The sequence below is a fragment of the Leopardus geoffroyi genome, chromosome A1 (genome assembly GCF_018350155.1).
Source record: "Leopardus geoffroyi isolate Oge1 chromosome A1, O.geoffroyi_Oge1_pat1.0, whole genome shotgun sequence".
NCBI classification, from domain to species: domain Eukaryota; kingdom Metazoa; phylum Chordata; class Mammalia; order Carnivora; family Felidae; genus Leopardus; species Leopardus geoffroyi.
The window spans coordinates 66,470,520-66,542,608 of NC_059326.1; the positions used below are offsets into that span (position 1 = coordinate 66,470,520).

The following is a 72,089-nucleotide window of genomic DNA, read 5'->3' on the forward strand; positions in this document are numbered from 1 at the left end:
GTCTAAAAAAGTTGAACTGATAGAAACAGAGAGTAGAATGGTGGTTACCAAGGGCTGGGGGATGGGCAAATGGGAAGATGGTCAAAGATATAAGATAAGCCAGTTATAAGATAAATAAATCCTGGGAATCTAATGTTGAGCATGATAATTATAGTTAATACTATATCGTATACTTGAAAGTGCTGAGAGTAAATCTTAAATGTTCTCACCACAAAAAAAGGAAATGTGAATTGATGGGAAAAAAAATAATTATGTGACTTGATGGAGATGTAGGCTAAGGCTATGATGGTAATCATTTTGTAATATACAATTGTATCATATCAACATGTTGTACGTCTTAGACTTATGCAATGTTATGTGTCAATTATATCTCAATAAAGCCAGAATAAAAGGGAGAGAAATGAAAAAAAAAAAAAAAAAAAAAAAAACCTCTGAAATCACCAGAGCTGGAAACTGTGTGGTTTCTGGAAGAGGCACATAGCTCTGAATGAATGGAGGCAACGTTCTGTCTGCTATTCAGTAGCAGAAAGGAAGGAGAAAGGCCACCTTCTGGAAATAATGATCCAGTGGGGGCTCCATTGCAGGCAAAGCACATGAAAAATAGTCAACGATCATCTCATTTCCATATATGCTTTCACTCTGCCAGATTTTAAAAATTGTGTTTCCTGCATATACCCTGGGGTATGGGGAAAATGCATACATAGCTCTGGAAGTATATACTTAAAGCCATATGGACATGCCTATAAATATAGATGGCTTAGAATAATTGATCACATGGAGATCTGGGTGTTCTCCCCCAATTCCCTATACTCCACAGAAACAAACAAGGCAAGATATTGACTGGCTGAGTTCTCATTCGATCTTAAGGTCTTGGTGACATCAAGATAAACCACAGTGGCTTTGCGCTGTCCATGAGATCATCTAACGTCTGGAATGAATTACAAGTTTACAATCCTCCCCCCTCTATTTATTACCCTACGTACAGCACTCCATTATCTAGAGTGCTGTCGGAAAATGTCTTCCCAGCTGCTGAATTACCCTAATCACACTTCTTTTCTTACCTTGCCTGCCCTGGGCTGTGCGGTGGGGGAAGGAGAGATCGGATGTTTCGGTGACAACTAGAAGAAGGTGCTTGACATTTCTCCCCTGCTGTCAGTCAGCGTGACTGCCCAGTCACTCGCCGCTTCGCGCAGGCCTGTGTTACCCCAGCGTGGAATATGGCAATTTCCTAAGCCGTGGTCATTAACGTAAATACCATTTCTCCCCATAAGGCTCCCTTGAGCTGCTGTGTTCCTTGTGCTTGTTTAGCTCCTGATATTTCATGCCAGATATTTTAGAGACAGTGCTCAGGTGCACATGGCCAAGCAGCTAGACTGCGAAATGCGGTGCTCTCATCCATCAGGGGAAGGAGTTCGCTGCAGGGGTGTTGTGTTTTGTATTTGCTTTACATTCATTATGTGTTTCTTGCTGAGCCTGTCTTTCCTACAAATATTGACGACTTAGCTAATGACCCTCTATTAACACCAACTCATGTTGGTGATGATTCATCTTCAGAAACTACTTAATGAACACTAGTAAAAGATTTTGCTTTCCGGTGATGGCAATCCTGCCAGATGTGATACTGTGTTGTTAGACAAAGGCAGTCCTGAAAAGGTTTCAAGGTAACATTTAAAAAGTAATCTTTTATTAGGTTGCCTAGCAAGATGCCCCCACAAGCCCTTAAAACACATAAGAGGTTTGAGCTCTGATAAAGAATGTGTTACCAGATGGCAACAGTAATTACCCTGTCCCCAAACTCAAATTGTATTTTCCCTGCCTTTTGCCTACAAAGTTGCCAATACAATACCCAGCTTTTCAACTGGAGCACACCATGCCATAATTCCTGCCGCACATATATTAATGAGTGGGTGCTTTTATTAACAATGTAAGACAAGAATATTTCAATCTTGTTACACCTGCTGCCTGATATAGATCATAAAGGACAAGGATAAAATTTAATTTGCAGTAACTCTTTGGAGCCAGAGTAATGCTTGCCCAGGAGTTCCCTGTCAGAGCATCTTGGCTTTTCATTAAGTAGTCAGCCACTAAATTCTTTTCAACTCTGGCAGAAGCAGCCAGGGAACACTTTGGGAGCTCTATAAAAGGCATTCTCCTAATCTTCAAACCGTTGGAAAGACGCTTTAGCATCTGTTAAAATATTTTTCTCTTCTAATCTGCCTGAAACTAATAGGGAGAAAATTCTGAGATGTTTCTTAATTAAGCAATAAGAAATGGTGGAGGGTGGTCTATGCTGAGTTAATCACAGTTGTAAAGCATGAAAAAAAGGAAAAGAGTTAAGTATCCCTAAATCCTTAGGCATCTAATTTCCCTCTGAATGTGCCTTATTGCTGTTATTAAGAAGTCTTTTTGTATTTCAGGATAGGAAAATGGGGAAAATCCAAACGGGGAAAAGCCCAAGTGCAAGGAAAGGGGGGGTGGGGGTGGGGAGGGCATGCTGTGAGTGATGCAAGAAAAAGACCAACAAAATCCTTTGGCCTGGAGATCAGAGGCGTGAGGAGAAGGGAGAGGGGGCACAGCGCAGGGCTTCAGTCTGTTATCATTTAGCCCCACGGCTGCTGGGAGTAGCCGACACAACTACCTCCTTAACCAAGAAGGAGATAACGGGAGGAACTGCAAGGTGCCTGACAACAGGGGACGTGCTGGCTTAGCTGAGGAGCGTGAGCCAGCCTCACCTGAAAAAATTCGCTGTGGGATTCGGAGGTAGCATTCATCAGCGCACAGCTGGTGAAGAACACAGTGTGAGAGCAGAAATCTCCTTCCCTCCCAAACCAGTTTGCAATGCTGTCTTTAAAAGCACCGGAAAGGTGAGCACCTAACCCTCTTAAACCCACTTCCTAGTCCCTATTTTCAAACCAGGATTCCGAATCCCCACAAAGCCCTTAGCAGCAAATCCGGAGCTTACCAGCGGAGCATCTCAACTCCAACCTGCTATCTCTTCAGGCCATTTAAGCCGGGAGTCCTGCCTCCTGTTTATTCAGGCCTGAAGCCGACCCTAGAGACTAACTCTGGAACAGTCTTCCACATTGTTGCATGCGCTTCTCACCCCTGTGAAAAATCTTCCCCGGGCCTCGACAGACCTGACTTTACGGAGCGGCTTGTTACCAAGAGCGACAACAGCAAGGGCAACAGCTAAACCCTTATCTGCTCTGCCTCCGTAACCGTGAACTCCATCGTCACAAGAACTGGATGGAATAAGGGCCGCCCTCACACTGCATGTTGTTTATCTTTTCACTGTCATTTGACACTTTGAGGACGCCGAAGCCTGTCAGCTCGAAATCCTGTATCCAATACGAGCACCGAGTGCGTAACAGGTGTTTCCGTGCTTTCTCCTCGGCGCGATTGATCCCCGCGATGGACCCACTGCGCATGCGCCACTTTGCCTACTTGCTAAAATTCGTTGGAGCCCCCGAATGAACCCTGAAGTGCTTCAGTTGTTTGCAAACGGTTGTTTACAGACGTGCGTGTGCACAAAGCAGTGAAAAAATGGAGTTTGGCACACGCGTCCCAGATGAGGTTGAACAAGGTGACACTCTGCTTTCTCATTTCAGATCTACTAAAAACAAATATCCTTTTTACAGTCTATTTAGTGCTATGTGTTTCACGTTTTTGTTTTGTTGTTTTTGTCAGTGATTTTGCTGTTTAAATGGCTCTGCAGCCTCGTGGCCAGTGTTGTGTAGCATTCCTAAACCCAAGGTGTCTATGAGGTGTCTTGCAGAGAAATTACATGTGTTAGGAAAGCTTCATTCAGACACGTTGCAATGTTCTTGGCTGTGAGTTCAACGTTAATGAGTCAACAACTTGTATTCAATGAGACGGCTCTACACAGAAACACACATAAAACAAAACTGCATATTGGTCAGTTGGTGAAAATGTTGTGGCCAGGGGCTTGTAGGAATCTAACCTTGTATTCCCCCAGAGGCAATAATTCAGTATTCACTAATTCAGTGTTTGCTGCAACTTTGTAAAACCCAACTACTGTGAATAACAAGAAATGACTGTATCATCAAAATTGCTTACTTCAGCCCAGGACCAGATGGTCTCACTGGCAAATGTTATCAAACATTGAAAGAAAAGTTAACACCCATCCTTCTGAAACTCTTTCAGAAAATCAAAGAAGAGGGATCACCCCCAGATTCATTCTATGATTCTATCATTCTATCATTATCCTGATACCTAAACAGAAAAAAAAAAAAAAAAACACTACTAGACAGGAAGACTACAGGCCAACATCCCTGATGAATACAGATGCAAAAATTCTCAACACAATACTAGCACACCAAACTCAGCAGCACATTAAAAGTATCATTTGCCGTGATCAAATGAAATTTATCCCTGGCATACAAGGATGGTTCAACATATGCAAATCAATCGATGTGATGTCATATTAATGGAATGAAAGAAAAGAATCATAGGAGTATCTCAAAAGATGCAAAAAAAAAAAAAAACAGGTGACAAAATTCAAACATCCATTTATCCATTCATGATAAAAAATACTCTTCAGAAATTAGGCACAAAAGGAACACATCGCAACATAATAAAGGCCATATATGACAAGCCCGCAGCCAACATCATACTCAATGGTGAAAGGACAAAAGCTTTTCCTCTAAGATCAGGAACAAGACAAGGATGTCCGCTCTCACCACTCCTATTCAACATAGTACTGGAAGTCTTAGGTACGGCGATCAGGCAAGAAAAAAGAAATAAAAAGTATCAGAAAAGAAGAAGTGAAACTGTCTCTATTTCAGACATGATTTTACACATAGAAACTTCTAAGGACTCAGCCAAACAAACTGTTAGGTCTAATCAATGAATTCAGTAAAACTGCAGGATACAAAATTAACATACACAAATAAGTAGAATTTTTATACATTAGTAATGAAATGTTTGAAAAAGAAATAAATCAACCCCATTTATAAAAGTATAAAAAGCAATAAGTAGGAATAAATTTAACTAAGAAGGTGAAAGAGCTGTATGCTGAAAACGACAAGGCATTGATGAAAGAAATCAAAGAAGACAAAATAAATGGAAAGATATCTGGTGTTCAGGGATTGAAAGAATTAATATTATTAAAATGTCAATACTACTGAAAGCCATCTATAGATTCAATGCAATCTCTATCAAGATTCCAATGGCATTTTTTACAGAAGTAGAAAAATACTCCTAAAACTTATATAGAACTTTAAAAAACCCCAAATAGCCAAAGAAATCCCAAGAAAGAAGAACAAATCAGGAGGCAACACACTTCATGATTTTAAGCTATCCTATAAAGCTATAGTCATCAAAACAGTATGGCACTGGCATAAAAACAGACAAATAGATCAATGGAACAGTACTGAGAGCCCAGAAATAAATCTAAACATATACAGTGAACTAATATTTTTAAAGGGAACCAGGAACACTCAATGGAGAAAAGAGAGTTTCTTCTTTAATAAATAGTGGTGGGATAATTGGATATCCACATGTAAAACAATGAAACTGGACCCATTATCTTGCAACGTGCACAAAAATTAACTCAAAATGGATTAAAGACTTACTGTAAGGGGTGCCTGGGTGGCTCAGTCGGTTGAGCATCCAACTTTGGCTCAGGTCATGATCTCATGGTTCATGAGTTCAAGCCCCACATAGGGCTCTGTGCTGACCGCTGGGAGCCTGGAGTCTGATTCGGATTCTGTGTCTCCCTCCCTCTCTGCCACTCCCTCACTTGCACTCTGTCTCTCTCTCCAAAATAAATAAACATTAAAAAAAAAAAAGACAATGTAAAACATGAAACCGTGAAACTCCAAGAAGAAAACATGGGAATAAAATTCCTTGACATGGGTCTTGAGAATGATTTTTTGGACATGACACCTAAAACACAAGCAACAAGATCAAAAATAAACAAGTGAGACTATATTAAACTAAAAAGTTTCTACACAGCAAAAGGAACCATTAACAAAGTTAAAAGACAACTTAGCTTACAGAATGGGAAAAAAAATACTTGCGAACTGTATAGCTGATAATGGATTAGTATCCAAAACATATAAAGAACACATACAACTCAATAACACACACACACACACACACAATTCAATTTAAAAATGGCAAAAGACCTGTTTCTCAAAAAAAGATATACAAAAAACCAACAGGTACTTGGAAAGATGCTCAGCATCACTAGTTATTAGGGAAATATAAATTAAAGCCACAATGAAATATCTGCTGAAATGATTATCATCAAAAAGACAAGACATACCAGATGCTGGCATGGATGTGGAGAAAAGGAAACCTTTGTGCACTGTTGGTGGAACTATAAATTGGTACAGCCACCATGAAAAACAGCATGAAGCATCCTCAAAAAATGAAAAATGAAACTACCATATAACCCAGCAATTCCACTTCTAGGAATATATCCAAAGGCAACAGAAACACTAACTCAAAGAGATATCTGCACCCACATGTTCATAGCAACATTATTTATAATAGCCAAGACATAAAAATAATCTAAGTGTCCACTGATGGATAAATGCATAAAGAAGTTGTGATACACACACACACACACACACACACACACACTGGGATATAGTTCAGCCATAAAAAAAAAAAAGGGAAATCCTACCATTTGCAACAACATGGATGGATCTCAAAGGCATGAGGCTAAGTGAAATAAGTCAGACAAAGACAAATACTGTATGATCTCACTTGTATATGGAATCTAAAATAAAACAAAACACCAAAAACAAACTCATAGAAAAAGAGCTCAGACTTGTGGTTAGCAGAGGGGATGCAGAATTGGGGGAAAATGGTCAAAAGGTCTAACCTTCCAGTTATAAGGACAAGGGACAGAATGGACAACTTGACTAGAGCTACCACGGCTCCATGGGATATAGCCTGGTGGTTAAGAGATCAAATCCTAAGAGTTCTCATCATAAGGAGAAAAAAATGTTTCCTTTATCCTTTTCTTTTTACTGTGTCTATGTGACAAGATGGGTGTTAGCTGTACATATTATGGTAGTCAGTTCACAATACATGTAAATCAAACCAAAAAAGAATTGCTTACTTTGTATTCTCCCTCTTAGCTGAATCTAACCAAATCTGATAACACTGCAGTGGTCCTGCGGTTAAATCACATCCATTTTGGGGACGGCTGGGTGGCTCAGTCCGTTAAGCATCTGACTCTTGGTTTCAACTCAGGTCATGATCTCATGGTTCGTGGGCTTGAGTTCTGCATTGTCAGTGCAGAGCCTGCTTGGGATTCTATCTCCCTCTCTCTGCCTCTCTCCTGCATGTGTTCTCTCTCTCAGAATAAATAAATAAATACACTTTGAAAAAAATCATATCCATTTTAGAGAAAAGGTATTCTTCTAGCCTCCTCTCTAGCATCTGAGATTATACAGACTTTTTAAAAAATCTTTTGATCTGGCCCACAACTGCACTTCTCTAAAGCAACTTTCCCTCCACACGTGTGGCATTCTGATGTCAATACATGAGACCACTTGAGGGCAGAGGGGCCCTTCCTGGAGCTTTTGACAAGTTTGGCTGGGCCCACAGCCCTGAGGGTGGAGAAAAATCAATATCTTGGCCTGCCTATAATTCTGTTCTGACTTAAGAGAGATTGAAGTGAGCTATCATAAGGAATATGCGAATGCATTCTTCTAGAGTCTTGCTGGCCTGCAGATTCCAAAGATGCCCTGCAGGCCTTTGAAGAAGATGGGGAATCCCTCTCCAACCTCAGCCAGCATCCCCAGCAGGCACAGCTACGTAATTTACCAGATCCCCTGCACAATGAAAAAGTGTGATGGCCTGTCCAGGAAAAAGGTATAGTGCGAGGTGCTAAAACATAAACTGTTTTCCTTTCTTCCATGATCTCTCTCCCAACTTGTCATGGTATTTTTTAATTTGCTATTTAACACCGCACTTAAGAAATTAAGCTATGACATGAATTTTATTGCTCATCTTTATACTGTGCATTGACAGTTTTAAATGGAAATAAGAGCGCTTTGAACTCTTATGCAGAAACCATTGAAATTACACAATCTGTATTTCCTAGCTTATGCATTTGGGTTTTGTTCTTACCAGAACAGTGAAAACACTGCGCCAAACTAACACTAACTGAATTGTTTTCATTTCACTTCTCACACATTCTACCAACACTCTGTACCTTCAGCTTACTGACAAGTAAGGAAGGCCGGGAAGGAAAAGGAGCGGTGGGTTGCTCGGGTTTTCTCTTTCTTTCTGTGTCATATTGTCAGAGGGAGTGGTTGACTAATAGAGAAAAGCTATGATGAGGTTCCCTGGCCATTTGTGTGACTTGGAACACCATCCACCCCTTTCTGCATTCAATGAGAGTTCTCATTCAAATGAAAGTGTGGCCCTTAGGGTCACCCGTGTTCCTACTCACCTGTCACAGGTGCAACATGCTTGCTGGTACCCACCTTGTGTCCTGCTGAACTCCCTCCCTCACCATGGGTCCACGGGAGGTTTGTGTTCATGGGGCATCCCCAGTGCTATATGCAAAAGCAGTGGTGGCTCATTTCGGCTCGGGTCATGATCTCACAGTTCATGAGTTCAAGCCCCGTGTTGGGCTCTGTGCACTGACAGTGTGGAGCCTGCTTGGGATTCTTTCTCTCCCTCTCTCTCTGCCCCTCCCCCACTCATGTGCACATGCACATAGGCTCTTTCTCTCTCTCTCAGAATAAATAAATAAACTTTAAAAAGAAAAAAAAAACCAGTAGCAAGGAACAGCAGGCACATATTATGTGTATCTTCTCCTCTCACATATATATTGCCTGTCTCAACAGACGTTACGTACAAAGTGCAGGTTCAAAGATAAAACTACTAGGAATTTCAAGATGGTGACAACAGAGCACTATAGTGAGCACGGGGCCCTTCTGAGCACAGGACCCCGTGCAACAGTACAGGTCACAGACCCACGATGCACCCCTAGCACCCAGCCTGGTGTGAGCCATACACCTGGATCCCATGTGCGGCTTCTAGAGTAATATATGGAAAGCATGCACTACCCAGACAAGGAAGTCTTGAAAATAAGGACTCATTTCCTGGAGAATAATGAACCCTTGAAATAGTGAATGTGGCCGTTCATCTGGGGTGGGTGCTGATTATCAAATCAGGGGTCTTAACTTTTAGTTCATTGGGCAAATTGCGAGCTGTTACTTTAAGAGGCTCTGAGATGATCTCCTCTATAAAAAAAAAAAAAAAAGAAAAGAGAAAGAAAAAAACTGAAAGAAAATCTGAGGTCTGGGTCTGGGTGAGGAACCACACAGATGAGTTCAGCTCTGGAAATACTTTAAATTTTTTCTTTCCAACGTTTATTTATTTTTGGGACAGAGAGAGACAGAGCATGAACGGGGGAGGGTCAGAGAGAGAGGGAGACACAGAATCGGAAACAGGCTCCAGGCTCTGAGCCATCAGCCCAGAGCCTGACGCGGGGCTCGAACTCACGGACCGCGAGATCGTGACCTGGCTGAAGTCGGACGCTTAACCGACTGCGCCACCCAGGCGCCCCTGGAAATACTTTAGAAAGAGATGAGCACGCTCCTGAATGGGAAGAACGAATATTGTTAAAATGTTGGGGCGCCTGGGTGGCGCAGTCGGTTAAGCGTCCGACTTCAGCCAGGTCACGATCTCGCGGTCCGTGAGTTCGAGCCCCGCGTCAGGCTCTGGGCTGATGGCTCAGAGCCTGGAGCCTGTTTCCGATTCTGTGTCTCCCTCTCTCTCTGACCCTCCCCCGTTCATGCTCTGTCTCTCTCTGTCCCAAAAATAAATAAACGTTGAAAAAAAAAATTAAAAAAAAAAAATGTCAACACTACCTAAAGCAATTGACACATTCAATGCAATCCCTATCAAAATAACACCAGCATTCTTCACAGAGCAAGAACAAACAATCCTAAAATGTGTATGGAACCAGAGAATATACCAAATAGACAAAGCAATCCTGAAAAAGAAAGCCAAAGCTGGAGGCATCACCATTCCAGACTTCAAGCTGTATTACAAAGCTGTAACCATCAAGACAATATGGACCTGGCACAAAAACAGACATTCAGATCAATGGAACAGAATAGAGAACCCAGAAATGGACCCACAAACATATGACCAACTCATCTTTGACAAAGCAGGAAAGACTATCCAAGGGAAAAAAGACAGTCTCTTCAGCAAGTGGTGCTGGGAAAACTGTACAGCGACATACAGAAGAATGAACCTGGACCACTTTCTTACACCATACACAAAAATAAACTCAAAATGGATGAAAGACCTAAACATAAGACAAGAAGTCATCAAAATCCTAGAGGAGAAAACAGGCAACAACCTTTTCGAACTCAGCCACAGCAACTTGACAAGTCTCTGGAGACAAGGGAAATAAAAGCAAAAATGAATTATTGGGACCTCATCATGATAAAAAGCTTCTGCACAGCAAAGGAAACAATCAGCAAAACTAAAAGGCAACTAATGGAATGGGAGAAGATATTTACAAATGCCATATCAGACAAAGGGTTAGTATACAAAATTTATAAAGAACTTATCAAACTCAACACCCAAAAAACAAATCATCTAGTGAAGAAATGGGCAAAAGATATGAATAGACTCTTTTCCAAAGAAGACATCCAGACAGCTCATAGACACATGAAAAAATGCTCAACATCACTCATTATTAGGAAATACAAATCAAAACCACAATGAGATACAATCTCACACCTGTCAGAATGGCTAAAATTAACAACTCAGGCAACAACAGATGTTGGCAAGGATGCAGAGAAAAGGGAACACTTTTGCACTGCTGGTGGGAATACGAACTGGTGCAGCCACTCTGGAAAACAGTATGGAGGTTCCTCAAAAAGTTAAAAATAGAATTACCCTATGACTCAGCAATTGCACTACTAAGTATTTATCCAAAGGATACAGGAGTGCTGTTTTAAAGGGGCACATGCACCCTGATGTTTATAGCAGCACTACCAACAATAGCCTAAGTATGGAGCCCAAATGTCCATTGACTAATGAATGGATAAAGAAGATGTGGTATATATATACACAATGGAATATTACTCGGTGATCAGAAAGAATGAAACCTCTCTGCCCCTCCCCTGCTCGTGTTCTGTCTCTCTCTCTCTCTCAAAACATAAATAAACATTTTAAAAAAAAGGAATTTTATTAGAAAGTCAATAAGCAGTATTCACAAACTCTGGAAGGCTGTGGCCATCCTGGAAGAGTTGGGCTCGAGATTGGTGTTGACTTACAGAATCAGATATTCCAGCAGAAGCTAAATCTGTCTTCTTGTGTTAGGTTGGTTTTGTGTTCTCTGTTTCAAAGAAAAGGATGCCTGAAGGTCACCCGGGTGTCGTAGGGAAGGCAAGTCCTGAATGTGGGCCTCTGCAGGAGTGAATGTAGGGACCCATGAAAGGTTCCAAGTTTAGCTTCTTTTGGGACAAGGTAGTGCCATTGTCCCAGGGAAGAAGTGAGATCACACATCTGGTGTTCTAAGGTTTGTAAAGGAAAAGCTGCCAGATCTTGAGGGGAACACTCTCCTTCCTCCTCAGGGAAAGAGACAGTGAGAGTTCAGAAACAAGGCTAGTCTGATGTCAAACCCCAGGTTCCCGGGGCAGGTGGTACCCTGGGAGATGCCTTCACGTGTCACTGAAAGAGCTTCACCCAACTGCAGCGCGGCCAGTGGAAACAGGACAGTATCCTTCAAAGGACAACAGCGCACAGACCATTTCAGTAAGGAGCAGGCAGGATGTGGTTGGAAGGTACAAGCCCCCAGTTAAAAGATACATAAGGGGTGGGGATGAAATGTACACGATCACTGTAATTAACACTGCTCTCTGGTTATGTTTGAAAGCTGCCAAGACAGCAAATCCTAAAAGTTCTCATTACAAGGGAAAAGACATTTTTTTTTCTTTTTTTAGACATCGATACAAGAGGATGGGTGTTAAGTAAACTTGTAATCATTTCACATTATGTCTGAGTCAAATCATCGTGCTGTACACCTTAAACTTATATGGTGCTGTATGTCAATAATGCCTCAATACACTGAAAGGAAAAAAAACCCGTAGAGCCTGAAAAAAGAAAAACAAAGTCAAGTAGTTACAACAGAAACTGTCCTTCCCTGCAATGTCTAACATAACCATCTGGCTCCTGAGATAAAAGTTTGCAAACCCCTGCCTCGAAACAACAAATATACCTGTAATACCACAAAATTTAAAAAAATATGTGCAAATCTCTGGCTTTTATATAATGGAAAGTAAACTAAAGAGTAAAGATAACTAAATTCAATTATTATGTCGCATGATTAGTCTTGTGGTTGTGGCCACCAACATTTGGATGAGTAATAAGATAGAGACGTATTACGTTTATAAGTTTTTTCATAAATATTCCATTGATGTGTTTAATAAAACTAACTTTTATCACAATTTAAGTAAAATCAATATGTTTTATAATCTAGATTTCTTTGTAATACTTTATGTTGATAGTAAAGATTGGAGGATTAAAAATACAACAGAACTGTAGTTAAAGTATTCAATATTTCTGGGGTTCCTGGGTGGCTCAGTCGATTAAGTGTCTGACTTTGGCTCAGGTCATGATCTCGCAGTTTGTGAGTTCAAGCCCCACGTCCCGCTCTGTGTTGACAGCTCAGGGCCTGGAGCCTACCTCAGATTCTGTGTCTCCCTCTCTTTTTGCCCCTCCCCCACTCACACTGTGTCTCTTTCTCTCTCAAAAATAAAGATTAAAAAAAACCTTTTTTTAAAGTATTCAATATTTCAATAAGTTTTCATAAAACTTGCAAAGTCAGTGTGAATTGTAAATTCTTTTTCATATTTTGTTTCAAAAACTTTTTGTTCTAGAATATTCAAAATGTGCTCAATTTTTAAAATTAGACACGTGATTAATTTCAAATTTAAAACTATATAAAAGTCAAATGCGTGTTTACTTTTTAAAATTTAATAACACCTTTAAAAATATTTTTATAACATTAAAAAAAAAGGTGGACCACAGTGGTCCACTGAACTGTTTACAACCAGCTGTCAAACTCCTCCTGTGGCATCATGGGAATCAATGGAACAGTTAACAAATTGCCAGTGCTTTTTCCCTTGGGGATGAAGTCAGACTGAAGACTACATCGGCCCCACCAGGTCTGAGCAATACAGAAAGGAGAGAAACCCAAGATGGAAATCCCAGATTTCTTACTAGTTTTTCGTGTATCATATACCTGGGGAAAAAAGAAACACGATCCTTTCTGGACCCCAAGGTTGCACCCTCAGTCATGCCTACTGCTTTTGGAAAGAGACTTTTAAAAAGGTTTGTTTTACATTTTATTTATTTATTTTAAGAGAGAGAGAGAGAGCGTGCATGAGCAGGGGAGAGGCAGAGAGAGGGAGAGAGAGAATCCCAAGCAGGCTGTGCACTGAAAGTGTGGAACCAATGCAGTGCTTGAACTCACCAACTGGGAGATCATGATCTGAGCTGAAATCAACAGGAGCTTAACGGATGGAGCCACCCAGCGCCCCAGAAAAAGACTTTCTAATTAAGGTTAGGAATATAGCTTCTGTTTATTTTTTCAAATGTCTATTTATTTATTTTGAGAGAGAGGGAGAGAGAGTGCATATGGGGGAGGAGCAGAGAAAGGGAGAATCCCAAGCAGGTCCCACACTGTTAGCACAGAGCCTGAGGCGGGGGGGGGGGGGGGGGGGGGGGGGGGGGGGGGGGGGGGGCGGGTTCTATCTCACAAACCATGACTCCACCCACAAAACGTGAGATCATGACCTGAGCTGAAATCAAGAGTTAGACACTTGACTGACTGAGCCACCTAGGCGCCCTTAATTTTTATTATTAATTGAATTGTTAACAGTGATGAGTGATAAAAGGGCCAAATTATATTCCCTTTGTTTAAGTTTTGTTCAGTAAGTATATCATTTGGACAGGGGGAGGGGTGGAAATTTCATTTTGCTTAGATTTAAGAGTTTAAGTACATAGATATGTACTTATTCTGATATGTTTAATAGCCTAATGAAACAGAACAGTCCAGGGTTATGAGTGCAGATTAAAATTAGCCTTGGCCGAATACCATTTACCTGACAGCCACCAAATCTAATTCTAAGGATGGTAAATATCCAAAGACCTTGAAGTTGAAAGCCCAGCAGTAAATACATATTCCCAAGGAGTGAAACAATATTGTAAATTTCTAAGTACACCTCACATTTCCACATAATGTTTGAGCATGTATTTTCAGGATTTTTAATATTTTTCATACGCTTTTCTTTTGCAGCCAAACCCACAGTTAACCAGCTTACATCCTGCTGGGTTTAAATCGATCCCCACTCGATTCCCCTCTTTGACCCAGATGTATTACATTTGTGAAGTTTATCACTAGTGTTATTTTCTTGTTTGTTTGTTTCATTTTCCACTCACTTTTCTAAGATATTAAGGAGTGAACATAGAATTAAATATTCAGGTAAGTGAGGTGCCTGGGTGACTCAGTGGGTTAAGTGTCTGACTTCAGTTAGGGTCATGATCTCACAGTTTGTGGGTTCGAGCCCCACGCCAGGTTCTGTGCTGACAGGGCAGAGCCTGCTTATATCTTCTGTCTCCCTCCCTCTCTGTCCCTCCCCTACTCATGTTCTCTCTCTCTCTCTCAAAAATAAATAAATACTGGGGCACCTAGGTGGTTCAGTCGGTTGAGGTCTTTGAGGACTTCAGCTCAGGTCATGATCTCCCAGCTCGAAGGCTCATGGGTTCGAGCCCCACCTCGGGCTCTGTGCTGACAGCTCAGAGCCTGGAGCCTGCTTTGGATTCTGTGTCTCCCTCTCTCTCTGCCTCTCCCTCACTGGCACTCTGTCTCATCTCTCCCTCAAAAATAAATAAACATTGAAAAACTAAGTTAAAAAAATAAAAATAAATAAATAAATAATGTTAATAAAAACAATATTCAAATAAGTATGCAAATAGTGCAAGGAGAAAACCCTAACAGCTCTGTGGAGACTGAGCTGGCTCCCAGCAGGTGGCCCCAATGCGGTGTAGTGCACAATTTTCATTGGTTCGATGATACATGCAAATCCCATGTGCGGTTTGTAAGGCAGTCTAAAGGCATCAATGCATCATTTTCGGAAGAATATGTCCTACAGCAGTCAAATATGTGAAAGACAACAAATTAAATATGGAAGGACCCAAAAAGACCTCTGGAAGGTTAAAATTATAAAGTGAAACACTTTATAGAGAGGCATGTGGTTAGGCAGGGGGAAATCTCTTCATTTCTCTAGACTGTTCTGGAAGCCAGTAAATGCCTCCCGCTCCAGACTGAGAGTGGTGGGGAGTTAGTCGGCCCTTCCCCTCCCGACTCTACAGTCCCCTTCTGTTTCTCTCCTGGCTCAAAGCCAAGCTGAGGGAGCAAACTAAGGAAAAAGCAGGATCTGAGGCTCCCAGGTATACCTGTGGTGAATCCAACTTGAGCCTGACAGTAAAGTTCATGTCTTAGAAAGAGCAGGAAACACGGAACATTTGCTCTGGCTTCCCTAGCAAAAAAAAAAAAAAAAAAAAAGAAAGAAAGAAAGAAAGAAATTGGTAATGAAGCAGAAGCACCGTGTCAATTGCTTAAAGTTCACTCACATTTAACATTTCACACACCATTTGCATTCCTGTTCTCTCTCCACCAAGTGAAAAAGGCAGCGGTGCCCTTTGGGGCTTAGCGGCCTGGTTCCTTCCCTCCCTCCCGGATGTGCCTCTCTCGCTCTGTCACTGTCTCCCTTCCCCCTTTTCCTGGCTCAGCGGTGAGAGGACTCCACGCCAGTGGAAACCGTCTGTGGCTCAGGGACACCCCGCCCCAGACGGAGCACCAAGAAATCACCCAGGCCCTTCCCGCCTGAAAGAGACACCATCCAACACCAGGGCCCTGGTTAGCTTTGCAGATGCCTTTGCGAACTCGGCAGAGCCTGCTTCTGAGTTTCAGAGCTGTGAGCGCCCGTCTCGATCAAGGAGTCTCACCCACAGCGCTGGTGTCACATGCCAGACGTTCCATAGAGACAGAACAGTTTAAAAAAAGAAGTTAAAAATAAAGATTAGGTGGTAAATAAGTGATTGAGCTGGAATTTCAATGCCTATACTCTGGCTCCAGAGACCACATACTGAACGAACCACTATCCCGGATGTCCCTCTGCCTTCAGAGGGCCCTTCCTTGTGCAGCACTGTTTTTCTTGCAATCTTTAAGGAACAAAGAAAATTTTCTTACTCAATAAAGGAATGGATAATTGTGTCTGAAAATAAACAAGTAAACCAGCTCCTCTGTTTTCTCACTTTATTTTAAAATTCCCCACAGATGAATTTATCTTCATATTGAAAGAGAAACCCCAGCTCAGATGGGCCTAAATTTAAAAGAAAAAAAAAAGTGCCCCTCACCTTCAAACTTTCCCTCAAGGAGACAGAATGGCTGTTGGGATTCCAGACTTCGTGTTTTCACACCATGCCACTCAAAGGTGACACCTTGTCTTTCCGCTTTACTTCCCAGAAACCTCAGCAAAGATTCCTTTCCAACGTTGCAGCTTTCAGTTTTATACTCATGACTGAGACACTGCAGCCAGGGGTATGGAATAGAGTAACTGATTTAAGACCATAAGGTTCCCACCCAAAACACAAGAGCTGAGGGTCTCAGGATCGAGATGGGAGAGACTCCTAACACCGTGTTAAATAAGTTTCCAGGGGCTAGGGGGAGGGGGAGAATGAGGAATTCTTTTTCAATGGGCACAGAGTGTCTGTGTGGGCTGACCAAAAAGTTCTGGAAATAGCTGGTGGAGACGGTGAACAACATTGTGGATGCGCTTAATGCCACTGAACCACTTAAAAACGGTTAAAATGGCAAACTGTATATTATACATATTTTGCCACACAAAACTAAAGTAATTCAAAAATAAAATTAAAAAACTTTCTTAACGCGTTTCACTTCCACGCCCTCTGAAGCCGGTCGGTATTTCATCCCCAGCGTGCCCCTTTGCCTTTGAAATTAGCCCTCGGGAAGCCCCCCTCCCCACTGGACCAGCGCGGGGCCCAATGGGCTAAAAGGAAACCTGCCAAATGTCAACACAGGAATTATGCTTGGATTGTATTGAACACCAGCCTGTGACAGGGCTCCGGAAATACCATGCTATTCATGAGAGCAGAGAACCCTTATCTTAGACTGCCAGAGATTTCACGCAGGGAAATAATTAAGGTCAAGTCACTGACTGGTGGTTTGAATGGGAAAAAATAGTGGGCTTTTTAACAAATATTTTCCAGTGGCATTTTTAGTGTGGAGAGAAGGGAACAGTTCCAGCGGGGGCAGGTGACAGCTATAAGCGGGGAATGAGCTGAGGCATCTGTTTTGTCCTGTGACTATGTATAGTGAGGTACATACCCAGAAGTCTCAGCCAAACCTTCCAGAGAGCAGGGCTCTTGCCTCCCGACAGCTACAACAAAGGTGAGCAGATTGCTCTGTGATAAAAGCCACGCGCCGGTGCATCCTGTCTCCAGCAAGTGGAGGAAAGGTCCAAGGTAGCCATCTAGCTGCAAGGTGAGTTCACAGTAATCTGATGTTCTGTTGGCTGTTGCTCGAAAACAATGAATTGACATCCATTACGCCCTGTGTCAACTTCAGAATGATTTTATCATGCCTGCTCTTGTGCAGCTAAGCTGCAAAATGTGGACTGTGGCATACTGAAGTAGAAAAGAAACAAATTTGCATGTTCCTGGGCTGGAAGAGCCCTTTGATTGTGGGAGACTCCCGATGATGCCGTCAAGCTCTGGCAGACAGGGCACTGGGGACGCACCAGATCTCTTTGCCCGGTGGCTGACAGCAAAAGATTTAGAGTCAGCACAAGATCAAAGAGTTGGGACTATCTCAAGTAAACGTGCTAAAAACACAAAGAAGCTGGCATCTTGATGAGAGGACACTGAGAGGAGAGAAATGCACAAAGTGAAGGAAAACGACCTTGAGTTTATAATATGTTACAAGCCTCGGAATTGTAAAATGCCCAAAACGAAAAGAAAATGTGTAGCTCAAATGAGAGTTTCGGAGACGTAGAGGTTGGAAGTTGTATGCTTGTCACGGCAGAAGAAGAGACAGGGGCACAAGAGAGTACTGTAGGATTATGACTGAGATTACATGTCTGTCTGTGTTCAAGGCTGGTCACTTGTTGCATAAATAGGTCTGTGACTTAAAGCTTCAACACATATGCGTTTTAGCTCAGTGTGCCTCTTTGGTGTCAAGAGCAAGACATTTGAAATACAGATACTCTTAAGAAGAGAAGAATGGATCACTGTCAACAGTCAAGTCAAAGCTTGCTATTTAAAGAAGCAAATAAAAATATTGGAAACGAGGCTTTCAGTGGAAACGTTAATAATAAATTTGCCGCTTTGAGAATTAGGTTTCCAGCAACATGTGTCATATAATAACATATTTATCAATATGGCACATATTAATGATTCCCTTCAAGAGAAGCCTTCATCCTCTGGCAGCTTTCTAAGTGTTTCAAATCTGACTCCTCAGTTTTGTTTTGTTTTGGTTTTTGCCTTTTTCCTACTCCCCATAAAAACAGCTACCATCTGGGGCGCCTGGGTGGCTCAGTCGGTTGGGCGTCCGACTTCAGCTCAGGTCACGATCTCGCGGTCCGTGAGTTCGAGCCCCGCATCAGGCTCTGGGCTGACAGCTCAGAGCCTGGAGCCTGTTTCGGATTCTGTGTTTCCCTCTCTCTCTGCCCTTCCCCTGTTCATGCTCTGTCTCTCTGTCTCAAAAATAAATAAACGTTAAAAAAAAAAATTTAAAAAACAGCTACCATCACTGTGTCTGGAATCCCCATTTGAGAGAACCACCAAAGATGGAGAAAACAAGTAGATTCAGCTGAAAAATTTTGGACCCCCACTTTTCTCATGTAAACAAAACCCAGAATAAGGTGGGGTGGGGGGAAGCCTTGCTCTGTATTTCTCCCTTTAATCTTTACCTGGGTATACATACTGGAAGGGGAAGCTTTACAAAACTAGATAGAAAGCTTGGTTTCTTGGGGCGCCTGGATGGCTCAGTTGGTTAAGTGTCTGACTCTGCCTCAGGTCATGATCTTATGGTTCATGAGTTTGAGCCCCGAGTTGGGTTCTGTGCTGACAGCGCGGAGCCTGGAGTCTGCTTCGGATTCTGTGTCTCCCTCTCTCTCTGCCCCTCCCCTGCTCACGCTCTGTCTCTCAAAAATAAGTAAGCACTGAAAAAAAATTAAAGAAAGCTTGGTTTCTTTACTACTTAAGTCCCTTTTTCAATCACCTAATATAAGCTAAGCCACTTGTGGGCACCCAAATAAGTATTTGCTGTTGGTACTATAGTGCCAATAGTCTAGTCTTGAAAAGTGAATTTTCCACAGTGAAGGATATTTCTTGACCCTGTTCACACCCTCACCCAAACTCATATATTTACATCTGGTTTCAATTCATTGATCCAGTATTTTTTCAGAAGACCCCTAACACCTTTTCCAAAATTTACCAGCTTCTTGGTAACAGTTTTTAATTGAAAAAGAAATTTCCCCAACCTCCAGCTGTAGTATGATCCTATAAATCATATCGTATGATAAATGATAAAATATCCCCTGTGTATGTTTGACAAGCATAAAAGAATTTTTCCCAGCAGCTGAAATGTTCCCTGAAACTTTTATAGTTTACTGTTGAACATTTAACATTTCAAAATCTGTTAAAAGGGAAATTCTAAGAGCCTTAATTATCATTACCTTGCCTCCACAGGAAATAATTTCCTTCTAAATATTGTGCTTTATCTGTCCTGATTTCTGAATTCATGGCAAATCTTTTAGCCTATGGATTGTTTTGTTTTGTTTTTCCCCACCCCAGGCAATTAACCACAGTACAGAAAAAAAAAAAGCTAGGACTTTACCACACAGTGCAATTTTCTAATCAAACACAAGAGGGCAGTTTTTGCTTTGTTGTCAGCCTAATTCTACTCTGCTGTTAATCAGGATGGTCTGCTAATTACAAATTCAGAAATGCTTAATAACATACAAAGTGAATGAGTAGACAGAGTGGGTACTCTGGCAGTGAAATATCTACTATTTTAATAAAGGACAAGCTTAAGTCTTTCTATGAGGCCTTGTTTACAACACAGAGCACAATTCCATGTGGGAGATGAGGTGATAGTTATAGCAGAGAATGGCTTGAGAAAGGGCCAAATTCAGTCATATTAATTACATTCATGAAGTCTGACTTGAGTCGGTGGGGCAAATAACACAAGTGGGTTAACGGTTTCTGCCAAATGGACATAATCTTGATGAAAATGGAGAGACGTACGTGTCTTCAACAGGAACCTTGAATTTTGTTTTCTTTTAGAAAACTTTAACTTATCCCATTCCTCATCATTTTCTTGCATGTTGTTTTCAAGATTTCATTAAACTACCTGCCAAAGCGTAATTACATTCACAGTGGTTATCTTCAGCTTGAATTGCCATTGTAGCTAAAGTCAAAGTAATCATGCCATCTTTGGGGAGTTTCTGCACAAACTCCTGGGTCTATCTGCATAAGAAAGGCACTAATTTGGCCACTAACACCTTCCGCTGAAAGAAAGCTTTTAAGACATCGGCTTTAAGGCTTTAAGCTTTTAAGACAAAGCTTTTAAGACATCGGCCCTAAAATGATACCACGAAGTCTTCACTTTCTATCCTTGTCCCTGTAAATGGTAGAATTGGGGCCTGCCAACGGTGGGGAGAAGAAAATACAGCTGAAAGTATTCCCTTGCATTGGGTTGGATGGAATAAAGTTCCATACAGCGTATGTACAACTCAGAATCTGAAAGAGAGGTTGTTATTAATTTCATGGCAGGGATTCAAGATCCCACTATCTTATGTTTTCTCCAGCACATGTTAAAACAGATGCCAGAGGCCCGGAATGAAAAGTTCTACTTTGAGAACAGTTTATTCATTAAAAATATTTATAGAGCACTCAGGATGAGCAAGACTCTGCAGAAATAGGAAGAGGTCAACTTGGGGTTTTGCCATTGTACTGAGGAGAGTAATTACATCCCCACTGGGGAGCGAACTGACTCTTTATGCCCCTGTATCAATTAACCACCCACATTCTCTGAGCACTTAAAGTGCTTTGATACAATGGCACTGAAGCTGAACAGAGAGGCATCCAACCTGACCTTTAGAAGCTTAGATTCTAAACATGGAAGCGATCACCACATACTTCACTGACTCTAACTCCTTTCTTCTGCGTCCCCAACAAAATGATCGCAAGTTTGCAAGAGGATCAGCAAGTTAGCTGCCGCAGGACCTTGCCTCCCCAGTCAGTGACTTCAAGTAGCCACCCTACTCCCCTACCTTACCCCAAGAACAGTCTTTAGACTGTGAAGACATCGAGTGTAACTTGTCACCTGGGAGTAGGCTGCTGTCTGGTTTCTCTAGCCCTGCAATTGAGAGCCAAGAAGTAGCAATTGCTGAGAAACTCAGACGATAGTAGAAACATCAGTTTAAGAACTTATTTTCAAAAGTGAAGTAGTTATTATGTATTTTATACACACACACACACACACACACACACTCACACACACATATTCCAATATATGTATATTGAGTGCGAAAAAGATGGGAATTGACGTTCACAAATTAAAAAACAATAGCCCCCAACACATGGACAAAAGTCTGCAAAACAACGTGTTTTTTTTTTCATTTTTCTCTTTAATAATTTTTTTTTACTTCTTGTTAATATAAGATTAAAATTACTCATTAGGATTACTACAATTAACAATGTTAAATCCTAAGCAGAACACAAATTAATAGCAAGGAATTTTACAATTAGAAGAGAGTTTCATTCACAAAGGAAAGCTAGTTATTAGGTTTAATTTCACTTCTGAATGTTTGCTTTATAAAAGCATTTCTTTCGAAACCATAATTCATTTACATACAATTTTTCTAATACTGAGGATAGAAACATATACAGTGATCTATTCATTTTCTTCAAGGTTGGAGTTTTTCCACTGTCATTGAGAAATACAACCGTACAATGCTTCCTGGTATTTTCTGACTTTATTTGCATAATATTCAATGTAAGTAAATACCAACTTTTTCATTCCAACAAGTTCGCTCCACCTTTAAATTTCATAAAAGGCATTCATCATTGATTTATTGTGATGTTAGAAAATGTTAGAAAATTTTATTCCTCTTCTATGAACTATAAATTTAGGAAATCATTTCTCTTAGGAAGACATTATAAAACATAATGTTTGTAAAAAGTTGCATTCACTATAGATAAAAGTAGCTAAGTGTAAGTGATTACCCTCTATTTCTACCTCAGATAGATCTTGCTTTAAATAAATCGTGTGGGAATATGATGAATGAAAATTCTGATGTACCTGAAAAGTAAGCTAGAGGTGGTTATTTGCTTTGTAGAATTATTCATATAGTTCATCTATAAGAAGTAATTTCCCCTGGTACTTTTAACATATCATTGATTTAAATGTAACTTTTCAGAAACACACCTACCATGCACAATTATATCTTCATTTTAACGTTTCTCTTTTAGCTTAAAAACAGGGATGTAAAACTGTGTTCCTCAACAACCCCAAGTTCAGAGAGTAAACCTTCTGGACTAGAGTACGTTCATGAAACTGCTGAATTTTCCATAGATACTGTTAAAGGCAGGAATGAGATCTATGTGTGGCTGTGGCTAGAAAAGGTCCACAAAGGACCCTGGGCTACCTTGATTCTCATGTGCTGAGCCCACTCTCAGATATACCTGTAGCTTTACGAGACTCAGGCTCAAATTCAGTTCAGAATGGGCCTTGTCCATTTCTCTGGCTTTCACAGTCTCATTCCAGGGGGATAACACTGCGTCTTGATGAATCTTACACCCTTTAGCACCTAACCCCCTCTATGTAGAAAGTATCTAGCTCCAGGGTCCTCTTCCCACCCATTCTTCACACACATCCATTCCAGTAAAGAGGATTTGAAGTGAGTGGACACACAGGCTACCTTCTAGAACTCTGGCCTCACTCCTGAAGCACAGGTGCCAGATAAGAGCAGAGGAAATTTACCTTGAAATCTCAGTAACTGTTAACTTCTCAGAAGTAGGGGTCATCTTGGTAAGTCTGTGTATCTTAGTAAAGATTGTCCATTCTTATGTCTCATGATACAATGATTACTTAGTGGAACACAACCATTTAATTCTGCATTGTCGCATTTTGTATGAATGGTTTGCTTTTAAAATGATAAGACTTAATTGATTAGCATCCATAGGTCACTGTCAGTACAGTGCAGCATTAGTAAATCTAAAGTCAACTCTTAAAAATAAACCAACGGCATTATACATGAATAATTTCTCATCTGAGAGGCTACTTGGTAAAGTAATTCGTTCAGGATCAGCCAAATGAGACCTCAGAGTAATGAAACTCTAATCAAATTGTCCCATATTCAGGATTCTAGCCTCACAGCCTTTTCCAGTCAGCCTTTCCTCAAAGAAGTGTTTCTATACTTGTTAGTAGACTTAAAACAGTATATTAATTAGGAAACTCTATAACTTAACCCTTCATCTTTATCACTATAGGATCAATGTTTATCCAGCTATGGAATCTCATGATATGTCTACTGTTAAGAACTGCAGGTTTTGACAAATTCTGGAAAGTCTAATTTACGAAAGAGAATCAAACTGATCATTCATTCATTCAGTCAGTCATTCTCCATCCTATTTGGAAAATAGGATCTTCAAGCACATTGTAAAGGCTACAGAAGAAAAGACACAGCAGGCCTCAGAAAGACAATCAGGAAGGCACCTAAAAGCATTGATGTTTAGAGCTAAACTCATGGAGACTCAGGAAGCACCTGCCTCCCCTACCCCCACCCCATTACAAATGAAGACACTTGGGCTAAGAAAAAATCGAACCACGATCTTGCCCAGGTCTCAAATTACACTGACCTGCAAATTAAAATGAACCCACTCTATCAATTGTGTGTGTGTGCGCGCACGTGCATGTGTGTGTGTTCTCAGAACATGAGGAGGCTTAATCAGTGTGGAAGTTATTATCAGATACCATAAATTGTTAGCTCTACCTTAGTTTGGTGAGAGAAATAGCCTCAAACATTCCAGTTTGAGTCTGTTAAACAAGTAAACCAGCAACTACAGCTAAGCGTCTTCTGTGTTTGGGATAATCACTACAATAGGAAGAACCGTGTCAAACATCTTCAACTAAAGGAGGGACAGCGAGGATTCGTTTGTACATCAGCAGGGTCCTACGGCCGCTTCTCTAGGGAAAGGCGTGAGCTCTCTAGGCTTCTTCTGTGTACTTCTTGTTGCTTAAATGTGTCTCCACTAGGGGTGTGTAGCCTTTTCGAAGTCTTCTATACTGAAGGAAAAACAGCAGCACAAAAAGGCCAACCAGAGCCACCAACATTCCCATAACCACCAAGAGGGTTGTGGACCAACCTGGAGTTTCTTCAACTGCAATAAAAGCAGAAAAGAAGGGTCTACAATGGGGATTTTCATCAGCTGAATACTCTTAGAGAAGAAAAGAATACACCAATTTGTTTTTCACGCGCATTTTTTGTTGATAAAGCAAAACTCTACCGGCCAGGATAAAATTTATCTTTCCCTTCCCCACCAACACTTTGTCATATCCAGAATTGTCTTTCTTGAGGAAATGGCATTCGATTATCTACATACAGCTGATTGCATTTTTAAATTTCTTACGACAAACATTTATACAGAATAAACCCTCCAAGGAGGTATATAACTACTTTCGTGAGTTAGAATCTCATTTGTTAAAGTGTATGCTAAAATAGTATCTGGGGAACTGCAAAATATACAGCCCTCAAATGGAGAATTTCAGCTACTTCTCTACCTGTTAATAGGATGATAAATGTGTGAGACAGGTCAGATTGGCTATTATAACAGGAGACATTCAATAGCAGAAGCAGATGAAGTTTGCACCCATTTAAATAGTTGTGAATGTAATCTGAATCTTCCACATGATAAATCTAATACTTGACTTAAATCTATTTTATAAGCACTCTCCACAAAATTAATGGATTTCATTTTAATATACTTATGCCAGTTTGTCATTTCTTTAAAAATCCCCTTCTCCTTGGTCAGCTATTCTTTTTTTTTTTCTCAATTTTTTACTGCTTGTATTTATTTTTGAGAGACAGGGAGGGAGGGGCAGAGAGAGGGAGACACAGAATCTGAAGCTGGCTCCAGGCTCTGAGCCATCAGCACAGAGCCCGACACAGGGCTTGAACTTGTGAAAGGTGAGATCATGACCGAGTTGAAGTCTGGCACTTAACTGACTGAGCCACCCAGGCACCTCATTGGCCAGCTATTCTTAAATTCGATTTCTCTGACCCGGGTTCTTACTCTACATCCTGCATTTGCCTAAATGTAAAATCCTCCTTCTAAGATTTTCCTCCAGTTCCACAGATGGCCCCTACTCACCCTGAAGCAATTTCTCCAAGAAGATTGTCGGTAATTTTTCTCCTCCTGCTACAATCCAACATCTGTTGCCAGAACCTTATTCTTAAAACACAGATTTTATTCTGCCATTTCTTTGCTCATGAATAAAAAATGATCGTTTTTTTTAAATTGTGGTAAAACACACATGACATGTATTTAACCATCACAACTATTTTTAAATGCTCAGTTCTGTGGCGTTAGTGCATTCACACTGTTGTGTGACCTCACCACCATCTATCCACAGGATATTTTTCACCTTGCAAAACTGAAATAATATCTCCCCAATCCCCCAGCCCCCAGCCCCTGTCTCTATACATTTGACTACTCTAGATACCTCATATAGGTGAAATCATACAGTTTTTGCTGTTTCGTGACTGGCTTATTTCATTTAGCATAAGATCTTCAAGATTCCTTCATGTCATAGCATATGACAGGATTTCCTTCCTTTTTAAGGCTGAGTAGTGTTCCATCGCATGCATAGGCTACAATTTGTTTATCCATCTAGCCCTGGGTAGACATTGAGTTCTTTCTTTTGTCGATTGTGAGTAATGCTGCTAAGAACAGAGGTTTACAAATAGCTGTTGGAGTATTTGCTTTCGAATCTTTGCTGGATCATATGGTAATTTGATACTTAAGTTTTTGAGAAACTGCCATATTGTTTTCCGCAGAAGCTATATACCACATTACATTCCCCCCAGCAGTACAGGAGGGTTCCAATTACTCCACACAGCCTAAGTGACACTGGTTATTTACTGCTTTGTCTGTAATAGCCATCCTAATGGGTGGAAAGTGGCATCTCATTGTGGTTTCTGCCTAGCTTTTAAGGTCCCCAGTAATCAGATCCGAACTTAATGCGGGTAATCTTCTCCCCAAGCCTTCTTCTCCGACCAAGCGTCTTCACACAGTCCTTTATACAGACTGCACCTTTCACAGCTCTGTCCCTGCCTTTCTTCAGTCGAAAATGCTCCCTTCTTTCCACCTCACCTTCAGAAGATCCCCCACATCTTTGAATCTGATTCAAGACGCCTTTCCCAAATGTTCCACTCCCTTCTCCGACCTTAGGTTACAGTTATGTCTCCTCAGAGAGGATTGTAAATTTCTTTGTCAGACCGTTAAGTGAAACGTTAATTTGTGTCTTCTAATGAGTTAATGTCTTCTGGGCATATTTAGACTCTCAATCTATACCTGTTAATTAGCTGATGTCAGAGGAAATGGAAGAATGGGCAAATGCACATCCCAAACTTTTTGATTATTACTATGTTCAATTCCAGAGAAAAGAATGAAGTTTCAAAAAGATATCTCAGCTGTCCAAAGAAAGGAAACTTCAAATAAGTAAGGAGAACAAGTAGGCAAAGTTGCAGGGCTAGAAGGAAAAGCAAGGGACAAGTTCCAGGGCCTGAAAGACTCTGAAGTCAGAGAGAGAGATGTGAGCTCAGAAGTCATTGTGATTACATCGTAGGCTGAGATTTAGGGAAGAGAAATAGACATAAACAGGGAAAACTCACCAGCAGATGGGCTGTGTGTTTTGGGGGATTCTTGACAAAGTAAGATATTTTTTTATTGTTTTACCTTTTCTCTCTCAGCCTGTCCTAAGATGGTTTAAATGGCACATGGCGCCATACTGGGGCCTCAGCAAATAGAAAAATAGGTGCCTGTGTATAGACACTTATCACAATATCCTCCCATATTCTGAACCAAGTGGGAAAAGCTAATAAAAAATCTGAAGCTTAAAAACATGACTTAAAGAACGGTGATGAAGAACACAGGTGAAGCCCCATGTAGTCCAATGCGTTGGCAGGCCAACATCAATCTCATAAACCCACCCAGCACGGGTGATATGGGCTAACTGGAAGCAATTGGTGTTGTCACAAGATAATGCAGGAGTGGATGAACAAACAACACAATCCTGTCTTTAATAAAATTTTGATAGTGTATTCATCTTTTTTGCATTAACTTTGATTTCTGAAAAATATTGCATTGCATTATTATTTATCTCAATTCCTGAATTTTTTCGGTCTCCCCTTGAACTCTGTGCTCAGGGCAAGTACTGAATTTGCCTAACCCTGCACGCAGCCCTTCTTTAAGTGATGGCTAAGTCCTGCTAATCCCTGTCCACATGGGCCTAGTGCATTTTGATTTTATTGGGTAGACCTTTCAAACCATGGCCGGTATTTTATTGATTTGGATTACTTATTTATTACATATTATTATTTATTAATTCAGTCATCCAACCAGTCCCTTTTCTGATGGTTAATTGGTCATTCCAAGGCACATTTTGCTATATATATATATATATATATATATATATATATATATAGTAGAAAATTGCCAACTAACTTAACCAAACCTGAGTACTTCAGTGTAAGGTCTTGGTTTATATTTTGAAAAAGAAAGAAAAGTTCTTTAGAAGATGCATGAATTACCCACTTAGAAGTTGCATTCATTACCTGGTAGATCGATGGCATAGCTGTAGCCAAGTTGGTCTGCAGTTAAAAAGAATTCCACATTAGTCACGGGAGGGAAGAAAGGAACCATGTTGTACATCCGATTGTGGCCAATGGGCGCCAGTTCCTGAGGCCAGGCATCCACAGGAGGATTGGATCTTTTCATCCACTCATCAAAAATGGCATCAGTAAAGGAATGAAGTACCTACAAGACAGTTGGACACATGGCATTTGACATTGACCTGTCTGTTCCAATCAGGCCAATCAGATTGGAGCTTTCTTTAAAATGGAATGGTGTTCTTCTTGACATGAGGAACTTCTTTATACCCAACTTTATCTTAGTGACATAACCACTGATATTTTTTTTTAAATTTTTTTTTCAACGTTTATTTATTTTTGGGACAGAGAGAGACAGAGCATGAACGGGGGAGGGGCAGAGAGAGAGGGAGACACAGAATTGGAAACAGGCTCCAGGCTCTGAGCCATCAGCCCAGAGCCTGACGCGGGGCTCGAACTCCCGGACCGCGAGATCGTGACCTGGCTGAAGTCGGACGCTTAACCGACTGCGCCACCCAGGCGCCCCACCACTGATATTTTTAATTCAGTTTTCAAGGCCGCGTGGCATCTCTCCAAACAGGATCATAAACCTCTTTGTCAGTGAACAAACGAAAGTTCATTTGCAGATTTAACACTCATTTGGGAACATCTGATGCCTTCAGTAAATAAGTGTTAATTATTAAGTTGAGAATAAAGGCAAGTATGACAAGATAGATATCCTACTTAATATTCAGAAGCTTTGGTTTTAACAGAAGAGAGAGAGGCTGTGTTTGACAATGTTGCAACACAAACAGGAAAGAAAGAAAGAAAGAAAGAAAGAAAGAAAGAAAGAAAGAAAGAAAGAAAAGGAAGGAAGGAAGGAAGGAAGGAAGGAAGGAAGAAAAGGAAGGAAGGAAGAAAGAGAGAGAGAAAGGAGAGAGGGAGAGAGGTGGAGGAAGGAGAGGAAGAAGGGGGGAAGATAATCTTCAAAATAGGTTTTCAAATTATTCTCACCAGGTCCAATCTTCTATATACTCATTTTGTAACCCTCTCATTTGGATTTTGGGTGTTATGCTAGCAAAAGAGAATCTAAAAAATGTTGTGATGTGCACAGTGCTCATTTTTATTTCCTCAAGGAAGCTATCAAAGTCCTTTTCAAATACAGCAATTATTTCATGTTTTAAAATATTTAGTAGCAAAGTTCCCACATTTATAGCCCCAATTTTGCGACAGGACATAAATGTGAGAGTTCAGCTCAACCTTTATGCTGGGTTCCTCTTTTTATTCTCAGACTGTAAGTTCAAGGACTTATGGACACTGTCCCCTTCTTTTCCCCTGGGTCCCAAGTGACTGTCATCCGAGAACCTGTCACATGGGCGCAGGGAGGTACTTATTCCAATAAATGCTTATTAAATGAATTCATTCACCCAACCACCATGATTCCTTGTACTCCAATTAGAACACTAGCCAAATTTTACTATAACTTGTTACTTACTTATTTTCCTCAATAAGACCCTTAATTCCTAAAGGTCAGAGATCAGGTCTTTCTACCTTTGAAGCATGACCTTAGCATGCAACCTGGACAGAGGTGATGTTTAATAAGAAGTTGTTGCCTAAAGACTGTGCCGGGCAAAGTCGTTTTACCTTTTGTACAATTCAACTAAACAGGCCCCTTTCTAGCTGGTGCTGTTTCCTCAGCTTGCAATGCTGTTTCATCTGTTTTCTGACATCGGTTCATCAAGGACCAATGCAATGGTTCCTGCCCTCGAGTATCTTCCCTCATGGCTCCCAGTCTGAATTCATAGCTCTTTGCACTTGGCACCTTTAACTGCATTGCCCTCCTGGCTTATGTTACTGTTGTTAATTTAGTCAATAACACTTTCAAATTTTACCCAAGGTTCCTGGTGGTTAGTTGTCCCTATCAGGCAACAGCGAGAACTTTCTGCCTGTATTGTCTCACATGGATAGACAGAGGGTAGTTAAAGGAATCAAGTCATTTACTCAAGGGATAGTTTTTTCCCCTGAATGAATTTTTACAGTTCATGGCAAAGACAATCATCTTAAAAAACAAAAACATCAAATGTTAAGACCCAGGCCAAGCTTTTGCAGAGATAAAAGATTTTTGTGAATTCTGAAGTCTCAGCTTTGAGTAGCAAAATTGAAGTTTCAAAGAAATAAAGGCGTAAAGTTTAAAGCAACAGCTTTGGAAGACACGTGATATTGCAAATGATCAATGTTTCCTACAAGTAGAGTTTAGAAAAAGTCATCTTTGAGAAGGGGCATCAGCCCTGGAAAAAGGACTATGTGTTAGCTTTGGTGTAGGTCCCTGAAAAGGTTCCTCATGTCCTGGGAACTCCGGATAAGGTTAGAAGGTTCCCAGGGAGAGAAGTTGTGCTTCCTCCTCTAGCTGTAACCTGGGGAGCCTGCCAGGCTTAAACACAGCTTTCACTGCAAGTATGGAGCCCACGCAGTAGGGGTGGAATGCCTAAGGACAGCAAGCACTCTTGGTTGCTTACCAAACATCCATTCTCCTCTTCTTCCGTTGTAACTTGCTTTGTATTTTGAGTGAAGCAATGTATCAAATTATCCCTGAGATTGAACTAGGTGTCTCTGGATCTGACTTCTAGGAAAGCTCTTTAAAGGTCATGGTCTCAGCTTAAGAGTGTCCCCCTTTCCCTTTCCATTTGCCTTTGCTGCTTCATGGAACATGGATGTGACGGTTGAAGTTGCCGCAGGCATCTTAACAGCCAACTAACAAAGTTAGGAAAAGAGGTCACTCGCCAAGGAAGGTAGAGCAGAAAGACAGAAGGGTCCATGATGACTGTGGAGATACTACACCAGCCCTGGACTGCCCGCCACTGGGGCTCTTTTACATAAGGAGAAAAATAATCCTCTTTTTTGCTTGGACTTCTATAGCAGGTTTTCTGTTCTAAGCAGCTGAACCAAACCCTACATGATACATAGAAAAAGTATCTAAGGGTGTACAGAGTGCATTTTGCAAAGAAAGCCACACAATATCTCGAGCTTTTAGATACTGTCTGAGTTCAAGTCAGAGATCAAACTGTGATTGGGAAAAGAGATAAGGGATTCTCAAGACATGGAAAGATCCAGATTCAGTACTGCAAGAGGCAAATAACTCTTGGAAAGCACCAGAATTCACCAGTGCAAAGTGTAAATAATTAAGGAGGAGACAAGGCTCTGCAGCAATTCATAATTTGGGGAGATAAAAGAACAGGAGAAAAGTAATAAGGAGAGATTATAGGTCTCAGCAGGGCTATAAAAACATTATACAATAAATGCTCTAGTAGGAGCTATACACAGAGTAGCCAATTTATAGAATGTAGGAAAAACAGGCGAGTGTGTGCTAACGAGATGCAAAGAATGCGATAAACACAATACCACAAGCAATAACATATCCCCCACAATAAGGAGAAGTCATGCAAGCTGCAGAATAGGTATTTTTGTTAGAATTGTGAACATTGTTCTTGAACAAGATGCCTTCAATTGCTCTTGAGAAGCTAATAGTATCTTTGACACGAATTAAAAATGAGCTCGGTTAATCTCTCTTTAAGGGCCAAATGTAATTTGAGGGTAACCAATAAAAGCAAAAGTAAAGTAACAGTACACTGATGTTGCCTTATGTCTGCTATGGAGATACATAGCTATATTTCCGAATTAAAAACGGAGCGCTTCAGGGGTGCCTCAGTGGCTCAGTTGGCTGACTGTCTGACCCTTGATTTCAGCTCAGGTCATGATCCGAGGGTCATGGGATCAAGCTCTGTGTTGGGCTTCTCACTGAGTGTGGAGCCTGCTTAAGATTCTCTCTCTCCCCTACTTGCACTCTCTCTCTCTCTCTCTCTTTCTCTAAAAATAAAAAAATAATAATGATAAAATTAATTGAGTGTTTCAGAAATGAGGTTACAAATTTTGGTACACAAACCTAGTCTCTCTTGCTCCAACAAACTAAGGAAGGTACAGGAAGAAAAAAGTTTCGCCTTGGAGGCAGTATTGAAGAAAATGTGATTCTGTGGGCTTTCAAGGTAAAAATTTTTAAATGCAACCCTTGCAGAAGAAAGCAATCAATCAACGGCTGTTGTGCTTATAGACATAAAGAAACTGGGATAAAATACAGGGAAAGCTTCTCTTTTTCAGGATCACTGGAGGATAAAGTTACTATCAAACCTAACCTTCACTTAGATGTCTACACTTTCGGATTCCTGCCACAATGACCACAAAGACACTGGTACATCACCAAAGACCAGCACACTGGTGCTGGTGATGTCCAGAAGACATCAGTCATGGTCAAAGTGAGTATTATTGTGACAATGCTCTGCTCGTCTGAGAACTCATATGTAATCCCTCGGAAGTCACACAATAGACCCTGAGTTTCATATGGGAGGTTCCAATTTAGAACTTAGGGTAGAAGGCACAAATAAAACGTCAGGTTGGGGGGCGCCAGGGTGGCTCAGTCGGTTGAGCAGCTGACTTCGACTTAGGTCATGATCTCACAGCTCATGAGTTGGAGCCCCATGTCGGGCTCTGTGCTGACAGCTCAGAGCCTGAAGCCCGCTTCGGATTCTGTGTCTCCATCTCTCTCTGCCTACCCCCTGCCCCTGCTCACACTCTGTCTCTCTGTCTCTCTCAAAAATAAACATTTAAGAAAAAATAAAAGTTAGGTCGGAATTTCTAAATAAGAGAATTCCTGATTGTAATTCCTAAAAAAATGAGATCTCATCCCACTTACGACTTTATGATAATATGTATGTATTCTTGCCTTGTTCTAGCAAGAATCTGAAGCAATATGCGATCAGAATGTTGGTTTCACACTTCCCTAAAGAAACCATATGTAACAGGCACGAAATAGTTCAACAACACCCAGCTTCCACTGAGACTACGCTGTGCCACAAGGAGGCGGATATGCCATACGCAGCACATTTAGTGAGACAAGAAACAGTCATAAGAAAAAAAGGACATTTCAGCACTAATAGTCTTGCAGGCAGTGCTCAGCCAGGATGTTGTGTGTTTTCCATTTTGCTCATACATCTTCTCCCTAACCTTCCCTAGCCACTCTGTCACTACATCCTGAGCAGACAGAATGGAAGACATCTTCGGGCATTTTGAAGGAGTCCCGTAGATAGTCCACATATACTTGTATTATAGCATTGTATGCACAGTATACACAAGCGTACTTAGAATATATATAGCATAATTCATTTAAAAGCATGTATTTAAAAAGAAATATCAAGGGGCGCCTGGGTGGTGCAGTCGGTTAAGCGTCCGACTTCAGCCAGGTCACGATCTCGCGGTCCGTGAGTTCGAGCCCCGCGTCAGGCTCTGGGCTGATGGCTCGGAGCCTGGAGCCTGTTTCCGATTCTGTGTCTCCCTCTCTCTCTGCCCCTCCCCCGTTCGTGCTCTGTCTCTCTCTGTCCCAAAAATAAATAAACGTTGAAAAAAAAAATTAAAAAGAAATATCAATTATGTATGGTGACAGATGTAACTAGACTTACTGAGGTGACTGTCTTGTGATATATACAAATATTGAATCATTAGGTTGAACACCTGAAACTAACTTAATTCTACCTGTCAGTTATATCTCAATTAAAGAAAAAAGAAATATCAGTTGAGCCCTTGAGGAAGAAAGCTTATATCTCAAGGATTAAACTTGGAACACATGCAAACAGAGGACTATAAGAGGTTCTGCTATTAGGACGACAGCTTTAAAAGAAGTCATTGTATGTCATAAGCAGGTGGGAAAGAGGGAACCACAGGGATGTTAGAAGAGATTCTAGATAAGAACTGAGGTACTCCCAGGGCATGCGTGTCTAAGTGATCACGAAAGCACCAGGAGAAATGAACCCACATCAATGGTCTAACCACCTTAAATTTACATAGAAATGTGGTTTGCCATTATGCTACTTAATTTCATCCATAATGAAGTGTATATAGTTCATTTCTCAGTATAGGTTGAGTTCTCAATAGAGCATGGGTTTATCCATATAAAGTACAGAGTTGAAAGGAATTTCTTCAGGTACCTTTTAGCTCCTGCCAAGTTCCAAAGCCAAAGTATCTCCCAGACTGAGCGAATAGAACCCCTGCCAACCTGGGAGGCCCAGCCCAAGTGGACGGCCAGCCACCAATACCTCGGCTCTCATAAACCTCACCAAGATGTTACACTACTTAAGAATTAGTGACTTTATCTGAGACGTTTAAAAATACATGTATTGTATAAATAAATGTAGCATTTTAAATACTGGAACATTTAATCATGATAAAACCAATGCCCTCTCTTTTCAAAAGCCAAGCAAAATTATTCAAACTTGCCCTTCACCAATTAGTGTTAATTCCTATTAACATAATCTAACAGGACTAAATTTCCTCAGCTATAATAAAAGCTATTGTGAAAGGATTAAATTAAGATTGTCTAAACTGACAAAAAGCAGATTGTAGCTAGAAGACTCAACACGGGGAAATTTTTTTTCTTTTCTATAGCATTTTTTAAATTTTATTTAAATCCAAGCTAGGTAACAAATACATCATAATGGTCTCAGGAGAATTTAGTGATTCATCATGACATATGACGCCCAGTCTCATCCTGACAAGCGCCCTCCTCAATGCCCATCCCTGATTTAGTCCTGCCCCCACCCAACACCCCCCCAGCAACCCTCAGTTTGGTCTCTATATTTAAGCATCTCTATGGTCTGCCTCCTTCTCTGTTTTTATCTCATTTTTCCTTGAACATGGGGAAATTTTTGAGTAGGAAACTTATCTAAAGATCTCTGTTCAGCCACTTACTGGTTCATACACTCTCGTACACATTTTTTTTAGCCTCTCTGACCTTCGTTTTCCCCATACTTAACATGAGGAGGGCAGTCTAGCACACACAGTTTTGTGAAGTTAGAGATTGTGTTTGCATGATGCCTACTATAGCGACTGGCACATTAACAGATGCTTAGCAATGTAAACAGTCTCCTAACAAAACGCACCGAGCACCAACTTAGTGCCAGGTACTGTTCTAGACGCTGGGTGTGGTGTCAATGATCAAAGTGACTTCCCAAACCCTAGTGAAACCTAGAAACTACATTTTTGTATGAACAGAGAATTCGATTTACGGTACAACTAAAATGTCAGAAGAAGATGTGGTATTTTGTTACTGACTTACATGGAGAACAGATCACTTTCACTAATTCTCTTATGAACCTTTAGTTGTTCTTTTTTGTCTTTCCAAAAGTCATTATCCTACAAGAACAGATAGATCACAAAAGGAAACGTAAATTCATGAAAAGATTCTGAACTTCATTATGCAAATTAAAGCTCACTGAAATACCATTTTCACCTATCCCATTAGCAAAGATGAAAAAGTGGAATAGCACACTGGATTAATGAGAGAGAGTTGGGGAATTGCCACTCTGCTACATAGCTGGTTGGAGGGAAAATTATTCAACCTTAAGGAGGGCCATTTGGCAATATCTAGTGACCTTTCAAATACACTTACTTTTTTTTAACTTTTTATTACATTTATTTATTTTTGAGAGGCAGAGAGAGACAGAGTGCAAGCGGGGCAGGGGCAGAGAGAGAGGCAGACACAGAATCTGAAGCAGGCTTCTGGCTCTGAGCGGTCAGCACAGAGACTGACGTGGGGCTCAAACCCATGAACTGTGAGATCATGACCTGAGCCGAAGTCGGACGCTTAACCGACTGAGCCACCCAAGCACCCCTCAAATACACTTATTTAATCTTTGACCTAGCAATTCTGTTCTCACTTACCCTACATGTTCATGCACTGTAGCATTGCTTGCAAAGCAAGAGACTAGAAACCACCTACATGCCCATCAACAAAAAGCTGGTGAAAAATTTCAGGATAAATCTGCGCTGTAGAATACAATACAGTCATAAAAAAGGAATGAGAATGCCCTTCATAAATGAATACAGAAAAATTTAGAATAAGTATAAAAAAAGAAAAGGAAAGGAAAAAAACACAAAAAAATGAAGTCACAGAATGTTTATAGTGTGCTACCATTCAGATAACATATTTGTATATTCATAAAATATATCTGGAAGAATAGGAAAAAATGATAATGGATAGCCTAGGGAGACTTCATTTCATTTCATGTCTTTTATATTTGAACCTCTTATGAGTATTATCTATTTTTAAATTTTTAAATGAAAACATTAAGGAAACTATGTAACAACCTAAAATGTGTGCATTATAACTGCAATTGTGCAAACATAGAATATGAGAGGAAATAAGCAGAAAATTGAGATGGAATTATGGACATGTAAAAACTTTTTTGCCAATATTTCTGTAACTATAAACCATTAGAAATCACAAGCTATTAAAAAATTTAAAGTTGACATAAAACAACAGTAATTTAAATACTCAAGGTATTAGCCTAATTATGATTTTTCTTTCATAAGAAAGATAAATGGATCCATTTTTAAGTGCTTCACTCTTGGGAAGAGAGAAGCAAAATGTCCTATATACATCTTTTTAAAATTTTTAACTAGGGGCACCTAGGTGGCTCAGTCAGTTGGGCAGTTAGGCATCTGCCTTTGGCTCAGGTCATGATCTCACAGTTGGTGAGTTCGAGCCCTGCATCGGGCTCTGTGCTGTCAGCGCAGAGCCTGCTTTGGTTCATCTGTCCCTTCTCTCTATCTCCCCCTCCCTTGCTCCTGCTTGCTGTTTCTCTTAAAGAATAAATAAGCATTAAAACATTTTTAATAAAAATAAATTAAATTAAATTAAATTTTTAACTAAACGCATACTAACTTAGAAACATTTTATACTTGTTATTATGACCTATTAATTAGGTCATGATGACCTAATTAATGACCCATTAATAAGGGGATTAACTTCATGCAGTCCATTAGATTTTTGTTTGGGGAAACTCATTTTCTCTTTTCTTGCTTTATATTCCTAAATTAATGGAGCTATCTTACGCAACCATTACTCACTGTTAAGAAACGCAAATGATGATAAGACTACTTATACATCTTATCCCCTGTAGAATTTTCAGTGTATAAGGTGACAAACACATGAGCTGTGCAGTGAGTATTGTATGTGCAACCTATGAATCCCCCAGCCACTTGAAATTGAAAGTATTAGTGCTTGCCAAATGCACCTTTCTAAAAGGAGAACATCCAAATACAGCCCTACGAATAATAGCTTGGAAATTGGGAAGAAAATGTTAAGTCTCTGACATAGTTTCTTTCTTGGCAATTAACTCAACTACTTAACTTTAGGGTCTATTGGATTTCCTCCCTCCCCACCCCCCCCACCCCCCCGCCTAGATAATATCTAAATTCAATATTGAAGACAGCACTACTTAGCATTTCCATGACCTAATCTTATTTTCCATGATAAATGTGTGCATTTCCATCAATTACCTTATGAATTATTAGAACTTCAGAGACTGGTTCAGAGTTTTTTCCTGTATTTTAACATTATATCTTTTACTCATTATTGTGATCACATACAACTTTGTACCTCTCTTGCTTGAAGAGATTTCATGAAAATAATTTTAATAAGTGTGGTATGCAATATATTTGCATAAATTGCCTCATGAATTTGAAATTCTAGAAGCTATCACTCTTTTAATTGAAATGCTTTAACCTGGATCTCAATATGTGAAAAAATTATTTAAGGCTGAATTGGCTTCAACATGAAACCCTAGGTAAGTAGCCTAAAGAAACTGTGAGTTCTGGAACTCATGCCCAAACATTATTCCTTCTGTGCCTGCAAAGAGAGGCTTTGGCTTTCTGTCTATTTACATGCACATGACAACAGATACCAAAGAAAAACAGAATTTTAAATATTAAAGGTAGTAAAAGTAATGAAGATAAGGATGATTAAACATCTAGTAACTTTGAGCTACATGTAAGTCACAGAATTAGAATTCCTCATCCATAAAGCCATAATGTGAGCTCCCAGCTAGAGCAGGAATGAAACAGACTAAGGAGATAGTCCTACAGAGAAGAGACATTTAATTCCTTAGAGCAGGAGTTGGCGAACTAAAAGCCTGTAGGCCAAAGTTCACCACCTGTTTTTTAAATAAAGTTTTATTAGAACACCACACTCACTCATTCATGTACTGTCTATGGCTGCTTTCACGCTACAGTGGCAGGGGTGAAGTAGTTACAACAGAGATCATTTGGCCTGCAAACCCTAAAACATGTGCTATCGATAGGGCTATTCACAGAAAAGTGAGTGAATCCCTGCATGCTTACTAGGCATCCTCCAAAGAAGGAGATAAGAGGTAACAATCCTTGAAATTTAGGATGCTGAAAAACAAATTACCAGCATCGCCTTTATTTCCTTTACTAGGAGAGAAAGGTCATGTGGGGGTGTATAATCCATAATCAGTCAGAAGATTCTGCTGTTCTCCCCCTAACATTTTGGAGTACTGGGTAAGGAGTGGTGTCACATTTTTCCTCATGAATAGGGACAGTGTGTATGCATTATATTGTTGAAAACGTATGCTCTATAAAATCTTATTTAGAGAAATACAGTATCGGTAATGAGATGTGAAGTTATATACCAGAGAAGGGAGACACAAGAACTCCTTGGCATAGGCTGATGGCTGAGACAAGAGCCAGAAAAATGATGTGAAATATCAAGTCAGAACCCATGAATGAGGCAAGCATCCTACAGAAGAGCAAAGACAGCTGTGGAGGCTTTAAACAGAAGCCCCCACCTTGCTGGAGGTTGGGACTAAGAGTCCACATTTCTGATGACCCCTTTGTATTTTCCTACACACAAATATGAGGGCAGAAACGCTTTTTGGGAAAAAGAAACAGCTCCATCCACTGCTCTGTATCCAGATCACCTATAACTCACCCTTGCCAGGAGTTCATCCATCCGGGAGCCCAGAAAGCTATCTAGACCCTCACACCATCATGCAAGCTTAGAGCATTGTGAGCTATACCTTTACCCTCCTTCATAGCTCCTTTTTTTTTTTTTTTTTTTTGTACCTTGGGTGGAGTAAAAATAATAAATCACCTCTGAAATAACTCTGACTTTGTGCTTGTCAGTAAAATTGCCTTAGGGCACAACTGTCTGCTATGGAGAACAAGATAAAAAACCTTAATTAAGGTTTAGCAATTCAAAGCCAACATATAGTTCTCTAATTCTTTCCCAGCAACAACCATGAAACACATTGTTATTTTACGATAACTGTTGTGTTGTACTTGGCAGTTTCTAAAGCAGCTTCATATTATTCTAATCTATTAAGTGTTGCATTAATGAGCACACCCTCCTCCGACACCAGATCGAGCCCCGTGACCTGCACTTTGCAGAGTGCTCCATATAATTCAGTAAGACTCCCAAGGTTGCACAATTCAGGACTAAAGACAACTTACTTGACTTACAATCCATTGTTCTTTTGACTATGCCATGTGGCCTTCCAGGAGTCCAGAAAAACAAACTGCTATCAACTGATGGTTTCAGGATACACTGTGATATGGACTGAATTACGGCCCCCTCAAATTCATACGTTGAAGCTCTAACCCCCAATGTGACTGTATTCAGAGATGGGACCGATAAACAGGTAATTAGCGTTAAATAAGGTCATATGTGTGGGGCCCTGAGAGGATGGGACTGGTGTTCCTATAAGAAGAAACGCTAGAGAGCTCACTGCCTCTCTTTCCACTTAAGTACACATCACCAAGAAGGCAGTGGTCTATAAGCCAGGAAGAGAGCTCTCACCAGGAACCAAATCATTCAGCACCTTGAACTTGAACTTTCAGCCTCCAGAACTCAGCAACCTGAGCTGACTAAGACCCATTGTTAAGATTAACACTAAGGTGAGAAAAACTCTAGGAAAAAAGTAACATAAAGTTATTGCTACAACATACAATCTATACTAGGTAAGAGTTTAAATTCAAAGCACTGGCAAAATAAAAAAGGAACGGTGGTGAAATTTCTTCTTCTAATTGCTTTGAAACTCTCTCTCCAGGACACGCAACCCTGAAGACGGGGTTAAAATAGTAGATGGTCAGTTAAGTATCTGTAAAGCAGAGACACTGCTTTAGGGGTTCAGCAGCTGAGATACAAATGTTTAAGATGTCTAAAGCTTCTACACCAACGCTGGCAAGCTGTACTTGAGGGGCGGAAAAGCAGCCTCTGGACAACCTGGAGCTGACCTGGCACTATCAGGGAGGCCCGGGTGTTCTGCCAAAGGTAGAACAATCATGGGACATCAACATCAGACAAAGTCACCCTGTGACCCTCCGTGATGGATCAGGACAAAACCAAGGCAATTCTGCACCAGCGTCGGAGTGCAGACAAAAGTGAACAGTGTCCAAACATCAAAATACCTAACATGAACTTTAGCCCTTTCCTGGCTAATACGAGCGACTGCCACTGCTCTCTCAATTACTAAAAATTGTTGGGAGGGGCTCCTGGGTGGCTCAGTGGGTTAAGCGTCCGACTTCAGCTCAGGTCACGATCTCACAGTCCGTGAGTTCGAGCCCCGCGTCGGGCTCTGGGCTGACGGCTCGGAGCCTGGAGCCTGCTTCCGATTCTGTGTCTCTCTCTCTCTCTCTGCCCCTCCCCCGTTCATGCTCTGTCTCTCTCTGTCTCAAAAATAATAAAATAAACATTAAAAAAAAGAATAGTTTAAAAAAAAAAAGGAGCAGCTCATTTATAGGCAGAATGCTTTGCAAAATCAGGGGGCCCAGGACCAAACGCCAAACAGGGCCGTGGACTTGTGTGCTGCTCGGAAGTTGCCAAGTGGTTGGGTTCCATCCAAGGGTCATGGTGGTCCCACCGTTCATCTTCAACACCACTCATCTGACCATTGAAAAATTATTTCCATTTTACTAATTTATAAACTATGCTAAATTGTGATATGATTTATAATATCATTATGCTAACTTAGGAATCCACCTCTGGACTATAAACTCCTGTCTGGGGTCATTCCAAAGCTAATCATCTCTAAAGCATGGGTTTCTAAAGAGGGGACTTTAAATGCCATATAACCACCTGTGTGGTGTAGAGTAAAATGAATTCACATATGAATACATCCCAATGTTCACACAGAGAAAACACACACACACACACACACACACGAAACCTTAATCTTTCTGGAAAGCAAATACATCCAACGTATTATCTAGAAAACTTTCCATCTATTCTGAGCCTTTGAACATACCACAAAAATGGGATCATTGGCAGCAGAGTGTGGCAAAGCGCTTGTCCCGTTCAAGAAGGAATGAACCAAGTTATGCAGGCTCATCATTTGAGAGTCCAGGATCCCGTTTGCTTTATCAAACCCTTCCAGGGCATTCCTGAGAGAAATCAATATGTCAGCAACGAGAGTCACGATTGATAAAGGTCTCTTTTTATCGTTTCCAACCTAAATAATAGTCTTCTAACTTGAGATGGGGCAGGGAAAGGGGAAGCTCTGTCACAGCTCATTAACTGCAACTTAGTCCCAACCTTTAATAATGATCTTAATAAGGGGAGGGAACTCTTGATCACTGCTACTACCGCACTGCTCAGTGGGATTACACCTCTTTTATGTGTACTGTGTGACCAAGTTTTACCTTCATATCTGTCTCCCATGCCAGGCTATGAACTCTTAGAAGACACAGACTGTGTTTTCTTGTGATTTTTATTGCCAGGGATCAATACCATGCCCAGCACATGGCCAGTGATCAGAAATATTTTTTGAATTAATATAAAATCTTATATTCCCATTTCTCAACTAAACAGTCCTCTGGCTTGAGAGTGAGAGATAAGTATGGATGTAAATATTTTAAACAAAGACGAATAGGGCTTCAAAAAGGCATGATGGATAGATTCATGGTCTGTGATCAGTTATATTCAGCCTTCGAAACGTATCTCCAAATTTTTCTTACCCTTGTCTTTTTCCCCTCCCCATTTTGTAGGAAATTCCAATTGTCTTCATCCTAACTCAAGGATCCTCAGATTTAAGCGTACATGGGAATCACTGGAGACAAACACATATTTCGTGCCCCACTTTCAGAGTTTCTGGTTCAGTTGGTGTGGGCTGGGTTTCACAATCTGTCTTTCCAACCAGCTCCCAAGTGATGCCCATTATGGTGGTCTAGGCACCACACCTTGATAACCACTCCTTTAACTCAAATCTATAAAGATTACACTCCATTTCAACAGCATGTTTACTACAGGAAAAAAATGAATGCATACTCCTTCTCAAACCATCTTAGGTGTCAGCCTTTACAGGACCTTGGACACTACTTGAGGTCTGTGTCTAATGCCAACGCAGACTCTGAGCTCTGCTGCACTTAGCACAGCCTCTGCGTTTACATTCAGTTTACTCCTGTCCAGCCCCAAATAACACATCGGTTGTATAATTTACACACAGTTAGAGAGACTCTGGCTTGGAAGACCATGAATCTATCCACCGTGCCTTTTTGGAGCCCCATTCATCTTTGTTTAAAATCTTATTTACGGGGCGCCTGGGTGGCGCAGTCGGTTAAGAGTCCGACTTCAGCCAGGTCACGATCTCGCAGTCCGTGAGTTCGAGCCCCGTGTCAGGCTCTGGGCTGATGGCTCAGAGCCTGGAGCCTGTTTCTGATTCTGTGTTTCCCTCTCTCTCTGCCCCTCCCCCGTTCATGCTCTGTCTCTCTCTGTCCCAAAAAAATAAATAAACGTTGAAAAAAAAAATCTTATTTACATCCGTACTTATTTCTTACAATTCTTAAAGTCTTTTTAGAGGGAGAGGATTATTAGTTGGCCTTTAAATTTCAAGTATTGTAATGTCATTGCTGTGCTATAATTTGAGTTGAATTTAGTCTGTAATACTCCTCGGAGATCTTAGACCTCACTGTTACAGTCTATGGCTGATAAATTTAAAAGAAAAGAAAAAGAAAGAGCACGAGCAAATGTTTTTAAACACTATATTTAATGAAGTACCCTGGTTCTGAAGACAGTGCTTATATATGTGCCATAATTAGAAATACAAAAGATGGTTTTGAATAGCTAAGTTAGAAGATATTAAAACCACACTACCCATTAGAGTGGGTGGATGATGAGTTTCCTAACAGTGGCTCCTTGTTATCCTTGCTCATCAAGCCCTTACTTAGCTTTGTAAATGACTCCCAACACTGGATTTCCTTCCAGTTCATTACAACCGCAGGCATGAAAATCTAAAATATTGTAAACTGCCAGTCTAATAGAGCTCAGAGCACCAACCTGAAGCTGAAGGTAGAGTTCTGGAAGAAAGGGGGATTGTCAAACTTCTTGAGAGACAGACAATCTTGCACGTCTTTTAAAGTTGGCAATTTCTCACTGTTTCTTCCCACTTGATTTCTTCTCAACAGGCCTTCGGAGGTTCCGTTACACAGGGTGACCCGGCGGTTATAATCATCTAGGCTAAGGGTTGTAAGGAGAGTGAAAATACTATGTTTTAATTTGTGGCTACTATCATAACTTTGGGCCAAGCAAACCAAGCAAAAACTTAGTCATAATAAAATCTTATTATAGTTACCTTATAAGGGTCAAAAATATGTGGTAAAAGTACTATCTCCAAAAGTAATTATGGATTAAAGAGTTTCAAAAAACCAGATGCATAAAATATGCATATATATGAAGATAAAGTACCGTTCCGTTGGGAAGTAAGAAAGTTTATAGGCAAGATGGTGACTCCTAGGAGGTGCATTTGAATGATGAGTAACTGAAGAGAGAGCAGGGTGACCTGTTTTATACCCAGCTAAGCTAGTGTTGGCAGAAATGGCTGCATAAGGCTAGGAGAACATTTTAGGCAAACTGAAGGCAAATGAAGGGCACCAGAGTAAAAACAGACAAAACTAGGTAGAGGAGAGATATTAAGAAAAAAGTTGCATGAGAAAGTCTTCCAAGATGGCAGGGATAGCTATGTGGTAAACACAGAGGCTGAGAAGGTTCCACACCCATAAAAGATTACACTCTACAAGTTTGTTGTGGCCTAGAATTCCACCAGTAGAGCATTATTTCACTGCAGGAGATAAAATATCAAAGATGTTTCCGTGTGGGTTTTAATGGGTAAGGGGATAGTCCTGGGTCTGTGAGAATAGAATCAGTGCGCACGTGAGGATGAAAGAGGCCAGTACCAAAAAACAAGGCAGAAAGGCCTCCAAGGCAGCGTTTCCCAAGTGTGTGCCAGTGACACAGTCTGTGAGGTAAGTGTGTCAGAGTTGGGTGAGTTTAGGCTCCCTCTAAGAGTACACTTCCATAGGAAAGTCTCGGAGATGTTCTAAAATGTAAAACCTTTGTAACTCAGCATTCCTTAAATGTGTTTGATTGGACCACCTATTAATTCCCCAAGGAGCTATGAGAAATGGGGCTCTATGGGATTATGGCATCATGTCAAAAAGCACTTCTTACATCCCTGCGTGTTGTAGGGCACTCTCCACAGGGCTGCAGGAAAAGCTCAGAATGGAGGAGACAGGATCCCTGCCAGCTTGACCTGCACCCCTGCAGACACGTGCACACCCACACTGGGGGCGTTGACAAGGAAGCTCGATGCCATGGAGCAGGAGAAAGACACAGGGCGGGGGAGCTAGAGCAGTCTGGTTAAAAACAGGAGGATTTGGAGGAAACAGATGAATAAAGGAAGGCAGAAGAGCCTTGTGGGGAATTTTTCCTGAGATGTGTGCCGGGGAAAAGAAACCAATCTAAGGGATCATGGAGGACAGGGTTCCCTATGGGCGGCAGGTTGCTCATCTGCTTATGTGTTCTTCAGTATTTCAGAGATCATTCTCCCCTGCCCCATCCCTGGTCCCTCTCAGCTCACCATCGCCCGATGGTCCAGCCATACCAGACTGCTTCCAGAGACTTCTATAGCTTCATACATAATGTTCCCTCCACCTAGGACACACTCACCACCCCAACCTACATCTGCTTAAGGTCTGTGCCTCCGCATCTTAGAGGATTTCCCCGCCTCTCTTCTTGGCTTTCCACTTATACCTATTACGATACTTTTCACGCTGTATTGTAATTTGTTTACACACAATCTGCCTTTGTAAACATAAAACCATAGTCAAATGGGAAGCTCTTTTATCCATCCTTGTATTGCCAGTACTATTTCGCTGCTTGGAATATGATCAGTGCTTAAGAATGTTTGGCTGAATGCAGAAACTACTTCTAATTTTAAAACAGTTGATCTAGGGGCACCTGCGGTGGGGGGCTCCGTTGGTTGAGCATCTGACTCTTGATTTGGGCCTGGGTCATGATCTCACAGTTCGTGGGATTGAGCCTCGCATCTGGCTTTGCACCAACAGTGTGGAACCTGCTTGGGGTTCTATCTCTCCCTCTGGGCCTCTCTCCTGCTCATGCTCTCCCTCTTTCTCTCACTCTCAAGATGAATAAACATTAAAAAAAAAGAAGAAAACACTTGATCTAGAAATTATGACCAAGCACATTCAATTCCATACCTGCATTTTTTTTTTTATTAAGGGGCTTAGAATTTTTAAAAATCCTACCTCCTTCAGGAAAATAATTTTCAGCAACACGGAAACAGAACTCAACACACATTAGAAATAGAAATATAAAGTGCCTCTCCATCTCTCAGACACAAGAAAATGTGGTCTCTGTATTTCCATTGCAGGTATATATGCCATTACCTATCACAGATAACTTCCCAGCTGGAGAATCTTGAGTTCTGACTAATTAGAGTTGGATCATCTTGTCTTGCTGCCCCAAACAGCTGGTCTGTGCACACATCACACTCGTTCTTTCCAGTGGCAAAGTTCCAATAGGGCAAAGCAAAGGACTCGTTGCCAATAAGGCGCTAAAAGCAAAGGGCAAGCCTAGTTACTTAACTCATAGTATCAAATACAACAAGAAAGCATGGAAAGCAAAGACTGTTATGGGTCTTGACCAAATGCAAAATTAAAAGTACCCAATGCATAGTTTTGACCAACCTGGAGATCCCTTTCCAGCCACAGCAAATGGTACCGGTGCCAGGTAACGAAGGCAGGTCCTTGGTGTGAGAAGTCTATGGCCTTGTATGGGCGCCCTGGTCCTAAAGCAATTGGGAAACATGCTAAAGATCGTGGAATAGAATTTTTCAAATGTCAAACCCTTACCCCATTGGGATGGGTCTACAGAGCCAATAAGTCCATGCTGTTTTAATTGAAAAAATTGTTTGGTTTTGTCATTTATCCCTCTGAAAGCAACAACAGCAACAACAGAACAATTTCGGAAGCAACTAACACTTTTAGGATAAATTCTCCTCATCTCTCAGAAGTTTGATTGTCAACAGAGATCCAGAGAAATTCAGGTCACTTTCAGCTTTGAGAGCCCTGACAGATATTTAATTTTTAAGCAACATTTCATTAAGATGACATAAAGGTATCCAAAGGAATAGACCACGAAGCCCTCAATGAAATACGTTTTCAAAAGACATTTATCAACCTGTTCCTTATAAATGCACACATTCATAAGGGAGGGATTAATTAATAGTAAAGTAACTTCAACTGCACTTAGTCCTAATTCAGGCATTTATGAAACTGGGAAGAACTTTCCGTTCTTTTGGGTTTTGCCTCAGCCATTGATCAGTTAAAACCACTAGCTGACAAGCATGGTCGCCAAGACTAGAAGAGAGAGAAATACATCCAAACCAATTTGGCTGGCCATTGGAACTGCCAATTGTAGTGAAAAGCTGTGGGCAATTTAATGACCTCCTTACTGCCTGTTCTATGCTTCTCCCTCTTTCATAACAGCTTTTAGTGGTTATGTAGAAACTTTAGCTAACTTTAGTTCTTTTTCAAAGTGCCTATCATAACTTCAGAAAGCTGAACAGACACAAATATAAATTTAATTCCTAGATCCAACCAGAAATTGTAGTCTTCTGTCCCTCCAGAGAGACTACTCTTTCATAAAGCAAAAATTCCTCAGAGTGATGACAGGAAAACTACACAGGTTTATAGCCAGAAGAGCCTCCTTATCTATCGATAAAGAAAGACAAATGCTTACCCGAGAGCAAGATTTTAAAGGACTCACACTGAGGAAAGAATGGTTGTCACGGACGATGGCTACATCATCCTTTTTAAGTGTTTCAATTCAGAATGCAGTTTAATATTCCCCAAACAAACTAATGACGCAAAATCCAGCAATAGGGAACCGGTGATAAACCCAAAGACAGGCAATTCCCATGGGAATCTGACTATGCAAAGTGAACTTGATGTCTTCATGTGCCCTGACCCTAACCAGGGACCCCAAAAGTGGGGGTGATGGGTAGAGCCAATGTTTCAGAACTGCACCGAGCAGAAAACTCAGAATGGATTCACACCCCCCTGGAATGTACTGATGTCTGTGGCATTCACTGACTCAATCCCAGCTGGAGTACACCATATTATGGGCACCATGAATGATGATGATCCGAAAGTCTAAAGACTAACACATGCAAGTTTAATGAAACGCACTCTCTCCGCACACTCTAATTCTCACAGAGAAGCGTCATGTGCTTTAGCACATGTTCAGTTAATTCCTCTAATTTGAAGAAAAAGGTCAGAGAGGGCTTCCATGGCCAGATTTAGAATGTTTTCTTCTGGAATCAAAAGGAATTTGCCTCCTCCGCTCCACCAACTCTTGCCTTTGAGGGGAAATAGCTTCACAGAGGAGAGTTTAGACTTTGAACCCAAAACACGAACTCCAGGAGAAAACGTTTTCGAAAGTCAGCCAACGTACTGGTAGAAACTGCTCCATCCCAACTTCAGGCAGCATTTTGATAATCTGATGACTTTCATAAGCCTAACCCTTCCCTAAAGGTTGTTCTCTTGTTAATTCACCTGCCTGATTACTTCCCGCCCACCCACCCCCAGCCCCAAACCTATAGGAATATACCCTAAGCTAAGGGGAAAACCCACCTAATAATGTATCTCTCACAGAGTAATAATGGAGCCACACAAAGAAATCATAAATGCTGGAGTTGGCGATCTGTGGCTGGGTCCCGTTGGGCCCCAGGAGGCCGAGCCAGTGTTGTGTGGTGATCACATAGTCAGGGTGTGTGGTGTTCTTTGCGAGGTCTAAGGCGTCCAAGAACTGCTCTCTCTCCTGAAGAGTCAAGGAATGGATATTCTTCCGAACAACCAGGGGTTTCCTTTCATTGCAATCGTGGCCGGTCCAGCCAAACCTGCAGAATCCACAGTGGTACCCATAAAAATGTCCTGGTTTATATTCAAAAGAAAAAAAGAAACAGGAGAGACAGAAGAGGAAGTCAGTTTATGTAACATGGAAGAAATTTCTGAATCTGAACCCTGGGATAGTGAGGAGAAACTGAAGGTGTTTACAAGAAGGCAAGGAAAACCGATTTCCTTCCCTTATTCTCCTCTTGAAATGTTGCTATCTCCAAGTGAACCGAGTGCTAGAGAGTTTTGTAGAAATAGCCCCCGCAGGGGCGCCTGGGTGGCTCAGTCAGTTAAGCCTCTGGCTCTTGGTTTCGTCTCAGGTCATGATCTCACGGTTCGTGAGTTCAAGGCCCAAGTGGGGCTCTGTGCCCTGACATCTTGGAGCCTGCTTGGGATTCTGTCTCTTCCTCTCCCCGTCTCACATGCGTGCTTGTGCACCCTCTTTCTCTCTCTCAAAACAAACAAACAAAAAGAAATGCTCCCAGCAAAGAAACAGAATATGAAAGGCGTCACATGCTGTTACAGGTGGACTGTGTCCCTTCAAAATCCATAAGTTGAAGTCCTCACCCCCAGTTCCTCAGTGATGACTGTATTTGGAGCTAGAGTCTCCAAAGAGGTAATTAAGTTAAAATGAGGTCATTCGGTGGCCCCTATTCCAACACGACTAGTGTCCTTGTAAGAAGAGGAAATTCAGACGGCAATAGGTACAGAGAGACCATATGAAGACACAGGGAGAAGACAGCTGCATACAAAACAGGAGAGAGACCTCAGAAGAATCTAACCCTGGCAACGCCTGGGACTTTGGGCCTCCAGACGGCAGGACGGTGAGTTTCTGTTTGCCACCCAGTCCGTGGCACTCTGTTACTGCAGTCCTAACAAACTAATACACATGTGCCACCTTCCAAGCTCTCCTTCCTCTCATGCAGGCGTCCCCCCACCCCGTGTCCCCCCACGCCCCCACCCCCAGGCTGCACAGCCATCTCCGACATGCACGCTACTGAACCCCGCCTTACACGTGCACGCTGCTGAGCCCCGCTATCCTGTGGCACACACAGATGGGCCGACCCAGAGTGGTTCACTGATTTAGAGAAGGAAAGGAATATACACCAAGCTCAGGGCAGAACCCAAATAAATAAGCTGGTTGCCAGGAATTCAGGTGAAATCTAACATTAACAAAGCTGGTTTATTTCACAAAGGAGACAGAGTTAAGACAAAATCAATGGAGGCTGGCAGGTCATAAAGGTGAATTAGCTGCCATGATATCGAGAAGTGCAAATCACTGCAGGGCTCCCCGTCTGTGGCACAAATGTCTCTGCTTTATCAACCCAGGGAATGAGTACTAGTCCTATGAGCTAAAGAGTTTTCTGATCAGCATCTACAGTTGAAATTATTTCAGCTTATTCTTGACTTTGCCCTTTTTAGCCTCGATTATTGCCTTCAGTATGACCAACACCTCATTCCCTAGGTGGTGGTAAATTAGAGGGTAAATGTTGTAATATTTCTGGAGCAAAATGTTGAAGCAAAAGGGGATCATAATGCTTATCTCCCAGGGCATTAGAGGGGTTAGAGAAAGCATTAATGTGGGAGACCAACTCTGCTCCCCTGCCCCTCCTCCCCCTCCTCTTTCCCCTACTCCTCCTCTCCTCCTATTCCCCGTCCTCCCAGACCTTTTTACTTGCTTCCCATCCTACCTGCAGCACTTTTCCCTCATCATCTCTTTAAATTCCTCTTTGCCTGGTTATCTACTACTGTTTTCAGCCTCACAGTGGGTGGTCTACGAGGTCATCCTTGACTCTACATGTCAAGGTCAGATGTTTCTGCACTGAGCAACCCTGGTACCACATATTCCCCTTTCATTGCATTTATCACAGTTATTGACTTGCTTCAGAGACAGGCAGCTAGAAGGCAGTTGTCCTGCTGTCTAAGCCTGTGGTTGGCCTTGTACAAAATGACTGTTGAATAAATAAGAAAAATATAAAGCCAAATTATCACAATGTACACTTTAAAAATCATACACTTTTGGGCACCTGGGTGGCTCAGTCAGTTGAGCATCCAACTCTTGATTTCAGCTCAGGTCACGATCCCAGGGTTGTGGGATTGAGCCCTCTGTTGGGCTCCACGCTCAGTGTGGAGCCTGCTTAAGATTCTCCCCCACTCCTCTATCTCTTTCTTTCTCTCTCTCTGCCCCTCTCCCCAGCTCACGCTCTTTTTCTCTCAATAAAATAAAATAAAACAAAATAAAATAAAATAAAAATTGTACACTTTTATTTGTAGTCATATCTCAATAAAGTTGAATTTCTTTTGAAAAACAATTAAAAACAAAAGCGTATGAAGCATGTAGTAAATAATCCAATACACGTAAAATTTCTTCTTCCTCTTTCTCCCTATCCTTCTGGATTAAAAGGAAAAGCAGGCCCGGTAAATCATTTGGATGAACTATAAATACCAAAACAGAGGTAAGTAAAAAATAGTATGACCATAGTAGAGAGAGGATTATTTGAATTTCTAAAGAAAAAGAAAAATTTACAATAGCATGAAACAAAATGATTAGCACTTGTGCTGCATAAGAAAAAAATGCACAGGCCTCCTTTTCTATCAACCCAATGGATTTTTTTAATGTCTACTTATTTTTGAGAGACAGAGAGTGCAAGTGGGGGAAGGGCAGAGAGAGACGGAGACAGGATCCAAAGCAGGCTCTGTGACCTGAGCCGAAGTCTGACAGTTAACCACTGAGCCACCCAGGTGCCCCTACACAATGCATTTTTTGATGGTTAAAGAAAATGTTGTTAAAAATATTATAAGTAGGAAGAATTTCTTAAGGTAATTTATTTGGGTTCTATGCTCCTTGTAACATACAAAATATCCTGTCTATACTCGCATAGTTCAGTTATCTGTATGTTTTAACACTGTATGAGAACATAAATAAAAAATACTAAAAAGAAAAAATCCTACTAGTCCCAAGACCAAAACATGTTTTTGAATGGTTTCAATTAAATTTACAAGTTAAATTTACATTGTCAAGTGAAGTTAAAGTTTACACGGATTACTATAGTGAAGCTCTTTTTTTTTTTTTTAATTTTTTTTTCAACGTTTATTTATTTTTGGGGGGACAGAGAGAGACAGAGCATGAACGGGGGAGGGGCAGAGAGAGAGGGAGACACAGAATCGGAAACAGGCTCTAGGCTCTGAGCCATCAGCCCAGAGCCTGACGCGGGGCTCGAACTCGCGGGGCTCGAACTCACGGACCTCGAGATCGTGACCTGGCTGAAGTCGGACGCTTAACCGACTGCGCCACCCAGGCGCCCCTAGAGTGAAGCTCTTAAATACAAATTACTTATAAATATTTATTGAGCAACTAGTATAGTCCCAGAGGCTAAACAACATATTCCAGGGTTATCTTCCCCTAGGATACCTACTAAAATTGTAGATCTGTTTCAAAACACCTTTTTTTTTTTTTTTTATAAACATTTTTTTTTTTTTCAACGTTTATTTATTTTTGGGACAGAGAGAGACAGAGCATGAACGGGGGAGGGGCAGAGAGAGAGGGAGACACAGAATCGGAAACAGGCTCCAGGCTCTGAGCCATCAGCCCAGAGCCCGACGCGGGGCTCGAACTCACGGACCGCGAGATCGTGACCTGGCTGAAGTCGGACGCTTAACCGACTGCGCCACCCAGGCGCCCCAAAACACCTTTGATTAAAACGTATCACCTTCTCTGGCAACACTCACAGGATCAGAGTATCTTTTGAGGAGTGAATGAAAAAACTGCATCCAAAAAATACTAAATACCCAACTTTCCAGCTGTTCCCCTATAGGCAGATGATTGGAGACGAATATGTAGTCACAGCTTTACAATAGGAGAGTGAGTCCCTCCTTCAAAATGCTAAGGAATAACACACCTAAATTTTCTCATAATTCAATACATTTCTACATTTAAATGCGTAAAACTTGTCTTTGAGTTTTATTGAAATTGAGTAATTCATAACTTATGCCATGAGTTGTAATATTCCCGCACTTCCCTTACCACAATTATTTTTGGTTGCTAGAAACAAAATTATCAATAACTAATTATCTCCCCCATTTTTCATTCAACAGATAATTTATTAACACCTACTCCCTAAAGGGCAGGCAGAACTCAGCATGCCTCTCTCTGTGCTCCCAACTTGGTATGTTCAGAGAAGCTGCCATGCTTTGTAACTTTGGACTCAACTTCTCCAGACCTGTCATACTGGGATAAGAGCTCCACTTCATAGAGTTCTTATGGGAAACAAGCATGTTAATATATCGGGCACTTAGAACAGTGCCTGCTACAGAGTAAGTTCTATATTAAGTGTCATTATTAGTAGATGCCACTTAACAAGCAGTATTGGAACTATTTGTCTTCCTGTCTTCTCCATCCGCTACACTACGGACACCTTCAAAATCATGTTGGGTTTTTTTCCCTCTTTGTACCTGAAGGGTCTAGCGTAACTGGTGCTAGATAAACATCAGTTGGGCGGGTAATGAATGAATCAATGAGTAATTGCATAAAAAGCATTAGGCACTAGGAGATACAAATGCAAATAAGGTACAATGCCACCATTCAGGAGATGAAGGACATTGGGGGGATGGGCTAAATGGGTGGGGGGTATTAAGGAGGGCACTTGGGATGAGCACTGGGTGTCGTAGGTAAGTGATGAATCACTGGTCGGACTCCTGAAACCAATACTACGCTGTATGTTAACTGATTTGAATTTAAACAAAAACTTGGAATAAGTAAATAATAAAACAGAGGAGGGAAAAAAGAGGAAGGATGTGTGCGCAGTGAAACACCAACGCAAGTCTGACTACAGGAAAAGTGAAAACGGAGGAACGACCCAAACACCACAGAACACAAAAGACAAAATGATGAATTCTGACTCAGGAGACCAGAGCTGTTTCACAATTATGTTGAGCAAAGATATTACAAAGCCATACTTGCCTCTGAAAAGCAACACAGAGGTCCTAATTTTCCCAATAAGAAAGAATTGGGGGGGGGGGAGGGGGGAGATGGGTGAAGGGGATTAAGAAGTACAGACTTCAAGTTACAAAATAAGTAAGTCATGGGGATGTCATGGACAGCATGAGGAATATAGTCAACGTTATTGTATTAACTTTCATTTTGTAGTCTATGCAACTGTAGGATCACTATGTTGTACACCTAAAGCTAATATATTATATATCAACTGTACCCCAATAAGTAAAAAAAGAAAGCGTCTGTCTGCATCTGAGCTCACCTATAACCCAGAAATGCATTCAGTAAAAAAAATTCCTTTTCCAGCATATCTCCCAAAGCTCTGCAGTCAGACCCCTTTGATGTTTTGAGCTTCCTAAACCTGGTCTAAAGAATTCGTTAAAACGCTGACGACAACTGAAAAATGAAACAACAGGAGAGCCCAGCACACAAAATATTTATGTTTCTAATTTAGATTCCCTAGTGGTTTCTTACATCAATTTAACCTGAGTTCATTTTTTCCCCTAATCTACCAATAGCAGCAGCAAAAAATAGAAGAAGATGGGCCTTTTAGAAAAGATTGCATTATCTTACTGGAAAATGGAGAGGGGAAAAAAAATGAAAGGGTCCCTTGATACCAATCTATCTACCATTGAATATGTCCTTGGGCAAAAATTAAATTTAAAAAGACAAAGTCCTAGACCTACTTAGGACTGGGATAAAAATGGAGAGTTAGAAAAACCAAGCCATGCACGTTCCTACATGAACTGTATCAGCTCAACCTCAGAAAGCCATTAGACTAAATAAGTTTAAAGACCACCGATTAGTGAATTTACAAGGAGCTCTAAATAGCCTATTCCTTTTAATTAGAGATTCTATTATTTTAATAACAATGCTTCATGCTCACATACAGCCTTTCATCTACAGAGCTCAAAAAGGTTTTACAAGTGTGGTTTCATCATTATCCCCATTTTAGAGACTGGAAAATGGAGGTACTTAGTCTCGTGTACAAACAAGAAGCTCTCAGACAACAGTTCAAAAACTATTCGCTGTGCATGTTTTCCAAAAGTCCAAACACACAGCTGCAGTTGCTATGTTCTAAGACTCGTAAGGTGAAAAGCTAGCGCCATCTTCTCCTGAAATTCAGCTCTTCCTCACCACTAATTTGGCAACTTTTTGGTTTCCATGTAATCCTACAGAGAATAGAGAAGTTCTCTCCAGAGAACTCCAACACAGAATTTAGGGGTTTTTCCCCCTTCAGAGTTTGTTTTTATTTCTCTTTCCTGGGTTAATATCATTTACCAGCTACGAGTTCGTGAAGACTATGGGGTATTTTTTAGTTTTTAATTTTATTTTATGGGGGTAAGAATATTTAACATGAAATCTACACCCTTTACCGCATTTTTAAGTGTCCAGTACATTATTGTTGACCCTTGGTAAATGTGGTACAGTAGCTTATTCATCTTGCGTAACTGAAACTTTGTGTCCGTTGACTAGTAACTCTCTGTTTCTCACTCCCCCGGCCCATTTGTATTTCTGTGACTGCTTCATTTCCTTAGTATAACGCCCCCTAGGTTCATCAATGCTATCACGTATTGTGTGATTTCCTTCTTTTTTAAGACGGAATAGTATTCAGTTGGACGTATGTACCACTTGGCTAAAATGCAGAGAAATTGGAATCCTTGAACACTATTGGTGGGAATGCAAAATGGTGCAGCCACTGTGGAAAAAGCAATATGGAGCTTCCTCAAAAAATTAAAAACAGAACTACCATACGATCCAGTAATTCCACTTCTGGATATTTATCCAAAAGAATGAAAATCAGGATCTTGTAGAGATACTAGCATCCCCACGTCTATTACACCACTGCTTTCAAGAGCCAAGATGTGGAAAAAATCTAAATGTCTATTGACAGGTAAATGATGCATCTAATTTTCCATTGCATTAACAAAGTTCAGGGTCATCAATAGTCTGCTTTCCATAGCTAAACTACATCTCTTTTTTTAATAACCTTTGGGTGACCTAGAAGAATCCCAGGATCCCTATTTACAAAAAGCTATGAGGATACCAGAGAGGAGGGCTTTTGGGTGTTCAAGGTCAGGTTTAGATTCTGAAGACTGCCTCCCAAACCACAAAAACTTCCCTTGGAAGACAAGCAACTCACTCTGGGGGGAGAATAAGCTGAATGAAGGTCATGTGGCTAGCTTTGGGACTCATGACACATCACAAAATGGTGATTACTGTTTATACTAAATTGGTTTCCAGCTCAGCCACTAGGACTTGGCCTGGCCAACATAAGTGGAGCCAATCCAACGTCCATATGGAAAGAGCTATGGTCCTCAATGAGTCTACACAGATCAAATCATGGAGGAGGAAACAAAGACAGTACACACTGAGAAAACTGCTTCCTTGAACTGGTCTACAGACATGTGATGTCCTTACTGTCTGGACTTATAGGCCAAACCCTGTTTCTGACCTACTGCCTCTCAGGCATATGTTCATCCTCCTCAGAGCAGGCGATCTCTTTTTATGTTAGGAAGCAGGTCACTGTTACCCGAATTTCCGGTCACTTCCGGAGAACTAGTTATAGGCATTTCTTCTGGAAAGGGAAATTAAAATTACCCCTTCTATTCTGCCATTCTCTATCCTTTCCATCCCCCTAAAAAAAAACACAAAAAATAATACACAAAACAAAACAAAACACTTGCTAGCCAGGTCAAAAATATAAAGTAGATGATGATAAGAAGAAGTAAGAGTTATATGTGATTGCCTAATATCTTCTGCTCCCAGATTCTATAAATGGGGATGCCCAACCATTGTAAGCCGTGCCACTCTATCATTGGTTGGCCTAGAAATAAGTATTCTAGAAGAATTTTTGAGTCATAGACAAAGAAGTTAGTATGTAGTGTGGTTTCAATCACACAGGTAATATGAAACCTGCTGCTTCTCAGACAAAGGCCGTGAGAATCCGTGAAATAATGTCTATAGAAGCAAATGCTCAATTAGCTTAGAAAAAAAGTGGATAGTATATGTTCAATATGCTATTTAAAACTTTTGTCACAATGAATACCAGAGGCAAACCTAACGGTTGCTTTGAATCACAGAATTAGCAAGATGGCTACAAAATGATGTATACAGCCAGAATTTTTTACAAGTTAGAAAAACTAACATCATTCCTGCATTGACATCATAGTGCTTTGTACATTTCCTGAGTTTATGTTTTTATGCTCCTGCATAGCTCAATTATCTGTATTTCCTATGTGCCAGCATCATATGAGAACATGAGTGAAAACTAATAATAAAAAGGAAAGCTTCCTATGCAGCTGGAGGCTGTAGAACAGTGGCCAAGGGCTTTGCTAAAGTTACCACTTGTGTTTTCTGTGTTTCAAATGCCCTGCCAGCCTTTGAGTGTTTATCACCGCTGTGCATGGCTGCTGAACACAGAGAGGCACTACTGAAAAGGATTTGGGAAGGCTCAGAAGAGCCGGAGGAATAAGAAATGCCCAGAGATTTCAAAGAAATGAGTCAAAAGAGAGACCAAGGTCTGAAAGAGGGACACGGGGCAACTCTTGAAATGCCCACATCCAACCCAGGCAAGAGCAGAAAAAGCCATTGTTATTTTATGACTCTCCTTCCCCAGCTCACTGAAGCTCGGTCCCACCACATCCCCCCAACTTTGCCCGAGTGACAACCCAAGCATAACCTTAGCTAGCAAGATGTACTCTGCTTGAGCCCCGTTCAAAACATGAGAAACACTGAGACCAGGACTGCGGAACACCTGCCTTTGACTCCTGTCTTCTAGGTGCCAAGGTTACGCACCCCCTCTTCTACAAGCGCAAACCCATTTCAGAAGGAGAGGCCACCAAACCAATCTTGAAAGGACTTGCTCTGAGGTTCAAAGCTGACTCTGGAGCTCGTTAGCTTCCCCTTCCAACAGACAAGCCAATGGCATGTTGGCATGAGTTCACATAACCAGGCTTGGCCCATGGAATATTCATTTGGTTTCTATAACTAGATGTCCCAGAGGGTGTGAAAAATATAACCAAGACATCAGTCTTACCCAGTTCGTTGCCTATGAAAAAGAAACTTGGCTGGCCATTTAAAGCCTGGTCTAACACTTTCAAGAGCCTCTTCGCTCTCTGAGAAGGGGCTCCCTTCCCACCTGGGGTCCCCTGACCCGGCTCAGAGCATGCCCGCGTCTTGTCCACCTGCCTCACCTCTGCATCTGCAGGTCCGGTGGAAGAACTTCCTTGGCCACCATTCTCGGTCATCCTGGTTCCGTAGGATGTAAGGACCACTCCAGGGCCTGGTGTCAGCTTGCACCTCCACACACTGGCCCCGGCCCTCCAGATAGCCACAGATGTTGTCCGGGTCCTCACCCAGTGGCGGGCAGCACTCCTTGCTCACCAGGTTGTTCACGGTCATGCAGACCCTGGGGAACTGTGCCCAGGCTCCAGGCAGGATTCCACAGCCCAGGCAACCGAGCAAAAGCCCCCACCCAAGGGGGCTCATGGCTTTATCAGCAGAAGAACCCGCTCTTGCTTTCCACTCCCTGATTCTACTCTGCCTTTCTCCTTGTCTTCCACTCTTAAGCTCTTGAGCATTCATTCCGTTGATTTTTGGTTTTGAGGGTGAGGGAGTTGATATTGTTTTGCTTGGCGTTCTAGCGCTCTCCTCCTTAAAAAATACCTACAAAAATCGCAGAGCCCACGTGTGTACACGTGTGTACGTGCACACGCACAGACTATTTTATATGATCCAAACGGCTAAAACAAATTTAAAGCCATTAGGAGCACCTCTAACAGCCAGATTTAATGAGGGTAGTGCTTCTCACCATCTTTCCCCCGTTAAATCAGGCTTTGTCTAATTGAGTTAATTTACGGGGTACTGCAGTCATCCTACTTATTATACTGGTATTTCTAAACCCCCTCCTTTCCTCTTTAGCCCATAACTTTAATTGCCTTGAACTCAGTTCAAAAGCCAAACACCGTGCCGCCTTTATTCTATCTGGCTTGCCAAACCACGGGGCCTTGTGAGGTTTGTTGTAAGGGCTGGGAGAAGCCATCATTAGGGGGATTAGTATTAGAGAAACCCTCATTGTTAGCACATGACCCGAAGTGCATAATGAAGTCCATACAGTTGCTGGCTTTGTCTCGAAAGGGCAAAACCATCTTCATTATCTGGGCTCATGTGCCCCGGCCAAACTTGTGACCTCAGACTTCCCGGGGAGTCAGTAGATGCAGTGAGTTCCTCGTTGTTGTTAAAAGGCCTTTACAGACAAGCGCGCATAGCTAACTACAATTCACTCCTGACTACTCGCTGACGTGCTGGAAAGACCACTACAGGAGGTCACACAACTTCAGAAATAAAGAAACATTTATTTAGGGCTGACGTACAAGGAATTGCTTTGTTCCACAATTAAGGGCCCTCTTCCCTCCAAATAAGAATGTACTATTCTCCTATTCAGCACGTCGAGGCAGCAGATTTTGAAAAATTACACAAAGTAGCATGCCACCAGAAATTCAAAATTATAATGATCTGATTGTAAGGAAGGCAGTGGAACAATTTGGAGCCAGGGGTGGCAAGGGGCAGCTTTTGATTTATCTTAAAGTTAAGCATTGTCAAACTTCAACCTAGAACACAATGCCTCCCCCGTGCTCCTGAGGGCAGCAAGGGGAGCATCCTATCAATAATGATGGCTACTGTTAGAGCCTCTGTTTACCCCTTCGTGGTGGAAACAGGACTGACTTACTGCCCTAAGAGTCTGTGTAGACAGCCAATGTGACACTGCTTCAGACAGTTTCTAAGAATACTTTATATTTGGGCATAAAGATACAGAACGTTCCGAAGAAAATTCCTAAGGTTATTTTTTTTTTTTTTTTTTTAGAAGGAGAGAGCACGGGAGAGGGGCAGGGAGCGAGTGAGCAAGAGAGAGAGAGACAGAGAGAGAGAGAGAATCTTAAGCAGGCTCCACACTCAGTGCAGAGTCAGACACAGGGCTCAATCCTACAACCCTGGGATCATGACCTGGGCTGAAATCAAGAGTCAGACGCATAACCAATTAAGCCACCCAGGGGCCCCTAAAACAATTTTTGTATAGATGTTCCTCCCCTGTGTATTTCTGTGTCATGCCCTTGACATTGTGACTAAGTAGCAGTTCTCATCTCTGACTACACACCAATGCCAGCCAACCACCCGAGCCCACGGAAGCAGAATGTCTGAGGGTGTGGCCAGGGCAGTATTTGCTATATGTTCTCTAAGCCATATTAATGTGCAGCCACAGCAGAAAACCGCAGGGTTAGAATAAAGCACAGTTCCTGAAGAAATGTTGGAACTGAGTCAGCTGAGAGACTCCATGTGTGTTAGTTTCCTGGGGCTGCCTTAACAATTTACCACAAACATAGTGGCTTAAAATAACAGATTTATTCTCTCATAATTCTGAGGGCAGAAGTCCAAAATCAATGTGTTGATGAAGCTGTATTCTTTGAAGGCTCCGGAGGAGAATCTTTCTTGCCTCTTCCAACTTTTGGCGGTTGCCTCCGTTCTTGTTTCCCTGGTTTGAAGCAGCGTCACCCCAACCTCTGCCGTTGTCACATGGCCCCTCTTCTTCTGTCTGTGCCTCTCGTCTGTGTGTCTCCTGTAAGGACACTTGTCATTGGATTTAGAGCCCACCCGGATAATCCAGGATGGTCTCATCTTGACATTCTTAAGTTAATTACATCATTAAAGACCCTCTTACCAAATAAGGTCACATTCACAGGTTCTGAGATATGGACATAACTTCTTGGAGGCCACTCTTCAACCCTCTATGTCATGAATATGAAACTTGAATAACATAAGAATTGCAATATCTCAGAGTTGGGAGGGTGTTGTTGAACTCATTTATTCATTCCATGTGTACCTACTGACCCCCTTCATGTCAGCATTGTGCCACTTTGAGATTCCGTTCTGTGTTTTGTGATGCCTTGGCTCCAAAAATATCAGATTCAAAGTTCTTAATAATGTCGCTGATGGAATCAACAACTCCCATGTGGGAATGCCCCCATGCCTAGGCCCTTAGCTCTCTTTTCTTTCATAACAATGTTTGCTAGGTAATTCACCTAATCTGTGGCTTTAAATGCAGGCTATCATGACTCCCCAAAATTACAACTCTGGCCCTGACCTCAACTGGGAGCCCCAGGCTCATATAACTAACTTCCTACTTGGTCTCTCACTCGGAGACCTAGACATTTCTCACTTACCGTTTCAAAGTAAACTTTTGCTCTCTCCACCCAATTTTCTTCCCCGTTAGTCCTCCTCACCTTAGTCAAGAGCACCACCACCATCTCATTAGTGGTTCTGGATTCTTAGAGTAAAATCCAAGGTCATCATAAGGATTTTACTCCAAGGTCCTTTCCATGCACTAATCAAAGTGTGGGCCATGTATCCACAAACATGTGTTCCTGGTCTGCATCAAAATAAATATAATAAGGAGAGAAATTGAGAGTCAGCATTTAGAAACTATCATGGCAATTTGGCATTGGCACAACGTTCAAGCACGTGATCAGTGGACTCATCTCATTGAAGAGGAGGTCTAGTTAGGGGGTTGCCAAGCTTGCGCGGACGTGATCTGGTAGCATAGGCTGCAAACTAGTCATGTTGGATTGCATGTTGGCCTGTGGCTGAAAAAAATTTTTAACTATTTTTTAAGTTCTTCACCACGGACAGTTCGAGAAGAACTGGCTTGTAAGGTCCTCCACGATCTGTGCCTTGCCCACCTCTCTCTCCCTCTTGTTCTGCGATCACAGAACACAGCAATTACTCTAGTATTCAACCATGTTGCATTCATTTCCACATTGGTCTTTCTTCTGCCACTCCCTCCGCCTTGAATGTTCTTATTCACAATCCTCCTTGTCACCTAGGTTTCAGCTCACACGTTAGGATGTGAGAGAGGACCCTCTCACTCTATTGTGTCCACATCCAGCCACCTACTCTACCTGGCACTGTTTTCCTTCAGAGCACTTAGCACTATCTAAAATGAACTTATTGGTTTACTTGCTGACAGTCTGTCTCTTCTATTCTGGTATAAATTCCAGGGAAGCAAGAAACTTAGCCATGTTGTCTTTCCCCCATGCTAAGAAGAGTGCTTGGCAAAGAGAAGTTACTTGATAACAGTTGATGAGTAATTATGCTCACTTCAATTTTTTTATGTTCATTAGAAGAGTCTCACCATTACAGTGACTGGCTTTATACAAGTTACGTGTCATGACTATATAAAATAAATGTAGACTACTAAATACCACTGTCATGTTAAAAGTTCCTTATAAGATTTGCTACACTGCTAAAAATGTCCGATCTAGCACTCCACCACTGGTCCCCACCACATCACCACCAACAACAAATTCCCCCCTTACTATTTCTGATGAGATATCCACCACCAGGGTCTGGTTAAACACCTCTAGGAAGGAAATCCCCTTTAAGAAATAGTTCTTTTTTTATTATTATTAACTTGTTTTATTTTTCATTTTTTTAAATTCACATCCAAATTAGTTAGCATATAGTGCAACAATGATTTCAGGAGTAGATTCCTTAATTCCCATTACCCATTTAGCCCATCCCCCCTCCCACAACCTTTCCGGTAACCCTCAGTTTGTTCTCCATATTTATGAGTCTCCTCTGTTTTGTCCCCCTCCCTATTTTTATATTATTTTTGTTTCCCTTCCCTTATGTTCATCTATTTTGTCTCTTAAATTCCTCATATGAGTGAAGTCATATGATTTTTGTCTTTCTCTGACTAATTTCACTTAGCATAATACCCTCCAGTTCCATCCACATAGTTGCAAATGGCAAGATTTCATTCTTTTTGATTGCTGAGTAATACTCCATTGTATAAATATACCACATCTTCTTTATCCATTCATCCATCGATGGACATTTGGGCTCTTTCCATACTTTAGTTACTGTTGATAGTGCTGCTATAAACATGGGGGGTGCATGTGTCCCTTCGAAACAGCACACCTGTATCCCTTCGATAAATGCCTAGTAGCGCAATTGCTGGGTCATAGGGTAGTTCTATTTTTAGTTTTTTGAGGAACCTCCATACTGTTTTGCAGAGTGGCTGCACCAGCTTGCATTGCCACCAACAATGCAAAAGAGATCCTCTTTCTCTGTATCCTCGCCAACATCTGTTGAAGAAATAGTTCTAAAGGTTAGGAAATTCTTCCTTTTTAATAACTATTTCATATTTAAAATTTAACATAATTTGAATTTGAATATAAATAGTGAAGATTTCCTTCACCAACGTTTCCATCAAAAGCCCTTGGGAAATAACCCACCCCCGCCCAACTCCCCCAGAATGGGTCCAGTCCATTTTCCATAGAATTTTGTCCCTATCTTCTCTTTTTTCAGACCACATTTCTTCAGTTCCTTCCATTTTCCCTTCATATGACCTAATTTTAAATCCTCCCATTAGCCTGTACTCTTTTTTTCTGGAAAATTCAGTTTGCCATTTGACCTCTTCATGCATGTTTCCCATAAGTTAAATCAATGTTCCTGATACAATCTGAGTAAAGACGACTAACAAATTAGCTCATGGGGCGGGTGGCGCCTGGGTGGCTCAGTCGGTTAAACATCTGACTATTGATTTTGGCTCAGCTCATGATCTCACAGTTCACGCGTTCAAGCCTCACATTTGGCTCTGCGCTGACAGCATGAAGCCTGCTTAGGATTCTTGCTTTCCCTCTCTCTCCGTCCCTTCCCACTTACTCTCTCACTTTCTCTCTCTCAAAATAAATAAATGAATGTAAAAAAATAGCTCATGAGCTTTGCTTAGCAGCCATATCACTCATCAATTTTGTATCTGTTAGCCCAAGCTAAGTCACGTGGCAGTTAAGACCTCAAAAATCTCATTGGCTTGTGAAACAACGTCTACCACCCATCAGCTCTAGTTATGTGCCACAATGCCTCCCCTCCCTCCACCCCCACAGGACTCAGGGTAAAGGAGAATCTTTTCCTTACTCCCTTGATACTGTTCATCTTCTGACAAAGAAGTCAGTGATGGGCCACTACCTCGCTCGTTTCTGCTCACATTCTATTGGCAATAAACAGAAATTTATTTCTCACAGTGCTGGAGCCTGGAGGTCCGAGACCAAGGTGCCACCAGGCTGGTTTCATCTGAAGCCTCTCTCCTTGGCATGCAAATGGCTGTCCTTTCGCTGTCTCGCCTCATGGTCTCTCCTTGTGCACACAGGCCCTGATGTCTCCTTGTGTGTCCAGATCTCCTTTTCTCATGAGGACACACATCAGACTGGGCTGGGACCCTCCCCAACATCTTCATTTTCACTTTACCTCTTTAAAGGCCCCGACTCCTTGTACAGTCACATTCTGCGGTACTGGGGATAGGGTTGCAACATGTTAATTTCGACAGAACACAGTTCAGCCCGTAACAGGGTCAAAATGCAAGAGTTCACTTTTGTCTCTATTAAACTATATATATATGTGTGTGTATATATATATATATATACATATATATGTATGTATGTATATATATAGGATAGAGAGACAGAGAGAGAGAGAGATAAATAGATAGATAGATGCACACATACTCCTGTGTAAGTCCAAAGGTAATAAACAGGCAGCCAAGTCGTTGTTTGTGAGCAAACCAGGGGTGAGAGAAGAATCCAAGAATTCCTGAGAAGTTGGTGTAAGTAATCAGAAATCTAAGGACCAAGCCAAGATAAGCTAAGACGTTGTCACATCATGGGCATAGCTGTAATTATATATTGCCTTATTTACAAAAGGAAAAGTCTTTGCTGGAAACCAAAGAGCAGAATCCAGGAGGAGATATCTCATGGGCAAATTGAGATCATTTACAGCTAGTGGAAGCCATAGAATCAAGGACTATTCTAAGAAATGTTCTGAAACCCAGTAGAAAGGAAGGAGGCTGTGTATCATAGAGCTAAGTAATCTGAAAGTAGAAAGTGCCTTATTAAAAAGCAGTTTGTTTTACAGTAGAGGGAAGCATCTTAATGAAAAGAATGTCCTACATATTTCCATTTTGCATTTTGGCCCCTAAAACCTGCTTGCGTATGAGAAGGATTCTGTGTGTGCTCCTGGAAGTGAATTGAATCAGATGCTTGGGGAGTTTGTGAGTGAATGGGGCAGGATGGGTTCACAAAACTTTGCAGATAGGATGCAAGCCTGCTTTATACACTCAAAGGAGGAAGACACACACGTCTGTCTCTAAGCCTGGTAAGCAATCCAATGGGTCTGTAAATGTTTTTAGAGCTGTTGCTAAGGCTAAGACAGAAAAATTATTCGCATCTTTCTTCTGCCTGTCAGTGAGTTGCCTGCTCTTTTCCGCATGTCTCCGAATGTGAAAATCCTCCCAGTTTATAGTCCCTGCTGGACTCCTGTGCCCAACGCTTTTTGATCTATTCTCTGCTGCCATATCATGCGGGAAAGAGATTATTTTTTCCCCTGTGTCCAAATGGTTTCCTAAATGCTGGGCATCTGTCCTGATAAGGGTTTTGCTTTCTACATCTAAGAGCTTTCCTTTTCTTGGTGGTGTAAATTGTTCTTCAGAGGAATTAAGGGTTAGGAATGAGCTGTGTGGCTTTCTGGTATTTCAGTGGGATGCAGTTTTCCCCTACTGGGTGCATTTTTGGATAGTCTTTCCTTAAGGCTGTGTTTATACATCAAACACATCTTTTCATTTCAGATTTTGCATTGCACATCTTTATATTCATTTGTTATGCACACTGGTGCCCTCCAAGTCCTATTTTATCCTTTGGGTTTTATCCTTCACCCTGGTAACAGGTATTCAACTTTGATTTTTTAATGTGTACCTGTATAATTTAATGACTTACGTGGGTAGGTAATATAGCTACTCCTCCTTCAAAATATGGATCTGTGGGGGATCTGGGTGGCTCAGTTGGTTGAGCATCTGACTCTTGGTTTCGGCTCAGGTCATGATCTTGTGGTTTGTGAGGTTGAGTCCCGAGATGGGCTCTGCACTGGTGGTACAGAGCCTGTTTGGGATCCTCTCTCTCTTTCTCTCTCTCTCCCTGCCCCTCCTCCACTCACGCTCATGTATGCTCTCTCTCAAAATAAATAAACTAAAAATCAGAAAAATATGGATCTCTGGAAGGAAGGGAATCACTCCCTTTCCTGCGCACTTCTTATCAAAACCAGCAAATACCACTTACAAATTTGCAAGAAATTATACAGGCTGAAAATGTAAACTCTTCTGGACAACTCTAGTACTAACAAATCCACCAGAGTTTATAAATGTGTGACTAAGACTGTTTGGGCCCTAGAAGGATCACCAAAATATATTGTCAAGTGAAAAACATGAGGTACATAACTATGAATTCATTGTGCTGGCATTTACATGTGAAGGTGTTGGGGGGAAGACAGAAAGAGAGAGAGAGAGAGAGAGAGAGAGAGAGAGAGACTGTGCCTGTCTATCTGTGTGTAAATGTAGTGTATAAACACAGAAAACAAGGTGAGTGGCTGTCTCTGGGAAGGGAGCTTAGAAGGCTGGGAAATCAGAGAAGAAAGGAGACTTATTTTATTTTGTTCTTTTGCACATTTTGAATTTTGAATCATGCCTATACAGTACTTATCTTTTTAATCATACATTAAAAATCTTAAGTTAAAAAATTTAGAATGATGGGCATTTGTGAGGATGGCATTATGTAGAGGAACTTTTTCTGTAAGTAGTAAAGGCACTATGGCTTTGGCACAACCCAGATTGGTTTTATTGATCTTGACCCTGCTACTTCCTAGTTCAATGACCTTGAACAACGTAGTTACCTTCTCTTAGCCCCAGCTTCCTCATCCATCAATCCAAGATGATAATATCTACCAAGTTTAATTTTAAGGGTTAAATGTGACCCCACATATAAATTGCCTTGCAGAACTTGACACACAGTAGGTACTCAGCAAAGAGTGACTGTAATTACTATTATTTCCATAGAAGAATCCATTGGTGCCACGGTCAACCTTTTAAATTTCTGTACTGCAGTCTGACCTATTATGTCATTTTTAATTTGGAGAGCCATTACCTTCTAAATCAATAGCCCATAATTCCTCTATTTCAATGGACAACCAGGAAGGTGGGGGGAAATTCCACTAGAATACTAAAAAGTCCTCCCCACTGAATCTTTATCCCAGGATTTATCAATTAATACACACATATACATACACACATTCATACATATACACATACACACATTTAATCCAAGAATCTAATTATAAGTACTTTTCATAATATGTTTCCTTCTGGAAACTACATCAGTGCTTCTAACTTTGGCATATGGAAAATGTTCTCATCCATAATGCAATGTTACTACCTAGAAATGAAATGAACTGTGTTTTTTTTAAGTTTTTTTTAAGTTGTATTTATTTAAATAATCTCTACACTCAGCCTGGAACTCAAACTCATGACCCTGAAATCAAGAGTCACATGTTCCTCCAACTGAGCCAGTCAGTTGCCCCAGAACTGGGTCAGGTGCCCCAGAACTGTTTTTTCTTAGAGTCTGCAAGAGTAATTAAATAATATGTTGTGTTTATAGGTATACTAATTCTCTTAGCCTTGGAATTTAGGAATCAATTATAACAAATATATGTATGAACAAATCTTAAATAAGCCACATAGACTATGGGTAAACCAAATTTGAAACCATTCTTACTAGTTTTAAAAGCTGATAAAAATGAGCTATCATTAAAAATAAGAAAAATAAATAAATCTTCTTCAAAAAATACTTGACCTGAATCTGGTGCTTCATACCATGCTCATTATGTTATAACTGCTGTCAAAAACATCTAACCATGATGTCTGTCTGATATTCTCTTTGAAAATGACCTCCTCATTTAATCTCAGCTGCACGAATTCAGCTACTTTTAATAAGCCAAGTGCGCATGCACACACACACACACACACACACACAGCCTAAAAGAATAACTCTAAACTTCCAACTCATTTCATGAGCTATAAAAAAATATATATGTTCTTACAAATCATGGCAGACAGCTGCCTACTAAATGTAAATTTCTCTGTTATGAAGTTTTCATTTCTAAAAAATGTTCTGGTCTAAGAAGGAAAACAGACAAAACAAGATAATTTCATGGAGGTTTTGGTTTCACTTTAGTTATGAAAGAAGCTTATAATAGCATTATTTTTATGGTCACAAAATCTATTGAATTGATGCCATGGAAATGGATTCCATCTTGAGCGCGGTGATCTGAAGGCCAGGTCAGAACTCAGCAGAAGATGCAGAAATGATGGAGGGGTGAGCACTGTTGTTGGTGGAAACATGGTTGTCCTCACTGAAGGCCTGAGGAAATATAAAATTGCACTTGAACAAGCAAAGTCACGGTGCATAAGGGGATTGGGAACCATGGAGGGTGAAGACTTAAAGAGTAAATAAAGTACATTGAAGAAAAATACTTACATCAGGGTGACTGGGTGGCTCAGTGGGTTGAGTGTCCGACTCATGGTTTCAGCTCAGGTTATGATCCCAGGGTCATGGGGATCTAGTCTCACACTGGGCTCCACACTCAGTGTGGAGGCTGCTTAAGACTCTCTCTATCTTCCCCTCTGCCTGCCCCCCTTTCCCTCTCTGCACTCTCTCTTTCAAAAAAACAACACCTTATATTAAAAAAAAAAATGAAAGAAAAAACAACCTCCCTGTCTGTCTTCAATTTCCACTGAGAAAATTTGAGCTCATAGAATTTGTATGAGTTGCCCAAGACTGCACAGATGGTATATTAGTTTGCTATGGCTGTCATGAGGAACTATTGAAAGATAAACTGAAGCATTTAAAAAGTTTTAAGAGTTTATTTGAGTCAACATTGATTCAAATTGCAAAACCCCAAACTGGAAGTGGTTAGGAGCACTCCCCCTGCAGGACCTAGGCACAAGGCATTTACACAGAAAATGCGGAAGCAAAGCAAGGAAATCATTTGATTGACTATAGCTTACGTGGTTGCATTCTTTAGGAAAGACCCTTTGGCTATCTGTGACTGGTTATTCCTAACCTTTTGCAGGCGTTCGCTCTGGCTTAGGTTTGCAGTTGCTCACATAGACTACCAAGGCATTAGAGCCACCTCAGCCCAATGACCTCTTTGTTTGACTACTTTACACTAAGTACCACAGACTGAGCGGCTTGACTCATAGAAGTTTATTCTCTCACAGTTCTGGAAGCTGGAAGTTGGAGATCGGGCAGTTGGCAGAGCTAGGCTCCTTCTAAAAGCAACGGGGAAGGATCTGCTCTGGGATTCTCTCCCAGCTTCTGGTGGTTCCTTGGCTTCCGGCAACACAACTCAGTCTTCACATGGCCCTCTCCTCATGTGCACATATGTATCCAAATTTCCCGTATTTATAAGGACACCAGTATATTGGCTTAGGGGCCCACCCTACTCGAATACAACTTTATCTTACCTCTCAATAGATCTGCAGTGGCCCTATTTCCAAGCAGGGGTGTATTCTGAGGTACTGGGGTTAGGACTTCAACATATAAGTTTGGTAACAGGGGACACAATTCAGTGGTAAAACTGGGCGTCAAAGCTTATAGGCTCATTCTCTTTTCACAACTAGATCACCCTCACCACATGCTCAAACTTTTGGGTTTAGATGGAGAGTTGGTGTGGGTCACATGGATGGGGAAGAGACACTAAAGAGAAGTCAGGGAGACACCATCATGCAAGCCTTAGCTAATTTCTAGTGACATGTTGAACTCTGCTTAGTCTCATTGAAAATTCCAGACTGGGTGGAGGGGAGCCTACTTCTGTAAAGGTGAACCTGAGTCAGGCAGTACCAGGAGCTCCTTTTATTCTACAGTTAGTGCTACCCATGGTCTCTGACCTATATCTTCTCATCAATTATCGATTTGGAAAAAAAAAATTATCGATTTGGATAAGAAGTTTAAAAATCATATAGACCAAGACTCTCCATTGAGAAAACCAAGGCCAGCCCATCTAGTTAGCAACAAAGCCTCCGTCTCCTGGTCCACAGTGCAGTGTTTTTTCCTGACGCTAGGCAATCAGGATAAGTAAAATATGAGATATCACCTTCCTGATAGGGATACTTTTTTCTCTCTCATCTTTGTCTCAAGCATCTCCTATTTAAAAGTCACTCTTAATTCTTGTCTCTCTGCCAACTCAAGAGTTAGGGAGGGACGGATAGCATCTGCTCAAGACTATTTATTAAATACATTTGTGAATGAGAACAAAGATGCACTGTGACTTTAAAACTAAAACTCCCGCTGAGCATCCAAGTGGCCTCCTGACTTGCTTTCATCTCCACTGCTATGGAAAGACCAAGGGACTTCCTTTTACTTCCTTCTGAATTGGGAGGTGGGTAGGCCTCCTCCTGGGACCACTTTCCCTCTTTTCCCCTCCTAGATTTTTGCCTGGAACTGAACTCTTTAGAGTCTCTAAGTGTGGCTTCTCATCTTCTTGCAAAAGAAAGAGCCGCTCTCTTGTGTACGGCCCCACAGCAGGGGCTGGAGACTGGATCCTCTTCTGGCCGCCACTGTTAAGGCTCCCTGGAGACTGCACAGCTGAATGATCTCCTTCAGGAATATTCCTTCCATCACTCTCCTTCCTTCGAACATACTAACTGTTCACAGATGAAGTTATTCTTTCCAGGGTCCCCAGAACCTGGTGTTCTTTCACATTTACATGTTAACTTCACCCAAGAAAAGAATCCAGATTGCCACATAACCCTTTAAGGAAATATTGAAATGTCTTAAGATGTAAAGAAAAATCTGTCTTGAGGGAGGTCTTTATTAAAGTATGAGAGAGTTAGTGCTGCAGAATCCTGCTAAGAAAGGAAGAGGCACCTGCGATGTTTGAAGTTTGATGAGGAGTCAAAGCTGTCTCTTTTCCCCTTTTCCTAGCATTAAACTCTCTAGGATGTGTGATACTGTATTAGAGCTCTGCAAGATGTTACCAGTAGGAGAAATTGGCTAAGGGGCACATAGAATCTCCTTGTATTATTTCTTACAACTGCATGGGAATCCACAATTAGCATAAAGTAAAAATTAACTTTAAAAAATCCCTAGAATCATGGAGTGGGCACGCGCACTGCTAGAACAGAAGTTGCCATTGCCCTGAATCACTGTGAAGGCCCTTCCTGGTGTTTGCAGTTGACCGATGGAAGCACCAGCATGATCATCGTACAGAACGCCACTTCCATCGCAGTGGCTTCACACCCTTGGGAACCAAGAGCAGCACATTTCTCCTTCCCGTTCAAGGCCAACTTCCTAGTTGAAATCTTAATCACCTCTCTTGACTGACTTGTTCAAACCAGTGATGTGACCTGGATAATTGATTGACTAACCCTAGAAAGATCTTTCCGAGGGAAAGGGGTGGCTATTTTGTTCATCTTTGTTATATTTTATTTTTTTAATGTTTATTTGTTTTTGACAGAGATAGACAGATAAGCAGGTGTGAGCGGGGGAGGGGTAGAGAGAGAGGGAGACACAGAATCTGAAGCAGGCTCCAGTCTCCGAGCTGTCAGCACAGAGCCCAATATGGAGCTTGAACCCAGGAACCGTGAGATCATGACCTGAGCCAAAGTTGGACACTTAACCGACTGAGCCACCCAGGTGCCACATCTTTATATCCAACATCTAACACAGAGCCTGGCACCCTGCAAGTGAATAAAAAATATTCGTTGGAGGAGTAAGTGAATGAATGACTGATGGATAATAAGTAATGATCTCGTTGCCTTAGGGTTCAAGTTAGTTGGAGATGGGAGCTATTCCAAATAATGTGCTGATTTCTTGCAAATCAAAAGCCCAAATTTGGGGTTCGATATAAAATTTTTTTCACACTGTTTCTGGCAGCACACAGTCATTTCAGAAAATTTAAAAAACACACAAAAGGATGAAGAAGAAAATTTATATCACTCATGTTTTCACCATTAAGAAAAATGCTAATAAATCTTTTGCTGTTTATTATTCCAGATGAATATCACTATTCATTTCCTCAATAGAGTTTTAATCAAATTGGAATTATAGTACACACATTTTAATAATCCGTTGTTATTCTCCATTTAATTATACAACAAAAAAGCTTTTCCACAATTTGCAGTTGTCAAAGTACAGAGCTAAGGAAGGGCTGAAAGCCTCACTCAGTCAAAATCATGTCAGTCGTTTCAAAACATGGCAGTCACAGAAAGTGGCAGCATCCGGAGGGTCCACTGCGCTTGGAAGGTTCATTGTATTAGACTGAAAATGCTTCGTGTCTGTACTAAAGAGAGTGGAGACTCTTTTGCAACATGACTCGGAAGGAAAAAACAGTTTGGGCTATTTTCATGACTAAAGGCGAGTATAAGGAGATATTTAATGAAGGGATAGTTGATATTAAGGCAAATCTCTGGCTACATATTATTAGTCGGCATCCTCAGGAGACTTGCCAACTTCTTGAAATTTAGACTTCTACAGAATCCAGGGGAAATGCCTCCCCCTCCCTTGTGCTTAATGAAAGAAGTCAGACCAAATGGATTCATACTGTATGATCCCATTTATATAAACTTTTAGCATATGCAAACTATCCTCAGGTGACAGAAATCAGAGTGTTTGGGGACAGGGTGGCAGGTAAGAGTGTGAAGAAGGAATTATAAAAGGGCGTTGGGGGGGGGCGTCTGGGTGGCTCAGTCAGTTAAGCGTCCGACTTCGGCTCAGGTCACGATCTCACGGTCCGTGAGTTTGAGCCCTGCATCGGGCTCTGTGCCGACAGGTCAGAGCCTGGAGCCTGCTTCGGATTCTGTGTCTCCCTTTCTCTCTGACCCTCCCCTGTTCATGCTCTGTCTCTCTCTGTCTCAAAAACAAATAAACATTAAAAAAATTTTTTCTTTAAAAAGGGCATTGGGAAACTTTGGGGTAGTAGATACAGTCATTATCTTGAATTTGGCAAGTCTCACTGGTATATAGGTAGGCAAAAGTCCATCAAATGTCAGACTTCAAATGTGTGCAAGTTCATTATATATCAATTATATCTCAGTAAAGCTGTAGAAACAAATAAAGGTGCTAGAGGCAGCCAAAATGTCCTCCAACAGATGT

At 41.3% G+C, this 72,089-nt stretch overlaps 1 protein-coding gene across 1 annotated transcript; it reads right to left on the reverse strand.

Annotated features, from left to right (window-relative positions):
• Positions 1-21,711: 21,711 nt before the first annotated feature.
• Positions 21,712-58,080, reverse strand: DCT (dopachrome tautomerase). The gene is made up of 8 exons (XM_045480619.1): positions 57,255-58,080; positions 47,805-48,104; positions 45,858-45,958; positions 45,558-45,724; positions 43,150-43,329; positions 41,123-41,258; positions 27,942-28,143; positions 21,712-24,486 (listed from the first exon to the last, which is right to left on the reverse strand). Exons 1-8 carry the CDS (start codon positions 57,643-57,645, stop codon positions 24,314-24,316), a joined length of 1,650 nt encoding a protein of 549 aa, XP_045336575.1. The 5' UTR covers positions 57,646-58,080; the 3' UTR covers positions 21,712-24,313.
• Positions 58,081-72,089: the final 14,009 nt, after the last annotated feature.

What these genes read in the sequence shown, in the direction of transcription:
- DCT (XM_045480619.1), bottom strand. Translation starts at nt 57,645, where the DNA reads ATGAATGCTCAAGAGCTTAAGAGTGGAAGACAAGGAGAAAGGCAGAGT. An exon ending in GGCTGGAAAGGGATCTCCAG is followed by an intron (nt 45,725 to 45,857) that starts GTTGGTCAAAAC and finishes CTTTGCTTTTAG; the next exon opens with CGCCTTATTGGCAACGAGTC. An exon ending in CCAATGATCCCATTTTTGTG is followed by an intron (nt 28,144 to 41,122) that starts GTATGTTCAAAG and finishes ACTGTCTTGTAG; the next exon opens with GTACTTCATTCCTTTACTGA.